The following is a 71,565-nucleotide window of genomic DNA, read 5'->3' as shown; positions in this document are numbered from 1 at the left end:
TTTTCTGTTCTTTGCGTTGTTTACAATAAATTACCTAAATAATAGACGACTGATGATTAAATGGCTGTGAGGAAACATTTAAAGAGTCTGTGGAAAGAAATCTTTTGAAACATTTGTTTTTTTAAGAAGATTAATGAGAAACTCTATTGTCTGAATTCCTTGTTGTCTGTTTACTCAGCCGTTAACTCTACATGATGAGAACTTTGAAGAAGCTCATTTTATCTGGAGCTACTGGGATTATTTTAATTACACACAATGACAGACTCAGTCCTTTTAAAGTTAAACCTCGGTTATGCCTCGGTTTAACAACAGGTATGGTTGAAAAATCACTGGAAACCCCCTGAGTAGTGTGAACATGTTCAGGATCTGCTGTTTCCCTAAGTAATGAGGAAATGCTTGATGGAACGATGAAAACTAAGTCCAACAGATGCTGTATGCTGGAAACTGATTTAAACTTTAGTTCATCCAAGATGTTTTCCATCTTGTTGGCATTTTAACATTTTTGCAGGAGTTTTCAAGCTCCTTGAAACTCTTCACAGGAAATCATGAACTCTTAAGTTTGTGAATTTAGAATGGTAAGATGTGGAAAAGTTTGTGCAAAATTGAAAGCTAAATTATTTTATATCTTGGTGAAGAGTTGAACTCACATATTGTAACTTGCTGACTTACCATTCAAGAGTTCTTCATGAAAATCTGCGCAGTGTGTGTATGAATACACCGGCTGTGAGGTCACACAGCTGCACTGACACCCGCTCCACCTGACGGAGGAGTCATCTGGCCAAAGAACGGCTCCTGGGTTGGACTTCAAAAATTTATGGCTGTCTTCTTGCTCTCATGCCTGTGTCATAAAATTTTATGATGTCTTTTCCACTGTATTTCTTAAGCACATCTTTAGCAGACAATGGAGACATAACTCAGCGGTGGTCATGATACAGTTGTAAATTATCTCAGCTTGATGGAAATCTGCTTTCAAGAGCTGATTGTCAGTGTTGTGATCTTGAGCTAATTTAAATTCCCCTGCAGGTTGGCCTGGAAGAAAACTTTAAAAGTTTGTGCAAATTTCTATATTGTGAATATTTAAGTGAGGGAGAGGTGGACTAATCTGAAAAGTTTGGCCATCCCAAAAGATTCCGGCTCTTTCATGCAGTACAAAGGTTTGAAACTTTAATGAGCCTCTCTGGGATGTGGCTGGTGGTTCACAGACATCATTAGGACAGGCCAAGTGATGTAAGGACTCTCATCCTGCATTTCACCACGTCTCAATGAAGTAACCGGCTGTAAAGTCTTGTTTTAATACTTGCAAAAGTATGAAGATAAATTGATATGAGGTAGCTGCACAATAACAAAAATCGCCATCATATAAGTGATAAAAATAGATTAAAAGTCACCAGCCTTGCAGCACTGGCAAGCAGACATAAATTTATTGTTAAAAAATGCTTAAGATTATGTTTTTATCATTGAATTTGTAGCTTATACTTAGAATTTATTGTCTTTAAATGATACAGCAAGACCACATAAAATAATTATCCAAACACATAAATGCATAAAATAGTCTGTTTGAAAATGTTTCATGGTGGATTGTTTTGGCAGCAAAGCTTCTATGAGCAAGCACAGATTTTATTTTCAGTTTTCGAGTTTAAACTCCATCATTTTCATTCAGAGAAGTCGGAAAGGTCCAAACTTGTCCTCTGAGTGAAGCTGTTGGAGGACACTAAATCCTCATTCTGTTAGTTAAAGCTCAAAGAAATTTTGTGGAAGAGAGAAAATGTCTTGGCAAAAAACAGCACCAAGATTTCCTCAGGGGAAATTATTGTTTTTAATTTAATAAATTCTTTAACTCTTAGCAGAGAAAAAAATGGGATTTTAGAGATTCAAATCAAAACAAACAGAATGTCCAAGTGAACGTAAAAGAAAGTGAATAATCTTTGAAAGAAAATCAGTTTTACACAGAATAAAACAGGATCCTGATGCAGACAGGCTAGCATTCAGCCTCAGCTGTGTTTGTACACACACACACACACACACACACACACACACGCACACACACACACACACACGCACACACACACACACACACACACACACATGCTCTATCAATGATAATGAATTTTGAAGGAGCCGACAATATCTCAATGCTAATCAAGATGAATGGCTTCAACTGTAGCAAACCAATCAGGCTCCATTTACTGCTGTTTTAATTTCTTATCTGGGTGGCAGCGAGCCATTAAAAGCATTTATGAACAGAAACATTTGGATGAAATGTAAAAGCCTGAAGGCAGTCACATGATGAATGTTGTACGGTTGGCAGACAGGAGAGAGATTAATGATGCTGAGCTCAGAGGCAGCCAGGTTTAAACACCTTGACTGCAGATGGAAACTCTGCTGCTCCTGAATTTTATTGAAATATCCAATCAGGAGCAAAACGTTTTGTTTTCCAGATTATTGTTACTTTATGTGGTGTGATGCCATACAACATTTTGCATAAATGCATTTGTTGAAATAAAGTTAAGCTATTACTATCTACTAAAAAGGTTATACATCTCTATATTTCTTTAATTAAAAATCATATCAGAGAAATCTGAATATAGATTATTTGGTATCCAATGTGAGAAAAATATTGAACAATTTAAGATCGATTTACTGCAACTAAATTATGCCAAATATTGTTCTACATTGCAGTGGCAGTTGAAACAGAAATGCAGATGTCCTTCCAGGTCATTCAGTCCGTTTCTCTCTAGGACGTCTGACCATTTGTGCAAAATTGCTCCACCTAAAGAAAGAATAGCTGTACTGCAGCTATAAGGAAAGAAAGAGATATAAAGGAGCAGGTCGAAGTTTCTCTTTCTATGTTGTTGGTTTTCAAACTCATTTTGACTCTGGAGGAGCTACAGAGATCTTCAGCTCAAATTACTGAAGCACTTTACAGATCTGGCCTTTATGGAAGTGGCAAACAGCAGACATTTCAGAAAATGGGCCAGACTATCTGCATGGTGGTGGCAGTGTCATCCTATGGAATTGCTTTTCTTCCGCATGAACAGAGAAGCTGATCAGAGCTGATGAGAAGATGGATGGATTTAAATCAGGACAATAGTGGAGGAAAACCTGCTAGAAGCTGCAGAGGTGCTGAGCCTGGGCTGAGGTTCACCTCCCAGCAGGAAACCAGCCTGAACATCCGATATAAAATGTGAAAAAGTTCAATGCAAGGTACTTTAAGGATAATTTTCTAGCCCAGACTTACTGTAGCAGGTCAATTAGTGGATAGAGTGCTGGTTCTTCACCACAAGAATTAAATGAATTTGTTTTTTAACCGAATGGTGAGGCGTGTTTGGGGGAAAAAGGGCAACACAGTTTTCAAAACCATCAGCATCATTTTCCCACAGTTATATTTGCAGTTTTCTTTAAACAGAAAGTAGTATTTTTTAGCTCAAATGTAAAAGGTGATAGTCTTTATTTCAACTTTTCCTTTCTAATCTTAAATTTTTGTCTTTATTTCTTTCTTTATAACTACTAAAACTGCTATAATCTTTTTATAACATGAAAATACTTTCCCATTTCAGATCTTTTGTAAACATTTTGACTGAGCTAAAGGCCTTACGGTTAGCATGCGGTGGTGACTGTGGGTGTTCCACCGGTCTGCAGAGTGCACCAACTTGTCAGGGCAGGACGGAGCTCTGGGGTGGGGAAATCTTCCTCCTGCACCCTGGGGACAAGGGATTACCCTGGGCAATTTAGCTGTTTCCAAACAGGTGAGAGCCAGGTTAGACAAGACCGACTTCGTTGGGGTGTCCGGAGCTTAGCGGATATTAGGCTAAAAGCGACTTGGTGGGTGTTCCCGCTGCTCCTTCCTTGTCTTCCCTTGGTTGTTTGTTTGTCAGTCATTAGAGATGAAGCATCATGTGTGGGTAGCTGCCGCTAATCCAAGTGCTAGTGATTATGTGGGCGGTCAATAGAAGCTAATTGTGTGGACTGCAAAGTTATTACCACAAACATAATTAGTCAGCTTTAAATTATGAGGCAATCTCTTGTTGTGCAGCAGTGGTTCCTTTGTTGTCTCCAAGAAAGACATTTCTGTGGGTGAAATGTAATAATCCTGTGAAATGCAAATACAGTTTAACAATCTGAGCGATCAGAGCCCATAAATGGAATCGTTACTGGACCCATTTGTCTGGCATAAACCCTCTCAAGACTGGGGACTTTGTGGGCCTTAATAAAGCCCTAATAACCGGGACGTATTGTTTATTTTCTGTTACACTGGCCCTTGGGCCACACAAATATAAACCCTCCAGCACAGTGGCTTTGCCTCAAAGCCTCGCATATCCGCTAAATACCATCAGAGATCTGAGACTTTTCCTCAACCGTTTCTCTCATTACTGCTGGTGGTGACCCAACTTAAAGTCTTCGTTTGCTAATGATGTATTATATGTGCTTTCACTATAGAACATTACCTCCTCAGGGCTTTGCTCTCCAGAGCATTTGCTGCTTTGCATTTTAAGATTTGCAGCTTGTTTTGCTGAAGGTTTAAACAGTTTACGAGCTGCGGTTTCATCTGTGAGAAACACGACAGGATTTCTAAAAATACCAAAATGGACACAGAGTTCTGCCTTAAAAAAGGAATGTTGGTGGATAGTAGATGATTATATTTACTTAGTTATAATTTCGTGAATAAGTTTAAGAAGAACATGTAATTTTTGGAGTGATTTTATGACACTGTACTTAATACTTTTAATTTCTAAGTATCACTACTTTTAATGAGTACGTTTTCCGGATACTCTACTACTTGTAGATGTGAGTAACTTCACTGAAAGAAAAACAAACTAAAAACACACAAGACACAGAAATAAGCCCACAGTTTGTGTTAAAGTGAGACCTCCTGTTTGTACACAATCTTTGCTGTTTGATGTTATTTTTCATCTGCTGACCCTGTTGTGCCTTTTGTAGATCAAAAAGATACGGAAAGTAAAATGAAAGTACTTAAATATATATATATATATATATATATATATATATATATATATATATATATATATATTTAAGTACTTTCATTTTACTGGAGGAACCATCATGGGAAGACAAGCCCCTACATGGGATGTACCACCGACAAATAACTGATGTGGCTGATATCAGGAAATCCTACCAATGGCTGGAGAAAGCTGGACTCAAGGACAGCACAGAGGCCCTCATCCTGGCCGCCCAGGAACAGGCACTAAACACCAGAGCAATAGAGGCTCAGATCTACCACACCAGACAAGACCCAAGGTGTAGGTTGTGCAAGGAGGCCTCTGAGACAGTCCAGCACATAACAGCAGGGTGCAAGATGCTGGCAGGGAAAGCGTACATGGAACGACATAACCAAGTGACGGGCATAGTGTACAGGAACATCTGTGCCGAATATGGACTGGAAGCCCCGAGGTCAAAATGGGGGACACCCCCAAAGGTGGTGGAGAATGACCGAGCTAAGATCCTGTGGGACTTCCAGATCCAGACAGACAAGATGGTAATGGCGAACCAACCGGACATTGTGGTGGTGGATAAAGAACAGAGGAAAGCCGTTGTGGTGGATGTAGCAATACCAAGTGACCACAACATCAGGAAAAAGGAGCATGAGAAACTGGAGAAATACCAGGGCCTCAGAGAGGAACTGGAGAAGGCCTGGAAGGTGAAGACCACAGTGGTGCCTGTGGTCATCGGGGCCCTCGGGGCAGTCACCCCCAAACTGGAGCAGTGGCTCAAACAGATCCCAGGAACAACATCAGACATCTCAGTCCAGAAATGTGCAGTTCTAGGCACAGCCAAGATACTGGAGGAGAACCTGAAGCTCCCAGGCCTCTGGTAGAGGACCCGAGCTCAGAGGATGAGAGAGACCACCCACGGAGGGTGAGAGGGGAATTTTTTTATATATTACCTACTGTAAGCATCAATTTTTACAAGTTTTATGTTAAAAAAAATGGGAAATTTGTTTCTTTTGTCTTATTTTGTAAATATTTTATTTATTCATATTTTTTCATTAGTGTTTAAAATACCAGATTTTGCCCATAACTTGTTTGCCTTATATTAAGTCAGATTAAGTCAATCAGTTAGTATCTGAGTCAACGTTTTCCCAAATACTTTTTTATTCTTACTTGAGTAATTTCTTGGATAGCTACATTTAGTGAAAATATATTAAAGTAGTGCTTCTCCTAGAGTACAACTTTTGGCTACTCTACCCAACTCTGAGGTTGCATAAAATACTTTATTAAATATTAAAACTTGGAAATCTGATGTCATTTGTTACATGCTTACTCTTACTCTTTATAAAGTTCTGTTTATATGCAGTGGCAAATAAACACACATATAAAAATTATTAGAGTGTGCATAATGTCTGTGGATCTTGTTCTTGTGAAAAATTACAGCTCCACCTAGTGGAGGTTGTGGTTTTAGCACCTACATGAGCTTGACTCGTACTCAAATAATAAAAACTAATATTCAGACAGCAGAAATAAAAAGGTGGAAAATGATCCAGCAAGAGTTCACCTGAAACAATGGCTTCTACATTTTTTAGCAGAAGGTGTGTGGACGTCTCAGTGAGGCTCATAACATCCCATCGCAGTCACACCTGACAGTCAGAGCTTCAAACCAAGGCCAGGTTTCGCTGTTTGCTCAGAGAACATCACATTCAACCAAATGTGTTTGCTCATACTCTCAAGACATGTGGGCTGAGGAAAGAAATATCAAACAGGACAACGGTTAATGGGATGCACAAGTGTTCACACAGCTAGGTGAGAATTCACACACACGCACACACACACACACACACACACACTCTTACACACACATAGCAGATGATTATGCATGCATTCAGATTTGCTGCATTTCTCAAACACATGACAGTGACACAGTCCCTGACACTCCACACCTCGCTGCCCTAAAACATAATTAGTCCTCTCTCCTGCTTGTTGAATAATCAGTGACTGTATTGTGGGTTTTGCATGAATAATTTCTAATGTGACAAAGACGGAGAGGAGAAGGAGAGGTGTCCTGTTGTGTTTTGGGACACGGGAAGGCTAGATTACCCGTGTGCCAGGGGAATCTAATGCAATTATGAGTGTTTGCTTACACCATGTGTCCTCTTCCGTCTGCGCAGCAGCGTCAGGACTGCGCCCGCCGCCATCCTCCCATTCAGCCCTCTTGTTTGTTTTCAGTATTTACACCACCACCACAGGCAACCCACCCACCCCCACACCCCCCTTCTCATTTACCCCTGCTTTCAATATCACTAATTAAAGTAAACCAATAAGACTGGGGGAGGGCAGAAAATAAGACGTGTTTGAAGACCAGATTGAACTCTACCGGCAGCTCAGAAGTCAAAAGAGACATTGTGAGAGGGCTGTTGTGTGTGTGTGTGTGTGTGTGGGGGTGTGTGTGTGTGTGTGTGTGTGTTTGTGTAGGGGTGTGTGTGTGTGTGTGTGTGTGTGTTTTACTGGGAAAATATACATTATTTATAATGCAAAAAAGAGGGGCCACATGGGGAGAGAGAAAGTTTATTTAAAAGACTAGGGATGGCCTGCTTATTAGCTTTAGCTCTCAGTCCCACTCATTAGAATAGTCGATAGATAGATAGATAGATAGATAGATAGATAGATAGATAGATAGATAGATAGATAGATAGATAGATAGATAGATAGATAGATAGATAGATAGATAGATAGATAGATGTTTTCCCCTGACTCTGGGAATCTGATGGCATTTATTTTTTGTGTATCTAGAACTGAGGATAATTTTAAGATAATCTGCCCATGCTCCTGTTTGCTCTATGGGATTCAGGAAATAAAGGCAAACATGAGGCGCTTAGAGGCTGCAGCTAAGTTGAGGGGCGACGGGGAGAGTTTTAGGTGAACGCAGGCTGGTGGGGGGGAATTGTTGGTTCTCTCAGCGTGATGCTGTGAGAACAAAGTCCAAGTCCAACTGTCATTGGTTAGGATTACATATTTGATGTGTAATCCGTTGCTAAAGTTTAAGTATGTGTGTTTTGCTAGCAATAAAGTTGACCTTACAATACAAACCCTCTGTAAAACTAACTTCCCAAAGGCATTCCTGACGTTCACTGTCAGTTACTGGTCTTATGGAGCAAGTATTTAGACAAAATGTGCATAAAATAATACACTTATAATGATTTATCTAAACCTAAAAAGGTAATAATTTTAAAAGTGTAAAGAAGTAACAAGTGGCAAATCTCAGTGGAATTTTAATGATAAACCTGGAATGAAGCTGGTTGATTTTTTTGCTTGTAACATTCAAAAGTAATCACTTGAAATAAAAAAGGTTTGGTTACCAAATCAAGCAAAGATGGTAGTTAATCAGAATGTAATGGTATTCATAAATAAAATATCCGGTACAGTGGCAGCAATCAGCCAATCCAGGAGCACAATTTATTTTCCTTGGTGCTGATTGGCTGTACTCCCAAGAGCATAAATAAAGAAGACAGTAGATATTAGCTTCTTGTAGTTGTGAAAACATGGTTTCTTGTTTATGCCATTAAAATTGTGTTTTCAGACGAGGTCCGAAGTATTCACAGATTTCATGTAATGGCAGCCGACTGATCCCTAACCGCTGTGGTGCTGTTCAGAACCGGTCCATCGTACGGGTCGGTTACAGTGTTGTTTCATCCCTGAACACGTAGAATATTAATGGGAGGAACTAAATGCTGTAGTGAGGGGTTCCATAAGACAACTTTAAAAGGTAACACCAAAGCAAGGTAGAGATGACTCAAAGCTTTCCCTAAGCTCAGCTTTAGGAAGCATTAAGATTTCTACAGTGGAGAAAGAAAGGTGAACTAAACCAGAACTTTAGGTAAATATCTTTCAGCAGTAATAATGCACATTGCTGCTCTGAAACAACATCAGGCTGAATGGAAAAGTAAATGGAAAAATCAGCTTCTGTCCAAATCCAGCTACCTGCAGAGTTCAACCAGTCCAAAACACCAGACCAGAGGGGGTTTCCCAGCATGGTGCATTCAAGTACATCTGGTTCACTGGGCTGTCTGACAACAACTCTGAAGTGACTTAATCACTTTTATTCCCAGATGTCTGCAGAGTCTCCAATGTCTCTCTGTCGGCTTTCTAGCTGTACAAACAGAGATTTAAAGGGGTGCAGCAAAAGCAAACCAGGTGGATTAGCAGCTTACCAACAACTAATGATGTCATCCAGAACATGGTACTGTAAAGCATCGTCCCTGCTGACCAGAAACTGAGCTGTTAGCATGTCATGACAGAGAGCGTCATACAGTCTTTGGTCAGAGGTCTTCAGACTGTCTGCAAGACTGACTGCTACTGGAGAGCCTTCCTGTTCACAGCATCCACTCTTTGAAGATGCTTGGATAATATGAGTCATGACAAACATTTAATTTTCCTCTGGGATAAATCAAGTATTTTTGATTTGAGTTGAACTGAATTGAAGAAAGCTGCGAGTTTGATTCCAGCTGCCTCTTCTGTTAGGTGTTTCATCTGTTTCATCCAAAAGGAAGAAAAACGTCTTTCTGTTAAATATCTGCTGTATTTGACCTCATGTGGAAGAATTTCAAACTTCATTGTATAAATCATTGAAAATGTTTGTTGTACAATGAATGTGTCATCAAAAACCTAAAAAGAAAATTGTGTTCATGCCCATGTATGAACCTTTCAGTGGAATTGTTATTAATCAATATCATTACTAAAAGCTGCAAGAAAAATGACAATCTGCTCAGAAATGATCTGAAGTTTGAGTGTGACGATGGCAAGCTATTCAACCTTCAAAAAGAGATTAATTTTTAGCTTTTAGTCCTGGAACTACTGCAACATCAATTCAGTTTTACAAACTTGAGTCTCTGCACATTTATTATTAAAACTGCAATGCTTTGGAATGAGTAATGGAGCGACGCACCTATAATGGATCATTTCAGGTTTTCTTTACTGTTCACCACAATTACTACCCAAAGAAAAGTGTTCAGTCAGCTGTGTTCAGTTCGGAGTGTGTTTTTTGGGATTGACCCAATCCCTTTGTGGCCAGGCAGCGAGCCAAGGAACATTGATTTGGAAGTCTCATCTTTGGAAAACAGTGAGTTATTGTGAGCAGAGGGAGAAAAACAGAATGATTTATTTTATGGTGGTTGTCTAACAAGGTAACTGCGACTCGCCACACACTCATTTTGATGTTCCTTGCCTTACCACAACCTTGAAAGCCTTTTGAAGCAACACTTAAATGATCCGGGACGCATCGGGAAGAGAGAAATGTAAGAGAAAACTAAAGAGAGATGTGCAGTAGGCCATAAAGAGCCGTTCAGCTGAAACTGATTCCAAACAATCACTTTAAGTCATGTATGCACTTCAATTATTAAAACAAGATGAAAGGAATCAGTATTATTTTCAGATAAAGATGTGAAAAGTGTCAGCTGCATTTGTATGAAAACTAAAGTCTCCATCCAATTTGACTGAATTGGAACTGTTTTTAAAAGAAATGGGTCAAAATTTCAGTGTCTATAGGAACAAAAATGGTGGAGACAAAATCACTTTATGGTCTGTAGTTTGTTAAGCTAACCTGACAAAATGCACAAAAAGTTAAAGAGGCTTTAATATTTTTGTATTTGTAAAAAAAAAAAAATCATTAAAGAAAGAAAACAGCTGTACATATTCCCAGGAATGCTCTCAGACCTTTGCGGGTAAACTGTGCAGACGTCGAGGGAAACTAAAGAATTTTCCTCACGCTTGTGCCGTTTTCAGGGATTTGGGAAAAGCCACCGAGGGTATGAGAAAAGTCTCTCCCTCTACCTCCACCACAAACCAACTGGAGATGTTTTGTTGACTCAAAGTTAACACACAACGGTTAAAAAAATGTAAAAACTTGCAAAAGGGATTTGGATGTGACATTTATATCCACGCCTGTCACTGAAAAGCCCCATGCAGGTCCCACAGGTGGTAATTATTTAAGACAAACTAGGTTCGTTTACTGCAAGTGAGTGTGGGCATAACATGATGATCTGATTGTGCATTCCTGTCGTGCAGAAACTCAGACGGGATGTTTGCTTTGAAAAGGTTTTAGTTATACTTTTCTATACAGAGAACATTTTTGTACCAAGTCATTCAAGGACGACTCAAAAGAGCTAAAATAAGTCACATGGCTTCTTCCCATGCCTGCTGCTGATGAGCTGTTTGACCAGTGTGGGAGAGACAAAACAAGGGAGTGTCATGATAGCACCTTCCAGCTAATCTCTCAATTACTACCTTACTGCTACTGTCAGACAAAAGACAACAAAAGCTTAGAGCTGTCACGCATGAATCCCTCCATGTGAGCGCGTGTTTGTCTGTCTCTGCTGTAATAGCTATGTGTGGTCTACGTAATCCTGCTCTTTGTTGTCTATTTCTGTTGCAATTCATCTAGAAAGCGCAGTCATGACTGACAGCTTGCAAAACATGAAACGTGATCTGACACGGCTCATTGAGAAAAGCATGATATAGTATTTATATGGGATGAAGGTTATGAATTAGCAAAAAAGAGGAAGACTTTGGAGGAATCTAAGGAAGAATATTCATATCCAGTTGAAGGAGAAACTGTGATGAATGTTTATCAAGTCAGTGGGCTGTTTTCTAATCTTTCCTCTTTATGAAAGCCCTGCAGTGCGCTAAAGCTTCAGCTACAACAGCTGTTCTTCCCAAACGCTGAGTTAGTTCACTGTTGTGCCATTTTCAAATCAAGTTAAGTATATTCCTCTGACAAGTAAACTAAATCTGTGTCAATGAAAGACCAGGGATGTCACAGCCATTGCCTGGCATTAGGCGTATAATGGCCTGGATTTACTGCTAAAACGGGGGCTTCACATGGGCAGCACCATGGCTGTGGAGCTACAAGCTGCATCAATGCAATGAACCTCCTCCTCAGCTTATTTCACACAAATCTAAATGTAATAATTTATTTAACAAAGTAATGATCATTGAATGTATTACTTCACAGTGTTGCCAACAGATCAATGAAGACCAAAAGATCATTTAACCCACACAAAATTATCAATTACTGTATTTACAGATATTATTGACATGAAAAGTTGCATCCACCCAGATAAATGCAGCATAAATTATTAAACTGATGATGTCAAATTATGACTTTTTACCTTACTGGTAATAACCTTGTAGATGTTCTTCTGTATGAATGCAACCAGAACATTTTTCAGTTCTTTTAAATCCTGGAAAATATTTAGAATTTAATTAATTTAATTTAATTAACATTTTTAATCTCTTTTTAATTTAACATCCAGAATCATTCAGTGCAAATTTAAATGTTAACTCTTGATCAATAGAAATCCACACTCACAGTTTTAAAATTCATATTCTGTGTGACCAGTTAAACCCTAGGCAGCTGCTTAGTTTGCTTGTGCTTTGGGCTGGCCCTAAAAAACTATTACAGACGTTTGACCTGCAGCTGAAACCTTTTGCTTTCTACTTTTGAAGAATTAATTATATTTTTTCAAGAAATTCTACCACAGTGGAAGATTATAAAACTATAGTGCAACCAAACATGACCTCTATAACATTTAACGAGGAAAAAAAAACATTTTCATTACAACTACAGCTCTGTTCAATCGGTTGTGAGTAAATCGACTCGTCATGTAAACTGATAGATAGATGATACAGTTCAGACTAATTTTCTTGTTGTAATGTTGATCTGCAGGAGAGAAGACTGAAAACATTTATGTCACATACTCATAAAAAATCTTAAAAATAGTTCTTGGTTGAAACCATTACAGAGAAAAATCCAATGTTAATATTACTCTCCAGCAAATACACCTGTCCCTCTCCATGCTTGTTTGGTGGTTGTGTTTCTGAGGAAGAGCCAGAATGTTGAAGCTGAGCTAACATCCCATAAAGCTTCTCAAATATAAATTTGTTGTTCATTTAAAACTCACGATACTTCCTTCTTGGGTTTCTGCTGCAGAGAAACCACTTTTAAATGAAATTTCATGTAGAACTAAATTGAATCAGGATGACACTAATTCCAGATTAAAAAGCAGGTTTGCAGCTACTGTACATTGAGAAAATATCCACACAGTTAAGCCCAAATGATTCACACCGCTGGGAGGTTTAAGTTTGAAGTAATCTCTTAATTTGACCTGCGTCTTTCTTCTGACTGGAAGTAGCAGCCGAATCCGAGTCCAGACTTGAATCTGATAGAGAATCTGAGCAGGGAGCTAAAGATTAGGGTGATGGAATGGAGGCCTTTCAACCCCAAGGACATAAAGCTTAAAATGCCAGTGGAAACATACAAAAAGCGGAAAAGCAAAGGGTTTGGTTACTGTAATGCCTACACAGATTTTCCATTCAATATTGAGCCAAAAATAATGTTCAAGTCAATAAAATGCAATTTCCAAATTGTTTCTCCTTTTATATAATTTTATTCCCCACTAGAAACAAACTTTTTGGTAGAATAAAAATAACTCTAAACCTCTAGGACACAGGCGTCAAACTCCAGTCCTGGAGAGCCGCTGCCCTGCAACTTTTAGATGTGCCTCTGCTGCACCACACCTGAATAGAATAATTAGGTCATTAGCAAGGCTCTGGGGAACTGATGTACACAAGAAGGAGGTAATGAAGCCATTTCATTCCAGTGTTTTGTACCTGTGGCACATATAAAAACTGCAGGACAGCGGCCCTTGAGGACTGGAGTTTGACACCCCTGCTCTAGGATGTTTTTGTTTTACAATGTGCCACGTTTCAACCGCAAATTTAATGAATTTAATTAAAATTTTATGTGATAAGTCAACACAAGGTAAGGGAGAAGAAAATGATGGATATTTATTCCTAATAAAAACCTGAAGCCTGTTGAAATAAATCAAGTTTTAAGTTTTAACCCCCACCCAACTTCACAGTGGACACTGTGTTCCCATAGCGGAACATAGTGATGGCAGCATTATGCTGTGGGGATGAATCCTGGAAGAAAACCAGTTACAGGCTTCAGAAGACCTGAGACTGAAGTGGAGATTCAGCTTCCAGTAGGACAAACACTGTGAATATATAGTGAGATATATTATGGGATGGTTTAGAGCAAAGCAAATTCCTGGGTGAAAATGGCCTAGTCAAAGTCCAGACCTAAATTTAACTGGGGAGCTGTGGCAAGACTTGTCTCAGATAATCTCCATCTGATGGAGCTTGAGCTGTTTTGGAAAGAAGAAAGTGAAATGTTTCAGTCTGTAGATGATTACAGCTGGTAGAAACAAAAACAACCAGCTGCAGCTGAATGCATGCATGAACGCATGCTGCATGCAGCTGAGCCTCAAGTGAAAGTTGATCCTAAAAAGTCTCCACTCCAGATGATGAATCCATATGTTTGCATTTTTTACTTGTAAAGATGCTTATTTTTTTTCCAATCACTTCACAATTTTGCAATACTCCATTCCACAAAATCCCAATAAAATAGTGTTGATAGATTACTTGTATAAATATCAAAGTTTGTGGTTGTAATGAGAAAAAAATATTTCAGAATGATGAGCAGTTTTGAATATTATTTCTGTGGCATTGCTCTCAATAGTAGAAAATTTCAGATAAATTAATGCTCTTTTTAAGATTTCAGATTTCACACACAGACTGATTAATAAAACAACTTTATTGAAATCTAGATGTTGTGAAATACAACGCAACACCTCTGACCTTTTTCAACCAAACACACTTTTATTTCAGTGTGTATTTACTCAATCTAACACTGTTATTGATAAATATTCTCATTTCTTAATAAAAAGAAAGTGTAGAAATATGCAAACATGAATTCTAAATGTCAAGCTTTCCCTGTTTCTGTTTCATTGGAAATATGTGGAAAAAGTTGCAGAGACGTGTCTGAGTCAGAAGAACTGTGGTGACAATTCAGATACATGGATTAATAGAAACAAACAGGACTCATGGATTTTCCTTTTAGATATTTTTTCCCATAAAAGAGTCAGTGGTTCAGTCACAGGGATGGAAAAAAGCAGCAGAAATCCGTGAGCATGTCCAACACGATGGTTCCCCGTCGCTCCGACACCTGTCTGGACTCGTCTCGCTTTTCCTTCTGCTGATTCGGTATCTCCATGCTTCTGCTCTCCAGTTCCTAAAAGTTTTCCTTAGCTTTGCATTTTAAGGTAAAACCAGGTCATCTAAACTGCAGTCTGTGATTAATGGCACCAGCAGAGAAACCAAAGATGAAGAGAAAAAATTTATTTTCCATTTTATAAAAAGAAGGTTTGGAAAATCATTTTAGCTGCCAAGTGCATTCATTTGATCCGAACAGACCTTCAATAAAACAAATTCTTTCGACAGCCATTTTGGTTCTTCCCTGTAAAGCATTCCCCAAACAACCTTTTGTCTTCTGTCCTGACAGCCCACAACTGTTTTCCTAACCGCTCAATATATATAATATTACCAAGGACGAAATCTGGTCAGCCTGACCACATGAAGCCGCCGTCCCTCACAGCTGAGGATGGATTCGGCCTTTTGGTTCCCACAGCTTTTATCCCAGCTTCCTGTCCAAGTTGGTGCAAAGCAACTTCAGAGTCACTGTCGCTGCCAACTGTTACAGATGTATAGAGAATATACCCTGACACTGCTGCAGATGCTGCAGAATTAGGAATTTGTTTCTTTAAATGAGGCATTAGAGCTTGGTGTTTGCATCAAGACTTTAATAAACTGTAGGAAAAACATAAAATAAAAGAAACTTCATAAATGGAAACGTGATAGGATGATTATAGGAACAAATGTTAAAGTTTTTTCTACGATACAACACTGCCACCTAGTGGTATTTATGGTAACTTGATGCTAAAACAAGGGCATTCTTCATGATGGACTCAGTTCTGCTGCATCCTTCTTTCAGAAGTCTTCCAGACTGATGACTGTTCGGATACTAAACAAATAAAAACAGGAAGAATGATGAGGATAACTCAAGGTTTCCTTCTATAGAAGAAAATACATGACTACAGTTATTAAAAATAAACTACATGGTGCATTAAAAGAAAAAAAAAAGACTAATGAGTTTTAAACTCATTAAACTGAGCATGTTTCAGAAAAGAACTGCACAGGAAGTAAAGATGTTGTGAGATTTGCTCAGTGATTTAAGTTTAGCTCTGCTCTGCAGCTATCTAAACAGAGGAAACAACCACAAACGGAGTGAAAACTGAACAGCTTCTCACCTTTGACCGTTTCTCAGCAGGTCGAAGGCGTCATTGATCTGAGCCAGGGGGAGATTATGGCTGATAAATTCATCCAGCTTCAGCTTCTTCTGCATGTAATACTCCACCAGCTGAGGAACGTCCCTTGCACTCTTCCAACCTTCACAACAAAACAACATCAAGTTTAATTATGTCAGGTTCCAAAAGTATTCACACCCCTAGAAGTAAAACTACAAACCTAAAATAAGGCTGGAAAGTGTTGAACTGACCTCCAAAGTAAGTCCCCTTCAGGGTGCGCCCCATCAGGATCTTTATAACCTGGACGTTCATCCACTCCGTCTCTGTCCACCCAGAAATGACGCATGTCCCGCAGCCGTCTCTTGTGGACTCCAGTGCAGCACTCTAGAAACAGCAAAACAAGACCAGTCTTTCATAAACTACATGGAAAACTTCAACCTTAAATCTTAGTTTTCTCATTTAGGAAAAGAAATGACATCCACCATGGTAACTGGACTGCCAACACACTCTAGAGCGTAGTCCACCCCCCCGTTGGTCTTCTCCACCAGAACCTCCTGGATGGGCTTGTTTCCATAATCTCTGGGGTTGATACACTCTGTCGCTCCAAACTCCATGGCTTTCTGGAACTTGTCAGGGTTGATGTCGACCGCGATGATCCTTCTGGCCTTGGCCACCTGGCAGCCCATAATGGCAGCCAGACCCACGGCTCCGAGTCCGAACACGGCACAGCAGGAACCTTCCTCAACCTGGATGGAAACGCAAAGATGGATGAAAAAGTAAATTAACTTCTTTAAAGAAACAAGATATTGGACAATAATTTGGATCAAAATACTCAACAGAAATGACCATATGTAACTTTACAGAAGCCATTAAAAATCATCTGGATCAAGGTAAAGTTATTCGGCAATCACATTTCTCAACTAGCATCAAAACGTTTCGTGTAGACAGAAATGTGTTCAAATAAACTACATTTTTGCATTGACAACATTTGGAATGTGATGTAGGTGTACCACAAGGGTCGATGCTGTGGCCTCTGCTTTTCTGCTCACTGTATGCAGATGATGCAGTCATTTATGTAACTACAGCTACTGCTTATCAGGCTGCAGAATTATTAACTCAGCAGTTGGCTGCTTAATGTCCGTTTCAATGCGTTTTTCTTCAATGTGTTTCAAAACACATTGAAGAAAGAGTTTTAAACGAAGATGAATCAAGAGGAAATTGATTCATCTAAGCTGAAATATATGGGGTTATCTGAGACTCACATCTCAAGTTTGATGTTCATGTCAAGAAAACGTCTCAGACTATCAAGACTAAAATAACACGTAGATCTACCAAAGCAGCTCAAAAACACATGTATGATATTATCACACAGGTCACATTGCTTTATTGCTTGGGGCTGGGCTTCAAAATCAGTCATGATTAATGTTATACAAGCAAATGTAACAGTGACAAACAAATCAACCAAGATGTGATTGAGTCGCAACATTGTCATTTAATAATTGTTACAAAGTAACTCAGTTAGCAGTATCACTACACAGCTGTTAGAAAAAGACACATTCATTCCACCCGTCTCCTAGCAACAGCGGAGTGATGCTGTCCCCCTCCGCAACCGCATCAAACTGCAACAGAACTAGTAAATAACACACACAAAAAAAAACAAACAGCATTAATTTACATCAACTATTTCATCAAAAAGGCCTGTGTGCAACACAAACAATACAAGTTTAGGGAGGGAGGGAGGGAGGGAAGGAAGGAAGGAAGGAAGGAAGGAAGGAAGGAAGGAAGGAAGGAAGGAAGGAAGGAAGGAAGGAAGGAAGGAAGGAAGGAAGGAAGGAAGGAAGGAAGGAAGGAAGGAAGGAAGGAAGGAAGGAAGGAAGGAAGGAAGGAAGGAAGGAAGGAAGGAAGGAAGGAAGGAAGGAAGGAAGGTAGGTAGGTAGGTTGATTTGAGTTGGTGACCAATCAGCTTTAACCTAAACCAGGTAGTTTCAGTCCTCTCACCTTCCCGGTTTTAACAGCCGCACCGTAACCAGTGGAGACGCCGCAGCCCAACAGGCAGACTTTTTCCAGTGGAGCCTTGGGGTTTATCTTTGCCAGAGACGTGTCGGGAACCACCGTGTACTGACAGAAGGAGCTGATACCCAGGAACTGGTAGACCTGCTGCCCTCTGCAAGATATTCTGCTCGTCCCGTCAGCCAAAACACCCGCTTGTGTGTTTTCCCTGTAAGTGACATGAAGATCAGAGCATAATTAAAGTCTGTGGGGGAAACACCATGCATGCGACTGTGTGTGTGACTCAGAAATCACCAGTTCTTCTTGCAGAGGTTTGTTTTCTCACATTTACACTGGTCACACTCTTCACAAAACGGAAGAAAAAGAGGAATGACTTTATCCCCTGACAACAAAATGAAAGCACAAGCATTAAAAGAGGATACAATGGGCAAAAAAGATGAAGTAAAACCAAAATCTGACTCTGATATTTGTGTGTTTTACTGTGAAAATTACCCGGTGCAAACTTGGTTACGTCTGGGCCAACACTCTCCACTACACCCGCCGCTTCATGGCCCAGAACCAGAGGGAAAGGTCGGAGGTTCATTCCTCTTCCGGCCTCATACAGGTATTCCCAGTCTGTGTGGCACACACCTGAGGCAACAACCTGCAGAAACAAAACATTGAAACAACTGATCAGTTTCAGAAAGAGGAAGCTGATGTTTTTCCCAGCAGGATTATCAAGCTGAGACAGTAACAAGTTTTATCTTTCAGATATATTTTGCATAACTTTGAGATAATATTTTAATGACATGCATCATAGTTAGCATGAAAACCTCTAAAACTGCATCAGAAACTAATTCAAATGTGTGTGTGCAGTGTGTGTACCTTGATCCGGACTTCATGAGCCTTAGGAGGGGCAACATCCACTTTTTCAATAGAAAGAGGCTTCCTGGGCTCCCAAGCAACAGCTGCCATGCATCTGATTACCTGGAAAAAATGAAACATGCCAAGTGAATTTCCTTGCCACACCCTGAAGCTATAACGATTGGATGGGGAACAACTGGCAGTTGACGAAGTTCATGTCAGACTTACACCAACCCTCAGTACAGAGATGTTTCACAGTTTTTAAACCTCTAGTTCAAAATCTGAAAAGATTAGATTACCCAGAGATTTTTAGGTCCAGCCCAACTACAAAAGAAGAAGTCAAACATAGACTGCATTATTGTTAAATGCAGCCCATCTTTTACAGTAGAAACCCTATTAATTACACGAAGCTCTTTTGGACCAACACAGAACAGGTGCAATAAAAATATATTTTTAAGAAGATCAAACATGGCCTGAAAAAGTTTAATAAGTTGAATTTTCTGTAAAAACTCAATTAACAATTAGAACACATAATACTTGATTTTTCAAAAATGGGCACAACAGCTTCACAGTAGAAACTGTTATTTAATTTAATTTAAAAATACTTTCCTAAAGGAAAATTAAATGTCGTAACTCAGATCTGAAGACTGTTGGTGTACAGAATCTCATACAGATTTGTATGACTGCTGCAGGACATCCTTCCTTCCTTTGCATCATTATAAACCATATGCCTGTTTTACATTTAGTATCCACTTTATTGAATAATTAATAGTGAATAATTAATAGTAAAGCGAATGAAGCGTCTTAAAGTTTCGCCTCATCTGGACCAATATTTTTTTTACATCATATGGGTGAAAAGCTTTAGTGTTTCATGAAGCTTCATCTCACTATCACTAATGCTAAATATGAAAGTGAAATAATCGAATATTTTCAGATTATTTTTGAAAGTTCCTAGACTCTACTTTATTTATATCGCCATGGTGGACTCGTCTATATGGACGCGTCGATCATGTGAAATAAATAGGAAGTCGCGAATCGGGTGTGAACTTCAGCATCAGTGTCGGTAATTAATCCATTTATTGCTAACTGTTGAAAGAAAAGACAGACAAAATTGTGCTTTCTTACCTGTCCTGTTGTTGCCATTATTAAGTGAAAATAAGCCTGGAAGTGAACAAATATTAGAAATGAAACTGTTAGAAAACAAGCACTTAACCAGCAGCAGCAGCTGTCACAAGAGAGAACAAAAAATGTGTTTGTTCCTTTAAAGATGACGCCCACGACGTTTACGACACTTTCCGATACACTTTATGTTTACGGCAGCCTCTGTTCACACGTGTTGTCGCATGGAGATTGGAGTCGGTAGAGCGCTCAGCTAGTAATTCAAGTATGTATTCTATTGAATATGTTTTAGATGTTTCGTTTTTATATCTTAAGTGATGCTATAACATGTTTTGTAGTTTAATAATGTTGCTTAGTGGGTGTGCTCGAGGAAGCTAACTAGTTAGCAGGAGCTAATACCGTTAGCTCATTGAGATGCATGTGTTGATGCTACTGAGTTCAACTTTCATTGCGTTTTACTTTCCTTCTCATTTCTTTCTATTTCAGACATCCGAAGGAAAATGTCGTTCAGAGGCGGAGGTGGACGTGGTGGGGGTTTTAACAGAGGAGGTGGAGGTTTTAACCGAGGTGGGGGCTTCAGAGGCGGTGGAGGATTCGGCCGAGGTGGTGGAAGAGGCGGCTTCAACAGACAGCAGGACTTCGGTCCTCCGGAGCGAGTTGTGGGTAAGATCAGTTCAACCAGCGGAGGTAGCAGAGCTCTGATGAGACGAGAGATCTTTCAGTTGATTCTAGTATCAGGAGATTAGGTGGCACATTAGGACGGTTTTAAAACCTGAAGTTATGGGCTAATTCTGGTTGGTTTTATATTGAATTCAAAAATATTTTATTTATGCCAAGGGAAATTAACTCATATCCACGTATTTCCAGTTACTTGTTGTGGACGGTGAGGTTGTGAGCAGGAAGATTTTCTGGAAGCAGTCAGACTTGCAACGAACCTCTTCTGGTTTTGCAACAACAGTCTTCACCAACTGAAGACTATTGCTGTATTAAAGTCTGATGATTGTGATGACATGCTAACAGCTGAATATTCGGCAGCAGAGCCCTTAACTCACAGTAACATGTACTGGAGGACCCATCAGTTGTTATGCGCTACTAATTCACCTCATTTGCTTTTGCTGTTCCATTCATCCATAAAGCCTCCTTTTTAACCCCACTGGGATTTGGGGTCAGAATTCAGCTATTATTTGAGGTTTTGATTGTTAATCATCTGTAGATTTGAAATTTTGAAAGGTGATGTTTTCTACGTAAACCTGAATGGCCTAAAGTGGAGCTGAAGTCAGATTTCCAGTTTTTGTGCATAAGTTGGCCAATAAAGGTAACTCTGATTCAAAATAAATTCTAATGTAGTTTATTCCAAAGCTTTTGCAAAGGAATGTTCAATAAAATATCTCTGAGATTTAATCCGTTTCATGACCATCTCCATAACTAATTTACTTTAATTATGGAGATGTTTAAGTATTCATATTTAAGTATTCATATTTTCCTCCAAGAAAATATAAAATGATTTTGAAATGGAACTAAAAAGGGATAAAATGGCAACCTGCAGGTAGAGGCTAACAAACAGGTGACTGGCCTTAAGTTGGTGCTGAAATGGAAGTGGGTGGAGGATGCAGGTGTAGGTGTTGTCATGTCAACTTGAACCTGGTGGAAACGTGTTGTACGTGTGTGCTGACTGCACTGGTGTCTCTACAGATCTTTAAATACCTGGAGTGGTCATACCAAAGTTTGTTTACTACATCACAATAGTACAATGCTGTGAAGTTTTTGTAACATACTGTCACAATAACTTCACCAGGTCTGATCTGAGCAACAAGTTCCAGAGAAGATTGAGTTGCATAAAAAATAGTTTCTCTTGCAGCATAATGGCCTCGGCTGTTTTTGACATTAGGAAACTTCTTCTGAAACGATTTAGTAAAACCTGCAGAACTCTAAACATTTCAGGAGTTGTTTTTTTTTATTTCAACTGTTGTTTTGTTCACTGTTGCATAGATTTTGTCATTAGCCTTTATTATTTACCCTAAGCTGTTGATGCACAGAAACTTTATTTCTGCAAAATAAAGTGCACACCACACTTTTCAGATTTTATTTGTTAAATATTGCAAACCATGAATTCTTCTTTTCATTCCTCAATTATCCACCATTATCTTTTGGTCTGCCATGTAAAATACATGTTGTTGCTGTAACAATAGAAAATGTGAATAATTTCCCAGAACAGAAATGCTGCTGCAAGTAGCTGAATGTGTGGTGCAGATGTCTGTAGTTTTTAGACATTAATAATTTAATGTAATAATGACTTTGTCTCTGCAGCTGTGGGGGAATTCATGCACCCCTGTGAAGATGACATTGTATGTAAGTGTACGACGGAAGAAAACAAAGTTCCCTACTTCAACGCTCCGGTCTACTTGGAAAACAAAGAGCAGATCGGGAAAGTGGACGAGATATTTGGCCAACTCCGAGACTTTGTATCCTTTCTCTTGTCCTGATTTTAGGCTCTGAAACTTCTGAGGATTTTCATGTGTTGCATCCAGGATTGGTTTCTTTCTTTAACAGATTCCTGCAGTATTTTTCAGTAAAGCTCTCTGAAAACATGAAAGCATCTTCGTTCAAGAAAATGCAGAAGGTAAAAACTCATTTTCAGACTGTGATTGATTCTTTTCCAGACTGAACTGATTCTAAATCCCTTCGGGTTTAGTTTTATATCGATCCAATGAAGCTGCTGCCGCTGCAGAGGTTCCTGCCAAGACCTCCAGGAGAAAAGGGGCCTCCGAGGGGGGGCGGAAGAGGAGGAGGCAGAGGTGGAGGAAGAGGCGGTGGGCGTGGAGGTTGGTCTAGTCTGTCACATTCAATCATCTGTAGAATGCTGGTGCTGCTACTTGGGTTTGTACATAATCAGGTCCACCATGTATGATTAGTTCCTGTTTTCGTTTCTATCAGGTGGTTTTAGAGGTGGGAGGGGAGGAGGCAGCCGAGGAGGATTTGGAGGAGGCCGAGGAGGTGGAGGAGGCTTCAGGGGGAGAGGAGGAGGAGGAGGACGGGGATTCAGAGGTCAGAACTTCTCTCTGTTCAGGATATTTGTCATCCTGCGTCAGAATGTTGCTGGGTGTCCTCATGGTTTGTTCTGATGTTCAGGTGGAAGATGAGCGCATTCTGCTGGCCTGGAGTCAACATCACATCGAACCTCCAACTAAAAGCTTTCAGTCTGCTGGATTCTGGCCTCACAGACTCATTGGGACTTTAACTGATGAGTTTTCTTCATCTTTTGTCTGGGTGACTGATGGATTTATATGTATTTTTTACCATTATTTAAAAGGTTCATGTGTTTGTGTCTGACACAGAGGGGACCGTTTACTTTTGTTCTAATATTCTGTCTTGATGGGGAAAAATATAATTCTAGGAAATGCTTCCATAAAACTTTCATGTGGTGATTTTTCTAACGTAGAGAAATCTAAGTTTATTCAGCATTGGCTGGAAACATTTTAATAGAAATATTTCATAAACTGAATTTTTGTTAAAGGCCTTGATTAAAAGGTTTTCTGTCTGTGGGTGTGCAGCTGTTTTTTATTTACATACACTGCTCAAAAAAATAAAGGGAACACTCAAATAACACATCCTAGATCTGAATGAATGAAATATTCTCATTGAATACTTTGTTCTGTACAAAGTTGAATGTGCTGACAACAAAATCACACAAAAATCATCAATGGAAATCAAATTTATTAACCAATGGAGGCCTGGATTTGGAGCCACACACAAAATTAAAGTGAAATGTTCCCTTTATTTTTTTGAGCGGTATACATATATATATATTTATATAGAAGGATTTAAACCATAAGTGCAGGAATTTTTCCTTACCGGTAATATTCAGTAATAAGATATAAATAAAAGAGAGTGCAAAACAGTTCACAGATAATATACAATTTAGGTGCATGATTTGAATATTAGAATAATTATCTGCATAATGTGTGACAATTGATTATGCACATGAATTTGTAATTAAAACACCTGCCATGGACAGAATGATTTGGGAGGAAATGGTTTGTTTAAAGGTCCTGCTGGAAGTAGAAAGGGTGAGATGACAAGTAGATAGAAAATGAGAATATAAAGAGGTGAACAGACTTGGAGCATAACATGTATTTTAAAACAGTTTTATGTAACAGGATATTCACTTCCTGGAACCTCTTCAGTGAGCATCAAGTACAGTTGGATTATTTTTAATGGGAAATGTTGAAACTAACAGGCAACAGAAGTAAATTCAAAACGAACAATATAAAGCAAAAAGGAGCTATATATATATATATATATATATATATATATAGAGAGAGAGAGAGAGAGAGAGAGAAAGGAAGTAAAGCAAAAGTTATATTTTATTTCCATCCATTTGTTTTCTATTGTAAATCCCAGATATTTTTTTTTAGTACAATGTCAGGTGGTTTTCAATTTAAATTGTCATAAAACATATTCTGGCTACCTTTTGGCTCAGGTCCAAATTTATGTAGATTTGTTGCGTAAAATACAAATTATTAACAGGCTGAGATGATTTATAACTTCTTGTTCGACCCAATTTTCGCTCCTTTACCCAAGCTGACGTCATACGCACGCTGAGCGTTGTCGCTTCTGATAGGCTTAGAGGTTGAGTCCTTTACGGCTGCTCGGCATCCTCCGCCTCCTCGCTGCAGAAGGAACGAACATGGAGACAGCTGGGAAAGTAAGTTTCCACAAACTAAACCAGAAATATTTCGTGTGCATTTTTACTCCGCGTGAAGAAAACGCTTTAAAAGTGTTCATGTTTAGTTAGAGCTTGAAGTTCTGAGAGCCAAGATGGAGGTTTTTACAGAAGCGTGTTGAATGAATCGCAACAAAGAATTTGGGTCTGCAGACTGAACAGCAGGGACCTTTAGCAGGTCGGTTCCAGCTGGTACTTTCAGGATTCCCCCGCTTCTGCCACTTAAGCGTGGTCTCCGTCTTTCCTCTGATTTAAGCAAAAGTAATGCAATGAAAACAAAATTTAAAGCATTTCTCTGTTGGCGGTAAAATGAGCGTCACGCAGCTCTGTTAACGGCAGAGATTAAACTGAACTAAGCAGCGAGAGGCTTCAGCAGGAAAATAGAGGAACTGACTGCACTGTGGGACCTTTGGCATGCACAGCATAACAGGAGGTACTTGTTCTTGTTGCAACACATAGTTGATGTTTAATTCTCCATTTCTTTTCCTGCAGGTGATCAAATGCAAGGCAGCTGTTGCCTGGGAAGCAGGGAAGCCTCTCTCCATTGAGGAGGTGGAGGTTGCTCCACCCAAGGCTCATGAAGTTCGCATTAAGGTGAATTTTAATCTGATTTTAGCCCAGTTTTCTAAAGTGGTGAATATTAAAGTAATCCCTCTTGAATGAGCATTCTGATGTCATTTTTAGGCCCTTTGCTTTCCATTCAAACCTGTTCAGTTTGTGGATTCTGATGTGAGGATAAATGTGGAAAATGTTGTTCATGAGGAGAAAATTACTGCCAAAACACTCAGAAATTGATTAGCTAATTTTAAATGTTTACAAGAAAAGAAGTCCTAAAATAAGATTTTTTTTCTATGTTTCAAGGCATACATTCGTAATATTAAAACGATCATACATAAAATTATTGACAAAAATGCCAGAAGTTCTCTAAGAACAAAGTGTTAAATTTCTAAGTTGGGCTTCTGGATATTTTCCAAGGTGTAAGTGGAAGATCCGGCCTCTTCCTCTATCAGAACCACATCTTCCAGATCCAGACTCACTGTGAACGCCTCAAACAGGATCCTGAATGTCACCTGCTTTTTCCTCATTATAAGCTCATAACCCAGCAGGGAAACCCTTTTAAAATACGCTGATACTTCAGGCTGCATCAAATTCTAACATGTATCAAGTATTCTTATACTAAAAACCACAGTTTGCATTTTAAGACTTTTTACTCTTTAAGCAGAATATTTCTTATTCCAGTTTTTGTTGCTCTTTGAATTATTAAAGTACAGTATTATTTTTTATGGTCTTAACATATTGGTTGCTACTCTACGACACACACTGAAGCTGTAAGAGTCATAAAGTTCTCCTCAATAATTTATCTTTCCTACTGTAATAATTTGTTCTGTCCTGTAAGTTGGTTAATATCTGAAATATAAAAGGCTCATAATGTGCTGCTAAACCTCCTAGATTCTTGCTACTGGGGTTTGTCACACCGATGCTTACACCCTGAGTGGCAGTGACCCAGAGGGACTTTTCCCTGTCATCCTCGGACATGAAGGTGCTGGAACTGTGGAGAGCGTTGGTGAGGGCGTCACTAAGTTCAAACCAGGTAAGGAGCGGTGCATAAATATACAGGTGGGCTGTGTTATTTGTGTTTTTAATTCAGAGTTATTCTCTCCCAGGTGATACTGTCATCCCTTTATATGTGCCTCAGTGTGGTGAATGCAAATTCTGCAAAAACCCAAAGACCAACCTGTGCCAGAAAATTAGGTGACATTTAAAAACACAAACCGAATGGAAACTCAGACATTAGTAAGAATGTGTCCTCATGGATCCACCATGCTTCTTCACCCTGCAGAGTCACCCAGGGTCAGGGCCTGCTCCCCGACAAGACGTCACGCTTCACCTGCAAAGGGAAGCAGGTGTTCCACTTCATGGGGACCAGCACCTTCTCTGAGTACACGGTGGTGGCCGACATCTCGCTGGCTAAGGTTAATGAGAAAGCTCCGCTGGATAAAGTCTGCCTTCTGGGATGTGGGATTTCCACGGGTTATGGAGCTGCTCTGAACACTGCCAAGGTGAGTCTCGGAGGCGGTTCATCAGGAAATAAAACTATTATTAATCTTGCTACTACTAGGGTGCTCAAGGATGTTTTGCATCTAAACAATATAAACACAGAAAAGAATAAAAAAAAACTTAATTTCAAAGAAAAATAAACAAATTATGAAATGCCCTGATACTTTGTTGCAGAATTATTCATAAAACAAATGCATTATGCATATTTGATTCCCAGTTTTCATGCTGGCCTGATGTTGCCAAAAGGTTCCAAATAACCAAGAAATATTAAGATCTTTATCTGTGGTGTTGTGTAAGATTTCACCAACCGAAACAAGTGAATTTTCTGTCTACAAATCGACTAGTCAGACCATTATCCTATAATTTCAGCCATTAATTCTCAGAAATGTTGGCCCCTTCTCACAGGTCGAACCCGGTTCCACGTGCGCTGTGTTCGGACTCGGCGCCGTCGGTTTGGCTGCCATCATGGGCTGCAAGGTTGCTGGAGCAACCAGAATCATTGGTGTTGACATCAACCCCGACAAGTTTGAGAAGGCCAAAGAGTTTGGAGCCACAGAGTTTGTGAACCCGAAGGATCACAGCAGGCCCATCCAGGAGGTTCTGGTGGAGATGACTGACGGCGGCGTGGATTACTCATTCGAATGCATCGGAAATGTGCAAATCATGGTGAGACGTTGTTACTGGTTGAGATGAGATGATAAATGGATTGCAGCAACATGACCGTCTCTCCTCAGAGAGCTGCTCTGGAGGCGTGTCACAAAGGCTGGGGGGAGAGCGTCATCATCGGCGTGGCAGGAGCGGGACAGGAGATCTCCACCAGGCCGTTCCAGCTGGTGACGGGCAGAGTGTGGAGGGGCACGGCGTTCGGAGGTGGGGAACACTTCTGAACCTTTCTGATGAGACTTCAGTCTGTAACTCTGTCCCTCAATGAAGCTGTTGTTCCTCCAGGCTGGAAGAGTGTGGAGAGCGTTCCTAAACTGGTGGAAGAATACATGAATAAAAAGTTGAAGGTGGACGAGTTTGTTACTCACACTCTGCCGTTTGAGAAGATCAATGAAGCATTTGACCTGATGCACGCCGGAAAGAGGTAGAAAACTGATAATCATGCAAATCAGTCAGACCATTATGCTGTGGTTTTAGTTTTAATAGCGTTAGTTTTATTGCATTAGGCTTTGTCTACATCCTGATGCCTTTTCTGCCTTTTGTTTGTTTGCAGCATCCGGAGCGTGCTGACTTTGTGATCTGCCTAAAACATTTGTCACATCCAGCCTTAAAGAAGCTCCATCCCAGTACCAGTTCCAGCACTTGCCTCTCCACACTTAGTTGGATATAAATTCCAGTGTTTCGAAGAAGCTCTTTAACAGCAGAACCGTTAAATCATGAACTCTGTTTAGAAAATCTTATTAAAACATTTAACTTGCTACTTTTGACTATTTGTCTTTTAATGATGTATGGTCATTTTCTGACTTGACAAAAACAAGTTCGGTGCTTATTCTTGAAATGAAATGTATTTAGTACTGAAAGATGAAGCTCACACACCATGCATTAGGAGCTCCTACACGTAGAAACTGAAAACTCCTACATTATTAAATGTAGAAAGTGTGCCTTATCGTTGCACATCAATAATGTGGGAGGAACTGAAGCAGCAGCTTTCAGGTTTATCTTATTGATCTCATTTCATTGTTAAAGTGAAACAGGAAATTGAAAGTTGAGAGTGACTGAAGATCTTCACGTCTTCCTCTTAAAAACTAAACTCATTTGGACTTTGTTCTGATGCCAGAAAACTCCATGTGTCACTGAACAGACAGAAAAGTGCAGAGCGTTCAGTCTGGAGGCAGGTGACTTTCTCTAGAGCAGCTTTTGCTCCTGGTTCTGCCAGCTGTGGGCCCTCTCTCTCTGGCAGCTTTTGATTCAACAGATATTCTTCTGGAGTAGACGGGTTCTGGGCTTTCCTATGGGTTCATGAAGGCATCACAACTATAGTGTGCTGAAAGGTTAAACTGAAAAACTCCAGAAGGTTATGGAGAAATAAAAGCATTAATTATTGATCAAGTGTGTCAGTCTTGTCAGCCCATCTTTATCACCTGTTCTGTTAATTTAATCCCTGCAGGTGTGATTTGAACTACATTTTCTGGTTCCCTAAAATTAACAAATGAGGTTAGGAATTAATTCAATTATAATTCTTTGAAAGGAAACAACCCCTTCTGCTAATTAGCACAGCACCAGAGTGTCTTCAGTCAGAGGTTTCTTCAGAACCGTCGTGCTACTGACTACTACAGGAGCATCTACAACTCTGAAGATTGAGTTACAACATTTAATTTACCTCAAAATATTTTTTTGACTGAAGTGAATAAGTATGTACATATATTTGCAAAATTCTACAATTTACAGTATTTTTTCTTGTTATTTAAGTTATTTCATATTCTTCAAATAAATCATGAAGAATAATTTCTCAATGCATAACTTTTTTTAATTATTGATTTTTTTTAAATATGTTTGGGGTGAACATGTTCTTTTTCTGTAAATCCGAGTGCGCATGCGCAACCTGAAACTATTTTAACACGCCAAAAAGCAGAAAATTGACTCCAGAAGATGGCGACCGCTGTAATGGTGAGTCCCATACATCCCTGTTGTTAGCCGAATCGGTCCAGGTGGGCTGTGACGGGCCTGAAAACAGAATTTATCCACCACTCAACACACATACAGTGAAGGGAAAGTTAGTGGCGGTTCGAAGCGGGAACCAGAAAAGCGGATGAAGGTCCAAACTCTGCCAGCTAGCCCGTTAGCTTCACATGAAGTTACCGTCACGGATCCAACAAGATGATTTCAATGGAGTTGTTCGGTTCAATCACTGCTTGCTGAACTTGCTTTTACCAGAACTTACACCGGAGTTACGTTTGATTCGGAACCACACATCATAGATTTATTCGGACCGTTTAGAACAGTTGAGTCGGTGAATCAAACTGTTGCTGTTGGAATGAATGAGAACCCGGACTGGAGTAGGACGTTAACGTTTACGTCAGCTGGTTCTGCTCCTGGTGATGTGGGGTTAAAGCTCGGTTCCCGTCACTTCTGGCAAGCAAAAGTTTTTGGCAACCAGAAATCTGTGGGTCTATTTAATATTGAATTTATTATTATTTGAAACGGAGGCTGACATGAGATGAACCCAGTCTGGAAGCTATTTTCCAGATCCAAATTGAGGTAGTTTCCTGTCCTGGTATCTATCCATTTTCCATCAGTTTAGTCAACCCTTTTTTCTGTTTCTTCAAAAGTGTTTATCTTCCTCCAAACAGACGAGTTCAGTTCCTGTTAATTCGGAAAAGGAGAACTGTGAGAAAACTCTGCAGAAGGTTGTGAGTCCTGAAGGTTACATCAAACATCCTTTACAAAACAGGCAAGTTCTTCTTTCATGCTACAAAATAAGTTTCAAAAACATTTTTATTAAATTGTTGTTCATTTTAAGGTCAAATTTGTGAGGTTTATGACTGGGGCATAAAGGTCTGTTTGCCTATTGTTGTGATTTATGACAGATCGTTTGAACATGACGTGTTTGAGCCCAGCATGAAAGCTGCACAGATAAAGATTTATGCAGTTTCCAAATATTGCACGCAGCCGTGCTTCTCTGAGGGTCTTCTCGTTTTTCCAGGTGGGCTCTGTGGTTCTTCAAAAATGACAAAAGCAAAACGTGGCAGGCCAACCTCCGGCTCATCTCCAAGTTCGACACCGTTGAAGACTTCTGGGCGTGAGTAGATTTACCGCTTCATAGAAGACCAGACTCATTCTCATATCAATTCAAAACTTTGAAGATGAATATTAAGAAGGTTCTGCATCAGATGTACATTCTCTATGTCAGAGGTTCCCAAACTGTGGGGCGCGCCCCCTAGTTTGGAAACTAGGGGGCGCCTAGTTCCCCTAGCGCCGTGTCCCCCTAGTGGAGGGGGTGCGTGTCATTGCAGGGGGGGCGCAGGAAGCCGTCTGGATGACAAAAAATACAAAACATGAACACTGTATACGCTGGGTTTCCACCTGTGAAGGAGACCTGCTGCTGCTGTGCGGAGCTACGTAGGTTTGTGTTAGAATCACGGCAGCAAACCAGCAAAACGCAAAGAACTTTTCACAGTTTCTCCCTCCAAACTAACCGACTGAGTTGAGTAAAGCTGTTGGATGCAGGTAATGTTAGCTAAAAGATGACTGGCTAATATCAATACAGAACCTTAAGCTTAACAAGTACCTTGTAGGCTACCGATGTTGGTGTCTATTTTCAGCTATGTACATTCATCTTGCCCCCAAAAAAGTCGATGCGCCCCCCCCCCCCCCCGTCACACGCGTCGTTTCAACCAGACAGCCATTTGTAATCCATGGGGGGGCCATCTATGTAATCTGGTTATCTGCTGGTGTGTCTTTAGAAATTGAACTAGATTGAACTTGAGATTGTAATCACAAGAACAGTATGTCAAGAGGTCACTGCTAAAGAAACTGGCTGTGCAGTGTTCTTTATCTAAGGCATATTAATGGATAGTTGAGTGGAAGGAAAAAGTCTACATGCAGCAAGGTTCTGAAGGAAAACCCAATATTTCATGTTTCTTTTTGAGCAGCTTTATGGAAATGCTGACTCAATTGTATAGTAGCACCTTGAACTGGTCCACACTGCTAATAATACCAATACCTGCTTCAGTCACCATGGCATCACTCAGTGCAGTTCATCTCATGTCAACAGGGACGTTACCACATTCATGAAATAAAATCCTTTATTTGCCAGAGGTTCAGAAAGTATTCATATTTTCTAAGCTTTAAGCCAGAGTGATCAAAATAAACCGGTTTAGAGTTCACCACTCTGTAATGATCCAGAATGTTTGTTTCAATTAAGTTGAACTAAGTACAAATTTTTATGCGCCTTTAGTTTAGGTGTCTATTTGATGAGAATATCGCCTCCTGTTGGCAGGTTGTATAATCACATCCAGTTGTCCAGTAACCTGATGTCTGGCTGTGACTACTCTCTGTTTAAAGTAAGGCTCACCTCTTACACGTCAACAAACATCTGATTCTCTGCACTGTGATTTGTTTTTGACTGTGGATTAAATTAAAGTATGAAGAATAATAAATGACCTTAAAGTATTTTGCAGAGCTAGTTCCCTGTCTGATCTGTTCTGTATTTGACCACAGGACGGGATTGAACCCATGTGGGAGGACGAGCGGAACCGACGAGGTGGCCGCTGGCTGATAACTTTGTCCAAACAGCAACGGAAAAGCGATCTGGACCGGTTCTGGTTAGAGACGGTATGCTGAGCTCCACTAAAACCATATTTAGTTTTCTTTTAAGTTGGATTTGAGTCGTGTTGAATATGAATAAATATAATCTGGAACATCACATCACTAATGTTTGAAGACAAAATTTTAATGATTTAACTTGACGAAACCCTTGTTTTATGCCTCGCACTGTGAAAACGTCAGATATTGGAGACGGTCTCCGGTAGAAACAGTTTAAATCTGTTTTGTCCTCCTGCAGCTCTTGTGTCTGGTGGGTGAAGCGTTTGACGACCATAGCGATGATGTTTGTGGCGCCGTCATTAATGTAAGAGCCAAAGGGGATAAAATCGCAATCTGGACGACAGACTTTGAAAACAAAGACGCCATCACCCACATAGGGTGAGCTGCACAAACCACCATCTTGTTTCACTTGGCCTTCAGGTTTTCAATATTTCCAGTGGTAGGAAAATTTCTGCTATGTTATAATACTGCAACTCATTTTTTGTTTAGCATTTTTGCTAAGTTCTAAAATGTTGCCCTTTAATAAATTTGTTCAGAAAAAGCGTTAATTGTAAACTTTCGGTTGAATAAAGTTTGACATTTGTGAAGATTTTATTCTCCAAGAATCTTTGAACTAGATGTTTATATTTATGCTCTTATTTTGAAATGAGAAGAATTACAGAGCAGTTTCCTTTATACATGTTTGTTTTTTTTCTGTCAAGAAACTTTGAGCAGGTTGTGAGTATGCAACAAAAAATGAATACAGAATATTGCAATACTTGAGTGAAGAAACAAGCAGGGTGTTAAACAAATGCAAAAATTCACAGAAATTGTTGAGCCTCATGTTCTCCACAGTGATGCCATGCAGGAAATGACATGTATCCTGTACCCAGAATGCATTGCTGTAGAGTACATCCTGTAGTTGTGCAGTTAACAGTTTAAATTTTGTTCAGTTTTTTTTTCATGCTTCAATTCATTTCCTGATGCTTTTTGTTGCACTGCAGCAGTACAGACATTTTAGAGTAATATCCAGAGATTTTCAGCACCAGCTCATATTTGGCTACTTGTTTGTGCTTCTAGGCGAGTTTATAAGGAGAGGCTAGGCGTCCCACCAAAAGTGATCATTGGCTACCAGTCGCATGCCGATACAGCCACCAAGAGCGGTTCCACCACCAAGAACAAGTTTGTTGCCTGAGGACTCTGGATTTATTTACCACATGTTGTTTTCTGTTGTTTTTTTTCCATGAATGTAACTGAGAAATTAATCCACAGGGTGAATGTTTTGCTTTTGACACCTGACCAAAGCTTTAGTTTGTGGAGAGAGTGCAATTCAAAAAGTACCACTTCTATGGACACTTTATTTTGTAGCAGTTTCTGTTGTATTTGAATTAAATGTTAAAGGGGAATGTAAAAAATACTTTGGTTATGAATTACAACTTTCTAACGATTGGAAACTTTGCTAAATTTGAGTTTAAGTTTGGCTCGGGTCCAATAAAAATCATTTATTTTACAATAGGAAAATGTTCAGTTTTGTAAAATTAAAGTGATAAAATGTGACTTTGTCATCTCTGGTGCATGTTGGGTAACTGATCTCTTTTTATTAGAACTCATCTATGTTGCACAAGTGTTCATTTTAAGCTCCTCCTTCAGAAGCAAAATGCAGTTCAAATGAAGCTTGACGTCGACTGCAGAAAATAGGATTTCTAACCAGAACCACAAAAGGAAACCAGAAGAGGAGTTTTCTTTTCTCTTCAGCTTCAAGTCACTCACAGTTAAGTTTTTATAATATTCTTCAGTTGTAGAGCACAGAGCTGCGGTTCCTTTGTCTTGAAGCCTCACTGTTTGTGTAGATGGGAAAGGAGATGCTTTCAATGATTCTCAGATTTAATCTGCAGTGAAAAATAAAAGGTTTGAGGTAAAATACATTTTTTGAAGCTAAAAGGTGCCTTTAGTGTTTAAACCCTGTTTGCATATTTTTATTTTACAACATATGTAAAAAGGACCAATGTAAATAAATTGTACAGTGATGTGTTCTCTCATAAACAATGGAAATAAATATATTAAGTGGTGTAAAATGTTTCTGGGAAGTCTTTAAAAGTCTGTGGAATTGACCATATTTTTATTTGTTACTCATTGTGGACAGAGTCCATCCAGCAATTTTAACCAGATTTAAATCCAGTTTCTCCTGGACTTTCAGGCTACCTTGATATCTTGATGCAGTCGTCCTGCTTTTCGGTTTCTGCTTAAACCCACCAGAATCGGATCATTAGATGGTTGGACTGCAGGACATTTAGCCATTTGATGTCTGTGGGACCCCAACCCTCAGGGATTTGACTTTGTCTCTCTGTGGACCAGTCATTCAGTTTCTGCTACAGAAAAACATCCCCACAGCATAATTCTCACATCACTGTGCTTTATTATACAGATATCATCTCAGGTTCAGGTTTTTTCTCAGGTTCAGGCCAGAAAGTTTTTTTTGTTTGTTTATTCAGGTCATAAAATGTTTTTCCTCCTGTAAGCAGGTCGCCATGTTGTGCTGCTACTTCACCATGAAGGGCTGACTGATGTGGGGTTAGCCTGGGTAGTTCTGTCTGAACTTCACTTTTTATTTTAAGTTTATGATGGATTAAAAAAAGACTAAAATGTTTTAGAATAAGTGTGCAACGCAACCGGTTTGAAGGAAATCTACTGCAAGACTTCCTGAGAATTTAATAGAGGATAAAACAAGTCATCAGAGATGAACGCTTTCTTGTTGTAGTTGCATGTTTAGGCCACTATGTGTCGCTGTTGAACTGCTTGAGGGAAGACCAAGACAGGACTGCAGGCTGTCATGTAAGGTTGCCCAAGGTGTGGTCTGAGGGCCATTTGTGACCCTCTAGATTTTGTTTTGCAGGTTCAGACCACATTTCTAGAATGGAGCAAATCTGGCCTGCAATTAGGAAATTTTTGATGCATTTCTTATGTTTCAAGGTGTTTTAGAAAGTTTTCAAAAATAAAAAGTTCTGAAAATTAAAAGGCGTCTTCTACTCCACAGAGGTTTCCTCATCTGTTTACCAGGATTCAGGTTTAAGTTCATTTTTAAAAATGGGACAAGATGAAATGAACATTTACATGAGATTATAGCCACATGGCTAATTTCTGTTTCTATTCTCACTGGCAGGTTGCTAAAGCAATAAAAAGAAAGGCCAAAAAAATAAATAAAAATACTACTAAAAAGATTCTGCATTTATTCTAATTTTATAGTAATAAGAAGCTCAAAAATCAGCATTTATTCAAAATCAGACCTCATTACCCTTCCCATTTTAAATATAGTGACCCAGGTTTTTCCTAAACAAAAGCATCATAGCCCCAAAAAGAACAATGACTGTTCAATGGCTCTGGAAAAGATAAGTGTTTTGTTGTTGACTTACTAATCACAATCGACTTCCTGTATTCTTGTTAGTTGTGCAGGAGACTCCATTTATGCTTTTCAAAGATGTAGAGTTGCATAATTGCACATCTGTTTGCAGCCATTTTCACAGGCAAGTGTAAAGTTGAGTTAGAGGGATGAGTGGGCGTGGCCAACAGCAGCTCATATGGATTTAAAGAAACAGAGCCCTAAAACAGCTCATCCTGAAAGGAGCTGAACATGTGCAGAACGGAGCAAACTGAAATCTCTAATAAACGTGTTTCTAAAGACCTATAGCCTGTTCAATGAAGTATAATAAGCCATCTTTAAATGACACATAGTGGGGCTGTGACTACCAATCAGGTGACCTCTGAAGGCAAGGTCAGGGTTGGATTTTATTTATGGCGAAACAAAATACAGAAATCCATAATTAAACATCTGCAACCTATTTGGCTGAACTGTAACTCTTGTTTAAAGCTTTTTCTTAAATGATACTTGTGACGATGCTGTGATCACACCAGCGGTGAGATTTAGAATGAGATTTTGCAACTCCTTGATTTCCCCCTAGGAGCTGATTAGCACATCTCGTGCTCCTGCAGTGCTAACAGCTGACACATCTGAGGTGTCTGGATTTGAAGCTCCTGATGTTCTGATTGATGGGATTGATGATCCGAGCCGACACCTGTAATTGACAGAGGCATGTGCTCCATCTAAAAGATAATCAGCAACAAGAATGACAATTCTCTTTGAGGGTTTTCCTTTAGTCGTTCTGAACTCACTTCAAGCTCATGATATTAATCCAATCAGTGACTGATTCACACAAACAGCTTGCCGTAATTACAAGTTCTTGTGTGAAAGTTTTTTTGGGATGACGCATTGATAAAATGTCCTTAAAAATGACAGCCACTCTGACATACCTTAGTATTAGGCTTCGGTTGATTTTCATGATTTGATCTTGTTCTGTTGAGAGGTGCTTCAGTGAGCAGGTCTGGTTCACTGCTCCTCCGATCTCAGCACACTTTGATAACATGTCTGCTCATTGTTCTCTTTAAGCTTCTATGGCTGCTGAACGTATAGAGACCAACCGGCTCACACCTCCAGACTCTGCATGCTAAACCACTGATAGTATTTAAATGTGAAAACAGACCCTATATGAAACCAAACCACCATGCTGCATGCTTTCTGATGTGCAGGATATTTATATCGTCTGATTGGTTGCAGGGATTTGCTTCTATTCAGTCTTTCCGATTTCCAAAATAAAGAACTAACAGGAAGGATTGAGAGAAGAATGAGCTGGCTTATTGTCTGCATTCTGGATTCAGGACAGAGATCTGTACAAGCCAATTACAGCCGCAGTCAAAATATAACACTCTGCCTCACCTTTGTTGCTATGGGAAATGTTTAATGATGAAACAGAGTACACTCTTGAGTCAGACTGGCTGATGTATTTCAGTTCTCACCCATTCCCAACCCGTCCACCAGGAGGCAATGTGGCCACACGTGTGACTTCTACATCAAACATTTGACTCCTTCATAATTGTTTTTTTTGTTTTAGAGAAAGGTGGTTTCCTGTGAGTGTGTGTCTGTTGCACAGAGTTGGGGAAGACAATGACTGTAAATAGCAACTGAGCATCATTTTTCCCCTCTTTAAACTCCAACCCCATCCTGAAAAAAAAATGGAAACATTTGCATTGCATAACCCCCACACATCATTGCCCCAGGCAACTGACAACCTCCTGCTCTCCAGCCCACCTCTTATGCACAAGTGCCAGGTGCTGGAGGTCTAGACTCAGTGACATGACACCACTCCGGATGAGGCTGCAGCATGAAAGGTTTTCCAAAGTCCCTCGCATCTGCAGGAGGTGTTGATACCCTGCGTGTTTTTTATGGCAGACATGTCACTGAACGCTTAGCTCACTGTAACTCTGCAGCAGCTGCTGCTTAGGATTCTAAGCTAAGCTCAACAGGGACGTTATTATCTATGGAGCTGCTAACAGAGTCCTACATTCAACATTCACAATATTCATGCTGCCATGTTATTCTGAGTATAAATAAATATTTGTCAGAATATGGTTGGTTTCATGAGCATCCACCTCCTTGTTCTCGTCTTGCTATGGAAAAATGAGTAAACAGAAAAAAAGTTTTATTGCTACTCAGTGGCTCTACTTTGTTGTTCAGGAAATACCTGCACATATCTTTGGCCATTCATCTTTACAAAACGTCTGTTTCTATTTAGATTTAGGTCTGGACTTTGACTGGGCCATTCTCAGGCCTGTCACAATAAGCATTTCATCAGTTGCTTATCAGAACTTAAGTTTTGATCACTTTGAATCGAATGAAAAGATGTTCAATAATTAAAGAATTAAAGTAATTTAACTGGATGGGTAATTTTCTACCACTTTGGTCTATCAGAGTAAAACAATCTGAAATTCTGGAAGGCAACAAGATGTTCCAGCTTAAATCATTTTCTCATTTGAGTTTAATCACCTGGTAATAAGGGTCGAAGCATTTACACCAATGAAAAGCAATTTACAGTGTATGTTGTGTTTCTAGGTCTTCTTTCTCTTTAGGCTCCACCAAGATAATGTTACAGCAACCCAGAAAGGACAAAATAGTGGATATTATAACTTAGCATGCATCACTGGATTCCGCATATTCGTTTGAAAACTGTCTAGTCATACTTTGAAAATGTATCATTATAAATAGCTTTGAACCATCCTGAGTCCAGAAAAACCAGATGTCACTTTGTTTTTTATCGGCTGTGATAAACCTGGTCGACTCCAAACAAAATGTAGATTTATTTCATTTCTTTGTGTTGTGAGTCTAAATCAAGGGTGTCAGAGTACTTGATGGCCAGTGTTTAGAAGTTTCTTTGCTCCAACACATCTGAATATTTGATCATCAGAAAAACATCAGAAAAAATGCAATTCAGCCATTGGATCCAGGTGTGTCGGAAAAAACACACCTCTAGAAGTTTCAGGCACTCAGTGAGTTTAACACTGTTGTTTTGAATAAATTCATACAGCGGTACATATTTTAATGGAAAGCATAACTGGTTCTTGAACATATGGTCCAAAGAAAGCAGCATACTCAGTGGCATAGTCCAAACAACAATAATTCCAGGTAACATTAAATTATTCAAGACAAAATTTGATTTAAAGAATTGTATTTCAGAGAAAAACATGTTTTGAACAAAAACAAAACTCCCAGATATTTCAGCCTTTTCTATGAATAGCAGACTGTCCTTCCACAGAAAAATGGACTCTGTGGGTCTGAACTTCCACAATGACGTTGCTCAATAAAGTGAAAACACAGGAAGAAGGTTTATTTAGCAGTTCACTGAATTGAAGTGAGAGTTTCTCCTTAATGGTTGCCCTTGAATAAAGAGATGGAATCTGCATGCTGATATTAATGTCTGCTCACTGTAAGGTTTCATTTTATTTTATCTTTTTAATGTCAAGGAAATAATTATGCAATGTTTTTAACTTATTTATTTTTTGTTCTGGTTTCTGAACGGCAGTAAAACTTACAAGGTCACAGCAGATCACCACTCGATCACAGGACCAAGACAGAGACACACAACCTCTCTCATGTACATCCTCTCAATACAAGGGTCAAAGGTCACAGTATCCTGTTAACTTAAGAAAAGTCATGGTGTGATTTGACTGAGATTTGCCGTTAATGCAACAAAAGAAGAAAACCAACCATGGTGATGCTGTGGGCAAAAAGGGCATCATTTCAGACATCACATTGTTTTAAATTATAATTAAAGTCTCAAATATTCAATGTTTCATTTCAACTGCTTGCGCATTCCCACATTCCTATATATTCAAATATTATATATATAAAAAAAAAAAAATAAAAAAAAAAAAATATATATATATATATATATATATATATATATATATATATATATATATATATATATATATATATATATATGTAATACAATTTTACTGTTTTTTTTTCAAACTTTATGGAAAAGCTTCAGTTTAGTGATGCTTAATGTAGACTGAGAATACACTGTAATGTTGCAGCCACATATTACTCATTTTAATTTGCAAAAGAATGTAGGAAATTACACTTCATAGACAAAAATAAATATTAATGATGAAAATGAGCCCTTTGATGTCAAAATGCAAGACTCACAGATACAGTTAAATATAGAAATAACTGTGAAATAAAATAGTATATGGCCAAGGACAAAACCTTGTGGTACGCCATTATTTACGACAGAAACTTCATGTTGAAGTTTTCAAAAGTAACAGCTAAATTTGATTCAAAACAGTTTCTGAGATTGTATTTATACACAGAGGTCAGACAAAGTTTATACCTGAAACTGTACATAATCAGCATGAAAAACATGTTTTTACAACTTGACCAAGCAGCTGTTAGGTTATTTTTTAAGAATGCATTCGTGACCTGGCTGAGAAGCCACCAACACAATCTGGAGAAAGCTGCCAAACATCCTGGTACGTCCTCCACATCAAAACGAATAAAAATCACTTCGTAGGAAAGTGCTCTGAGAAAACGCTCTGAGTCAGCCATTGAAATGTCAACTGTCCAAAAACAGCACCGTCCTGAGCCATAATGGATCCTGGCTGCACAAGAACCAGGCCAATTCTTCATTATGTCTGCGTCCAAAAACTTCCACATCTTTTTTTAAAATAAAAACATACTATAAATTATTAATGCATTAGAAATCATTTTCTCTTCCAGACAGTTTGGGCCAAAACACGTTGCTTCTTCTCTTGCAGTTCATGACATTATATAATCAATAAACTGAACATTTGATATCTAATAATAATAATAATAATAATAATAATAATAATAATAATAATAATAATAATAATAATAATAATAATAATAATAGCAAAGAAAAAAAGTGTAAATCTTGCCTGTATATTTGACTCCTCCTCTTTTCATTTCTGGACAGGACGGGGAATTTTAAGTATTTTAAAATATTTTAAAACATTTTGAGGTTAGGTTAGCACCGTTCCTGAAGCTTCATGTTAGCCTGAGTTTTTCCATTTGGATGAGTGACTGTGACACAGACCAAGCCTGTAAGAACATCCAGTTGTTTTTCAGTGTCCACAATGTACCTGACTATTTGAGATGAATTTGAACAAAATGCTTATCTTCATCATTTTTCTTCCACTCTTAAAGACATGTCAGTGGCAGGAAACCGATCAAGTTATATGAACTCTACTGGTTTTGGTTTTGATAAATATCTCACCAGAATCATCACCTGTTAATGCTTTCTTCTTGGTAAGGGGCATTTAAAAGTGAATGTGTATATTTGTATATATCTGAGCCTGAATGTGTGACTATGAACCAGTCGATTAGAGAAACTCTACATTCAACTGAAAATGAAGAACTGATTCTTGTTTTTTAAATTTACTGCTGTTTTATTCTGTACAACCATTCCAAACCGTAAATAAAACATTTCAAATTTGAAATTAAAAGACTAAACTTAATGTATTATTTATGTTGATGATCAGAGGAGCACTGTACATAACAATCAGCTGACTGCAGGTAAAAGCACTCGTTCTGAATGTGGGCAGGAAACAAGGATCCTGCAGCAGCTTCTTATAGTGAAATGAGCTTTCGCTCCTGTCTGATCAGCAGTTATCTCTGGTTTCACAGCTCCAGAATCCAACCTATGTTAAATTTATTCCCCAAAGCTTTGGCTATCATCCATCTCCAATGGCTGCCTCTCTGGACAAGTTAGGATTTCTGCCCCACTTTTTTTGGAAGCACATTTACATCAGTTTAACACAGTGGTGAGATGAGCTGCTGCTGCTTCTTATGCAGGGTTTGATCTCGACTCTGAGGTCAGCTCATCATGCGTAAATGGTGTTTCCCTGGCAACATATTCTGTATAAGAAATGCTGATGAAGGCAGTGAAGTGAGGGGAGATCTCTATCTGGGAAATCATTCAGTGGTTGCAGCACATGATGATCACACAGAACCAATATTTCAGACTTGAACACACAATTGCAATATCATCAAGAATCTAAAACAGACAGTAAGTGTGGGTTCCTGTCTCACTGTTTTATTTTTATCTTGCCACATATGTTGGTGAAACATCCATCCATCCATCCATCCATCCATCCATCCATCCATCCATCCATCCATCCATCCATCCATCCATCCATCCATCCATCCATCCATCCATCCATCCATCCATCCATCCATCCATGCGGGGTCACCCTGGACAGGTCGCCAGTCTGTTTCAGGTTGGTGAAACATCAATGTACATTTTGTAGAACGTAAAGTTCATTTTCAATGTTTACGTTTTGTACCATGAAGGGTATTCTACATTTGCTATGACATCATGGTTTTATTTCATTTGGTTATTTTTCCAAAATGAATGGTATGAAAATGAATGTTTAATGCATCTTTAATAAGGAGAGGTCATTTTCATTAGGGCAGACTGAGTGTGTGCATGACTTAATAGGAGAATAAGTAACTGTGTGTCATTGCGAAAACATTTGATGGTTTCTTGTTACCGTACCAGATGCGTAGGAAGTTAATGGTGGAACGTTATTTGCAGAAGGCCTGTTTTCCTTGATGTTGATGTTTCTGTTTCTTTGCCCATTTTAATCACTCGACATGTTTCCTGTATCAGCTTTAATGTAACTTAATATCACTACACTATCTTTCTACGCAGTTAAAACACAAAGCAGGTACAGGCAGTATTGTAAAGTTTAAATCATCAACCAATCATTTTAATATGGATCATAACTGCAGCCAGTGTCACAGAGGTTTGAATTCACCTTCTGATAAAACCTTCACCTGATTTCTCTGGAAAACTGATCAGAGCCGTTCTGGTTGCTACAGCAACATACTAACATACTAATTATTGTGAACTTGCTCTAAATAATTGATCCCCTTCAGGTTTTCCATGTGAGCAGGTATGGAGCAGATATATCTGTGAAACAGTGAGCTACTTCCTGAGCTGTTCTGAAATGCGGAGTAAAGGTTAATGCCACAAAATCCTTTAAGTTTGATGATTTTTGACTGATCAAAACTGCCTTTAATCCAAGTCTCCAGTGTTTAGGGGAGCATGTGTATTTTCCTCTGTCTTCTTGTGTACATCGATTTGTTGGCTGTTTAATCTTCGATTGCGACAATGGTCATTGAGATTAGGGACTGGAGCTGCAGCGTTGGGTCTTTTAGTCACGTAACGGGCAAAAACGTGTGTTAATTGCCCTTGACTGTTGAAAGTAAATTAATTATTGATCCCTTCTCGACTCCTCTTCTGTACTTACGTACCCTTACAAATCCTTTTATCTCCGCCTTGAAGTAAGAACATTTCCTCTCTTTTCTATCATTATGCAGGCTGGGAAAAAGCACCAACCATTTCAGCCAAACTCGTTTTTATTTTGTTTCTGCTTGTAGTTGTGTGGTGTACTGAACAGAACTGTCAGAAATTATCACAGCCCTTTTCTGTAATCTACTGCGACTACCTGTCTGTTACATCACCCCTCCTCAACTTTAAATTTCCAAATAGCTTTTCGTTTATGTTTTTCTCTCTTCCTGCCTTCTCGTTTTCTTTCACACACACACGCGCCTGGAGCCCCTGGCACACACACATGTTCTCTCGCCTCCACACCAGAGCTTGTAACAAATGAATAAGAGGAGAAGATGAATAAAAACTGGTGCTGGGGTATAACGGCTGTGTTGTAAATTGATGACAGTGAATGTAAAGGTGTAGTAGCAGTTCAGACAACATCATCATTATTCTGCGTATTGATTTTTCCCTCTGCAGCTGAAAGGAAAAATGTTGCTTTATGTTAGAAATGAGACATAAACAAAAGCCAACATGATATAAGCTGCAGATGTCAAACAGTTTGGATTAAAACTTTACTGCAAAACCAGAAAAACACCAAGACTTTTGACGTTTTAGTGGCACAAATGTTGAAGGATGACAGCTGCTATTGTAGATATTTGCTCTTTTTGAACAGTTTGCTCAGTTGGCAGGTGCTTTGATCTGTAGACATTAGGTTAAACATGGTCCTATTTAAAATATTGAATTTTCTGCCAGTAAAAACAGTAAATAATTTTTTTAGAAACTACTTATTATTTTTGCATAGTTCTGTGAAAACCTTGACATGAAAATGATGTTTGGCTCTTCTATTTGATGTTGAGGTTAATTAGGAGTACAAATAAGAGCGGTTGTAAAATAATTAGTTTTCACTTGCAGCTTCTTTTAGTGTGAAAAGTAGCAACTAAATGTGAAGTTAGATTTCCTATCTAAAAGAGGCATTCTATCAATGTTAATTAGGACCAGATTAATATTTCACAACAAAAAAGAATTGATGGTAAAGAATGACTAAAGTCATTCTTTACCATCAATGTAGGAGTTTCTCCCTAGAATACATCCTGCTAATGATCTCACATCCCAGCAAAGCACTAATGAAACACAAATAGAGTTATTCTTGATAATAAAGAAGAGGTTATACCATTCAGACTTCACAGTTTCTGGGAAATGACAGCCAAATTCAAGGTGATTAGGAGTGTGATGAAACAAAGGACTGGGAAACCACATTAACTTCTTACATGCACATGTTGCAGCTTACATAACCATGCTTATGTATGACTGCTGGCAGTCATACATTTTCTCTACCCTATAGAGAGGTTACAGATTGCAGGGCAGAATTAAAAGCTAAACTCTACAGGCTTTGCCTCACTTGGTTCCACCCATAAGTTGAGCTCAGTGGCCCAGCGCTGGACGGTGAATGTAACTCTGTATCTGATCCATTTGGATGACATGTATGGCTTGTAACATCTGATCATTTTTCGGCAGTAAAGCCTGTTTTATAACCAAATCTCATTATTTCTCAAGGTATTTTACACTCAGGGGTTCTGGTCGGGTCCTGAGGCTGGTTAACGGACCTGGTGGAGCACAGAGACTAAATGAATGAACTCCAACAACAGGAATCAATTTTTTTCACAGCCTTATACTGTCAAGACATAATAATAAGTAATAAGTTAATAATAAGTTGATTGAATAAGTAAAAAAACATAATAGCTAATATCATAAAATGCACTTGAATTCACTTGTAATTACTCACTATTATAATAAGTCACCACCAGCAGACTAATATTTCCCCTGAGCTTAATTCTCCCCATCCCAGCTCCTCCCACTAATTAAAGCATGTAACCTAAAACATTGAAGTTGCTCTAAGAGAATCGCTGCAGAGAACATTTCTGACTCGGTTAATCGCAGTTTTCTCAAAGCAGAACGTCCCAGAAGTTGGCATCAGCATTAGTTAATGAGTCCTCTGGTCACTTATATTAGTTTTTTTCAAGAATTATGTGATGTCAGCAAATGTCACAAAGAATGAAGGTTGGCCTTTGCTAACGGGAGAATTGAGCAGGCGACAGATAGACACAGCCGTCTTCATGGCCACGCAGTAAGAGGTCTAATCAAGCACAAGAAGTGTGAACACTTGTGTGGGATGTGCAGCGTCTTTAAAATGCCAAGCATAATGACCAAATAGAGCATGCTTCTTTACAGCTTTTCAGTGCAATTATGAGCCCTTTATGCTAGCATTGTAGAATGCTAATGACATGCTAATACTCAGTAACTGGATATTAATATTCTGGTGTTTGATATTATTTGGAAGCATGTTAGATGATTTTTGGTTGACTCGATCTGCTGCTTGTTCTTTTTTTTGATGAATTTATGCTTCATTCTTATTTACATAATAACCCTCCATGTTTGAGCAGCATTTTCTATTAGCTGCTTTATTAAACTCACTAAAAGCTCATTTGAATGAGCTTTTCTTTGAAACCACCTTGTGGAAAATCATGTAAAAAATCAGATCTTGGAAATCTTGCAGTTGCTACAAAAAAATTAATAACTTGCCCCAATGAAAGATGACGTATCCGTTACTGCAGACTGTTGTTGCACAACACCCCCCCCCCCCCTTCTCTTTCTCTACTTCCTCTTCTGAGAGGAGGGAGATGTTGCTACCAGCTCTCCGTCTAACGGGTGAATTGAGTTTCCTAAATCTGCCGAGATTTACCCTACCCAGAACTGAAGTAAACTCTGTTTAAGCTGGGTGCGAGAAAGACTAGCCTGGTTTCTAACGACCTCCATCCAGATGTCCCACCCTTTTTCACCCTGTGAATTAGCCAGATAGAGTAGCCCAGAATCAGCTAGTTTCACAGAGCACACCTGTTAACGGTCGCTCTTTCTCTTATTACAACTTGCACTTGTTATTGAACCAGGTTGGTTTTAGTGACTCGGGCGAGTCCCAAGGGTGTTGTTTTAGTTTTGGCTAAAAGCAACCTATAAAACATTTTCCACCTTCTCCTCCCAGAATCAAACTTCATAGCTATTTTACAACCATCAAAGAACTTTAAGGTGACTCATTAACTGAATGTCCACAACATCTTTTAGATTTTCTTAATGCTAATTATTTTATTAGTAAGGCAATTTTGCAAGGGTCAGTACATCTTAAATCAGTAGCAGAAATAATCAAATAAGTAAAATCAATAATCTAGCCTATCTTTCCCTAATGCTGACACTGTGAACTAAAAAAGAAAAACTTTGAGAGAGACGGACGGAGTTTGGCATTTTGAACCCCAGAACTGGCCTGATGATGAAAAAGGTGTTGCAGCAGCAGGAGGCTCCCAGTACAGGAAGAGTACTGAGTCAGAGCGGCAGGTCTCGGGCCTCAGGGTGACTTCCTCATGCTCGTAGCGGCCCTCTCCTTCTTGTCTTGCAGCTCTGTAGCTCCTTTCTCCTCGTCTCACGATCTTTCTGGTCTCTCGAGATGTAGAAGGGCTGATCTCATGGAAGGAACACACCAGTTCTTCCTCTTTGCCTTTGTTCTTTGCCTTTGTCTTTATCTTCATCTTTGCCTTGGTATTTGTCTTTGGCTTTGTCTTTGGGGTCTCGAACCCAGCTGAGAAAAGTGCAATTTGAAGCCACATGTTGCGGGGCTAACGGGTTGGTCCCCATGTGCAGAACAGTCTTCGGTTCTGTGGCCCCGGCTCTTCTTCAGCTGCAGAGTTCTTTGTCCATCTCGATCTTGGCTCGAAGCTGCCTGAAGGATCCAACCAAAGACTCCTCTTTGCACTCACCTTATATAGGATATACCCACCCTTTTGGTGCATTTGCATTGGCTAGCTTTGTCTCATTGGCTGACTGCTTGGACCGATAATCTCATATTCATCACCATCTTTGGACATGACCTGATGTCTGTTCTAATGTCCCCGAGTTGCTCAACAGTCCTCTTGTGTCTAACCTTCTCTTAGGTAAGTTGAAGTTTAGCAATAAGGCGTTGGACACCTCCGCTCTCCCATCAGTTCCTCTTTCCACCTGACCCTTCACCTACCATCTACCTCCAACACAACATCAGTGACCTTTAGTTACAGTTACACATTTTACACCGTTTCCAGTTCAATGTCAAAATCACATTCATAACCTTTTAGTTTCTCTGATTTAGCATTCACTTATAATATTATAATAACCATTACTTATTAGTTACTCTTATAATCATAATGTGAGTTCTTACAGACATTTCTGAAAAGAAACCAATAATAATTCATTATTCTAATCATTTGACACCATGTTACAGTTACTTGTTTCACCTTTAAGTACTTCCATAAGTGTAAGAGTAAGTGTTAAATATTCTTATAATCAAACCAACATCAACCAATATTAATTATTAGCTTAATTATAAGTTATCATTATTAATTCAAGTATTTTACTCTGGGTTTTATCCAATTACTCAAAATGTTTAGATTTTATTCTTTAAACCTTTAATGCCCAAAATGAGCAGTCTGAACTATTTTAATCACTGCAGGCTGGAAACTTCCTCTTTTTCCAGGAAACCTGCTTTTCCTGTTTCATAACTCTCCTTCTGTCAGACTATGATTTTTTTATGATTAAATAGAAAAAAGTAGAATTAAAGCAGGACACAATAACAACACACACAACCAGATTAATTTTATTACCGTCTGACTCTACTGTTGGGTCTTGATGTCACCTGTGTAATCAGTTTTAAAGATAACTTTATTTATTGTTATTATTAAACTAAAATCTCCAGCATGGGGAAGTGGGATGAGCTCGACTTTTCTCGACACCCCCTCCTCGAGGTCGGACCTTTCACATGCTGGGAACCCAACACCCTCCTTCAGGTCTGCGTCGTCATCCCCTGGAAAGAGAAGATGGTCCTCTGGGATGTGAAGATGCAGATCCTCAGTCGTCACAAAGGACTCAGCAGCTTGTGATGTGAAGATGCAGATCCTCAAAACTCCACTGCTCTTTGACACCCCCTCCCTGGAGTTTTGATGCCTCCCAGGAAGTGATGAATGTCGAAGAGAACCCAGGTCGCTCTGATCCTCAGCTGGATGAACTGTCGATTCTTCAGGATGTGGCAATTCCTTATGGACAGGTTGATGAGTTGACGGACTGAGGCAGAAACTTCACAAAAAAAAAAAAATCTGGAAGTTCAGCAGAACAACACAAAAAGCATAAGCAGCAGGATGCTTTATCCACAATCGTAATCCTTTTCCGTCGCTGGAGGTCATCAAGGGGTACTGGAGTTGTCGGAGCATCAGAAGTTGTTCAGGTCCTGGGAGGAAACTGTTGACCCTTCCCCTTCCAGGTGTTCAATGCTTTGTTGCAGGATTGATCTTGGTGGTTGTCTACGATGCCACTCCTTCCTCACGACTTCAGTCCCTTTTCCAGTTTAATCCATCCGTTTGTGACAGGAGTTCTGCTTTAGCATAATCCAATTTCTTCAGGGCCCTCCCAGTCAAAGCCTTGAAGTTGTTCTTTGAATGGCAATCATCCTGTAATAGTGGAAAATCTAACACGTGATGGCATGTTGCTTGATTCTTGCAATGTTCTGGTTCGCTTTAGCTAAGAACTGGCTTGAGCACTGACCTTGTGGACCCCTTTCCTCATTAATAGTACTGTTTTGCAGTGCAGTACTTGCTTCACACAATCCTTTCCGTTGAATTTCAGCTTGATCACCGTTGTTGCAGGCTGATCTTGAGCTTTAATCCAAACTTTCTGCCCTGTTTTCAATGACACTGCAAACCGCAACTTCCCCTTTCCCTCTCTGGGCCAAAAGGAGAAGCGCCTCCGCCTCCTGCTTTCCGTGACGTGAACGGAGTTTCTCTGCAGGGGAAGACCTACTCTTCTACAGCTGTCACTGTTACATCATGTCCATCAGCACCAAGAGGTACTCCTGACCTCTCTTTTCTGTTATCCATGGGGTCTGCTACATCCATGCAGACTAAAGCCCTGGGTAATGTGCTCTTTGATGAACAACCCTTCCATCCGCTGCCCTGAGAGCCCTGCGTATGGACCACATACTCACAGTCTCACAGCTGCATCGGACGGTCTGAAGGGACGTCCAAAGGTCTTGTTCCACCAGCTCCTTACGGGTGGATCGCACGCCTGCATGTCCTAGGGCCCCATGCACGCTCCGCACGACCTCGTCCCCGTACTCTTCTGGGACCTCCCTTCCTCTGGGAGAACTGTCCCACTTCTCGATTCCAGCAAAGACAACCTTCCTTTGATTCACTCGAGTCCATGTCTCAAATCCCTCTCCACACAGAATCACTCTCACTGGGGCTGACTGGAACAGGGATCTAGACAGGGATCGATCTTCATCTTCTCTCCTGCTCTGCTTTTGACGTTTGCTGGAGTTTTGATCCTTCTTCTTCTTCTTCTTTTCCTTTATCCATGATTGTCTTTGTCTTCGAGTCGCCTTTCCCCCAAAGCCTCTCTTTAGCCTTCGAGCAGGGATGGGTCCAGGCTATGGCTACTAGCTTCTCGTCTGGACACTCGCGTCTATCCTCAGCAGAAGCTCTCCCTCACCTGCATGCCATACAGTTACTGCGAGGGTTGTGACTGACAGCCGGATCAGTCACCACTAACTCTATTCCTTAAGAGCTAGACTCCAAGTGAGCTATTCAGATACTCGCCTCTCTGTTTTTACTGACTTGGTTAACGTAGGTCCTTCCTACTCATTTGAAATGGGCCCACCTCTTCTCAAGGGGCGGTGCCCCACGTTGGGCGCCACCTTGTTGTTGCACAACACCCCCCCCCCCCTTCTCTCTCTCTACTTCCTCTTCTGAGAGGAGGGAGATGTTGCTCCCAGCTCTCCGTCTAACGGGTGAATTGAGTTTCCTAAATCTGCCGAGATTTACCCTACCCAGAACTGAAGTAAACTCTGTTTAAGCTGGGTGCGAGAAAGACTAGCCTGGTTTCTAACGACCTCCATCCAGATGTCCCACCCTTTTTCACTCTGTGAACTAGCCAGATAGAGCAGCCCGGAATCAGCTAGTTTCACAGAGCACACCTGTTAACGGTCGCTCTTTCTCTTATTACAACTTGCACTTGTTATTGAACCAGGTTGGTTTTAGTGACTCGGGCGAGTCCCAAGGGTGTTGTTTTAGTTTTGGCTAAAAGCAACCTATAAAACATTTTCCACCTTCTCCTCCCAGAATCAAACTTCATAGCTATTTTACAACCATCAAAGAACTTTAAGGTGACTCATTAACTGAATGTCCACAACATCTTTTAGATTTTCTTAATGCTAATTATTTTATTAGTAAGGCAATTTTGCAAGGGTCAGTACAACTTAAATCAGTAGCAGAAATAATCAAATAAGTAAAATCAATAATCTAGCCTATCTTTCCCTAATGCTGACACTGTGAACTAAAAAAGAAAAACTTTGAGAGAGACGGACGGAGTTTGGCATTTTGAACCCCAGAACTGGCCTGATGATGAAAAAGGTGTTGCAGCAGCAGGAGGCTCCCAGTACAGGAAGAGTACTGAGTCAGAGCGGCAGGTCTCGGGCCTCAGGGTGACTTCCTCATGCTCGTAGCGGCCCTCTCCTTCTTGTCTTGCAGCTCTGTAGCTCCTTTCTCCTCGTCTCACGATCTTTCTGGTCTCTCGAGATGTAGAAGGGCTGATCTCATGGAAGGAACACACCAGTTCTTCCTCTTTGCCTTTGTTCTTTGCCTTTGTCTTTATCTTCATCTTTGCCTTGGTATTTGTCTTTGGCTTTGTCTTTGGGGTCTCAAACCCAGCTGAGAAAAGTGCAATTTGAAGCCACATGTTGCGGGGCTAACGGGTTGGTCCCCATGTGCAGAACAGTCTTCGGTTCTGTGGCCCCGGCTCTTCTTCAGCTGCAGAGTTCTTTGTCCATCTCGATCTTGGCTCGAAGCTGCCTGAAGGATCCAACCAAAGACTCCTCTTTGCACTCACCTTATATAGGATATACCCACCCTTTTGGTGCATTTGCATTGGCTAGCTTTGTCTCATTGGCTGACTGCTTGGACCGATAATCTCATATTCATCACCATCTTTGGACATGACCTGATGTCTGTTCTAATGTCCCCGAGTTGCTCAACAGTCCTCTTGTGTCTAACCTTCTCTTAGGTAAGTTGAAGTTTAGCAATAAGGCGTTGGACACCTCCGCTCTCCCATCAGTTCCTCTTTCCACCTGACCCTTCACCTACCATCTACCTCCAACACAACATCAGTGACCTTTAGTTACAGTTACACATTTTACACCATTTCCAGTTCAATGTCAAAATCACATTCATAACCTTTTAGTTTCTCTGATTTAGCATTCACTTATAATATTATAATAACCATTACTTATTAGTTACTCTTATAATCATAATGTGAGTTCTTACAGACATTTCTGAAAAGAAACCAATAATAATTCATTATTCTAATCATTTGACACCATGTTACAGTTACTTGTTTCACCTTTAAGTACTTCCATAAGTGTAAGAGTAAGTGTTAAATATTCTTATAATCAAACCAACATCAACCAATATTAATTATTAGCTTAATTATAAGTTATCATTATTAATTCAAGTATTTTACTCTGGGTTTTATCCAATTACTCAAAATGTTTAGATTTTATTCTTTAAACCTTTAATGCCCAAAATGAGCAGTCTGAACTATTTTAATCACTGCAGGCTGGAAACTTCCTCTTTTTCCAGGAAACCTGCTTTTCCTGTTTCATAACTCTCCTTCTGTCAGACTATGATTTTTTTATGATTAAATAGAAAAAAGTAGAATTAAAGCAGGACACAATAACAACACACACAACCAGATTAATTTTATTACCGTCTGACTCTACTGTTGGGTCTTGATGTCACCTGTGTAATCAGTTTTAAAGATAACTTTATTTATTGTTATTGTTAAACTAAAATCTCCAGCATGGGGAAGTGGGATGAGCTCGACTTTTCTCGACAAGACAGAAAAAAGAAACAAAATGAAAGAAAAATCCAGAAATGGATCATCATCAGTGTTAGTCATGTTGGATATGGAGTCATGTTTAAAACTGTCTGCTTGGCAGCTGTTTGGTGGAGCAAAGCCAGCAGAGACCTCAGCTTGCACTCATTGCTCCCGGTGACTTGAGCTGTTCTTATTCTGCCATCTTTGTCATTGAAGGACCTTGAATCTCCCTGTAGCTTTTCTTCTATGATAATTGCAGCAGAGATTTAGAGAGATTTCAGGCTTTACTGTGGCCTCTGTGTTGGGAGGGAGCTGGTCATCTCTGTCAGGCTGGGATCTTTATAGCAATCTAATCTATCGCATTTAGAGACAGGTGAATTATAAAGACTCTAACGGGGGTTTATGCACTGAGGCATTTCAATAATGTGACATTAAATAAAACGAGAGGTTCAGAGTTATTCCATAGAATGACCTGTCTTCTCTCGCTGTGTCTGTGTTTAGCAGATCTTAGCAGAAGTTTAGAAGATTTTCTAAAGGTCACTTCAGAAACTCTTTAGTAAAGCTTCTTCTATATGTCAAACAACGCAGATAAAAATCCAAGGCTACGTTCACAGAGCAGGTCTTGATGCTCTATTGCAATTTGTTTTCTCAGCATCGTCATTCATGCTGCTAGTTAAATGTGACTGCAATACCAGTGGTGGAGAAAGTACTCAAAAAATGTACTTAAGTACAGTAACACCACTGCTGCAATCAGACTTCAGTTTATGACTGCAAAATGAAGAACGTCGCTGTCACACAGCAACGCTCTGTTTACAGAAGTAGTCATGGACGCCGTCGTTTATTTTAAAGATGCTGAGCAACAGGAGCCGACATATTGGCACAAGATCGTTACAGATCGAAGGAAGCTGATAGAAAGCACGAACAATTAATACCAACATCCTTTAGTGGATCATTGGTCACAGCTTCTGTAGAGAAGTCTGTTTGGCTGTGCAGTCGGACCTGGAGGGATTTTAATGTGATGCGTTTCTCTGGCAGTCTGTTTTCATAATTTCATCAGTATAATTGTGAGCCGTTGTTTACGTCCAGATACGGGTCGCATTCGCCTGCTGCGTGAACGTAGCACAAATTACACGTGAGTTCAGTGACAGCATAAAGCTACAGGTAATTATGCATTTATAGTTTGTTACAAGGCACAAGACAAACAGCATCAAAAACACTGAAAATAAGGAGCTTCCATTTCAAAACTTTTCTTCTTGCTGACGAGTCACAGCAGCATATGTCTATGTCCTGGGATTTTTCTGTGATAGTCTGAAATATTCAGTATTTCATCTGGGACTTAATGATGACCTTTGTCAATAGTTAAAGGCATGTGCTACATCATATCTGGAACAGGATTTTTTTATTTATGCATTTTGTAGTTGGTATTGCTAGCAGCATCTCACTCTGTGTCAACCAGAAGACCAGAACTCATCTATCCAGCTTCCCAGCAAGTGCATTTGAACTTGGAATCCAAATGCATGCAGATTGCTAATTGACTCTGTGTATATGTTCTTTGGTGTCTGTTGAGTCAGCCTCATTTGGAGCCACTTCCTGTATAGCTGCCCAGGATAAGTAGCTATTTACTGAATGACTAAAACATGAAACGATAGAAATGACTTATATAAGAAGTACTCTGTTGAAGAGACAAAACACCATCCAAGTTCATTTTTTTAGACCTCCAGCTATTAATGATATGATTCTGCAACGACACCAGAACATATTTTGTAAATATTTACATAAAAAACAGAGTCGTTCTCATGGCAGCTTATTTGAATTTCGCCGAAAGGTGAAAATGGATGAATTAGGTGTAAAAATGCAAAAATAAAAAGCCAGGCATGTCAGTCTGGTGTGTGTGTGTGTGTGTGTGTGTGTGTGTTTAACTGTATTTATGTGTGTGTTCCTTACTGCAATGATTTCCTGCCAGTCTTGAGGGGACTGTTATCTCCTTGACTTGTCTTTACCTCGAGCGAGTGGCGCTCTCTCCACCGACCTAATTCTGCAGCTGTGCCAGGTGAGAGCAGCAACCTCATTTAGCTAAATGTTTTTTTTTTCATTTTTACCTCCAGAATTTGAGCTTTAAAATGAATTCAGTGGGAACTTATCTGGCCCTCTCCCACACTGCACACCTTTCTCTATATTCAATTGGCGCTAGCACTTCCTTTCTTGCTTTGTTTCCTGTCACATCTCAAGATTAATAATGTATAACAGATACCCACCTCCTTATTTTATCTGCGGCAGATAATGCTCAGACAGCACAAGCTAATTTTGGAGGATGACACTGCTGAGTGCCCGCGATAAGCAGCTCACAATGAGCGGGGCATTATTTCCTCTCACTCAGGTTCCAGTCTTCCTCAGGTGGAAATCACTGTAAACATCCTGTCCCAGATCTCGGAGATTGCTGAAAATGCTGAACATATTTTGCATCATTACTCGGTACTCTGGGCCGTGCATGCCTATTTGCACAGCACAACGTCTTACAAAATTAGAACCTGACTGTTATTTCTGCATTTAGGAAATATTGCTATGTCAACAGATGCAACTATTTGTTTGTGAGAGAACAAACTGCACCAGAGTGATGGGTTTGAAAGTGTTTGCTACAAACAGAGATGAAATAGGCGACAGAGTCTCAGAGGAAATTATCGATATTGTATCCAAACACTGTTGAGCAGCTTCCTCCACAGATAACAAGTGCCTTAAGAGACATCTTTTCATAATTAACAAAGAAGTTGGGAAACAGCAGGGGGCTCCAGTTCATTGGTTGGCACAGAAACCTGTTTAGCATTCCACACTCGGAGCCCACGGCGCAACTGTTTATCACATGAAATGTATTATTAATTTCCAAGCCTTCAGAAAAATCGACCTCAGTATTTGTCTGACCTAATCATGTTTATTTTATCTTGCCCGTAGCATGTAAATCATTCTAAATCAGCTTTAATTACACTGGAGTGGAGTTTGTCTGCGGCGGAGGCTCAGATTAGATTCAAGGACAGGATTATTTTACTGGTATCAGACTTTTTGTTGCCTCTTGTTCTGGATGTGTGTTGCTACGGTGACATGTGGGCTCCCTCTGTGTGTGATCTTATCTGACGAGAGAGATAATTGGAATTTATAGGAGGTAATAGATAACATGGTAGTACGTACAGCCGAGCTGACAACAGCGGCAGAGTAATATATATCATATCATGGCTCTTCAATTTCTCAGAGTGGTTTAAAATGGAAGCATCTGACACAGATTGAAGCTGCTGCCTCTGGGATTTACACTTCTGACTCTAAATGTGAAACCAGATGCAGGTGTGGTCTTAACCTGGGGATTTTAGAGCAGCAGCCCATCATCTTTTAAAAAGTCTTTTGGTCCCAAAGGAAGTGTTAGCTGCTTTTATCTGTTTTTACATCTCTAGTTTTCACTTCTCTAACTTCTTTCTGCACTCTGAGCCACTTCTGAGCACGGAGACGAAAACATCCCATTACGCAGTTCCAGGAAAACATGAATGCTAGAAACTGTTAAGTGTTTGAAAACTGTTAAAGCTTGGGGATAAAATCAATTTGCGTTAGTAAGTTGGTTACAAAGCTTTCCAAATGTTCATAAACTTGAACTTTTTCATACTCTCTCAAGTACTCGACTCAAATTGTATGTATTAGACCAACAAATGGTTTCATACATTTTTATAAATGACATTAATGTTTGGTAATTCATGGAAACATGCTTCTCTGTTGAAATTATTAAAGGGAACAAAAAAAGCATAAAATGCAGGTTTTAGTTTCAGGGGAACATAGAGCCTCAAGCTAAAAATGCAAAAACTGTTCTACATTCAAATCTCAACACTTGATCGCTGAAGGCAACAGAAACTCCTCTCAGTGTGGGAGCGCCATCTGGAGGAAGGACGTTGAGGTCAGGGGTCATGTGATCTGGCCTGCAGGTGAGGGTGGAGTCCTGGATCTCATCATAACTCAGCTCAGTTCAAAGTCAACTGAGGATAAATTAAAGTGATTGAAGTCCAATGTAAATCCAGTTATATGTAATCCATTTCAATGCCATTTATTTTTGTATTGCTAATTCAATCCAATTATGGTTCAATCCAACACAGGATATCAGAGATTTCTCTTTTATTGCTCTGGAAAAAGATCCTTCTCCCATTTTTCCTTTTTGTCTTCTTTCTCCTTTATGAATGTGCTGAAAACATCGTTTCACATTTCCTTTAGGAAGCCTTGGGTCGACTGTCCCTTCAGATATGGTCTGAAATGATTCTCTATTCTTTACTCTGTAAGATGTATTATAACCACATTGTTGGATGTAATATTCTTTGTCAGAGCCGCATTTTAGGAGGATGGATGCAGAGATTCTTGTCTTATTCAAATGAATATGTGACAAATGAGTTTCTCTCAAAGCCATATGATACATTATTAGCATTTTATTATAACTAATGATGTGGGTGATCGGGATTATGTAGAGAAGATAAATCATTTCTCTTGGCTTCATTTAGGGAGTGACAGTGCTTTATGGCCTTTAGCTAGACATAAAACCCGGGTCAATGATTTCTTCAGTCGATTTTAAAATGATATTTTCTACTCGGTTCTTCTTATTGTAGTTTTTGCAATCATGACAATCACTTTCTTCTGAGTGGAGCTAAAGTGAAACCATTACACAGAGAACCAGTGCCATTCCCAGTAGCTGCGCTCCAAGGGGAGATTAAAGCACACCGCCAGCATAAGAGCTTAATTACTTCTGCAGATGCAAGCCATCATGATAAAAGTCCGCTCTATAGCAGCTTTATGTTATTAATATTAAGGCCCCACCACTCTGAAGTCACACATATGTCAGGTATATTCCATTATGACCGGCTTCTCCTGCAACTCCACACTACATTAGGAATGTAATCATAGCAGAGGTCTTTGTCTTTAACAATGCATCTGTCTTACAGTGGTGTTGCAGGTAACCTGTTCCATTAAAAAGATTGTACAGTAAGAGTTGCGTTATGTTGCAACACCGACCTCCTCTCTCACAAAGTGAGCGCTCTGTCATTTCAATGTGTTGCCTGACAACAAGGAAGAACTTTCTGATTGTTCTGTCTTTGTCTGAGGAGGAGACGGAGCTTTGGAGTTAATCCTGGGAGTTTTCTTTTCAGAACTGATGTCTTCCAAACTACACTGAGAGACAATGGTGGTGTAAAGTGTTGGCTGCAGAGCAACAGGGAGGCCAGTGTTTGGTGATTTATGTTTGCATTTAAGCTCTGCTTCCCTTCCTCTGCTTGCTGCTGTCCAGCGGCTCCCAGAGAGAAAACAAGCCAAAGGAGGAAAGAAAAATATCACTTTGGAAGAAACATCTTTGTGCCTTGCAAAAGCACTCACAACTCTTGAAATACGTCCTCAAAACTCTGCCAGTAGGCAGTTTTTCTACTAATAATTTGGAATCAAGTTCCACAGAAAAATCCCAGAATACTGACTCAGAGAGTCCACCAGAAAGTTTTAAAAATGTATCTTCTAAGAATGTGTGAAATGTGTCGGTCAAGTCAAAATTAATTTGTGCAGCAACAGCAAAGTGAGGAAAATCACCTCCACAGCATGATGGGTTGGTTTAACCCTGAAGAGGCTAACTGTGATGTAACATTTGGTCTGAGCGGAACAGAAAACCTTTTTCCAGGTTCGTTTTGTAGACTTCTGATCAGATTCACCTCTTCTAATACATAAACCTCCTCAGATTCATTACAAGTCTGAAGGCTACATGGGATCCTCGTTCACAGCATTACGATCTACAGCGAGTCTTTAAAGACCCTAGAATGACTTGAGTTCAGTTAATTTCACGTTGAATTGAACTGAATGTTTGATGCGTTTTCCACGTGTCTCATGGAATACTGCAAGTTTAATACAGTTATATTCATAAAAACTGTGTATCATTTTCTTTCCACTTTGCAGTTACTTCGATTATGTTGGTTCATCAAATAAAACCACATTAACATGCATGAAAGTTGTAATGTGGCAAAATGTGTAAGCCAGTATGAATACTTTTAAAAGGCAGTGTAGGTATTGTAATATTTGAAAAAGTTTGTTGTATTTAGCATCTAATGAGCAGTGAAGCTCTGAGATGTTCATGTTAATATTACAAAGAACTAGTTAAGTGCATAAAGGGAATGGATTCATTCCAGGTGCTTTTATTGGGAAATTGCTAACTTGTTGGAGAATAAATATTTAGTGCAGTTTAGTAAATTTGCTGCTAAAATTCCAAGTAAAATTGTGAGCAGGCTGACTTTTACTCAGAAACACACAAGGCCAACAGAAGCAAACGTATTTTTTGTGTTTTGTTCATTCTCTTATGTCAAGGCCTAATCTATGAATCTGTTCAGTGAATTCTGTTCAGCTCTCTAAGTTCACTTCACAGTGCATCAGTTACCCCTGATGCCCTTGTACTGGTGCTGCGTCTGCAGCTGCAGCCTTATTTATCCGCTGTGCTGCTTTAATGCATGTCTAAAAGCTGAGGGTGTCTTTCAGGTCTTCTGTGCACATCTTACAAGTTTAATGTTGAAGATGTTCGGAAGAAGCAGTTTTTGTTGAACAACGTGTATTATTTAACAACGATATGGTGGGTTAACTTGGTTGTGTAATGGATAATATAACTCATGAATTTTTTTCACGTGCCTTTCTTCTCTGGACTTTCTTTGACCCTTTCAGTAAGTTTATAAGATTTTCTCTCTGCATTTCCACTAGAGAAGGTTTGTGCATTAGTTGAAGAAAGATAATATATTTACAAATTATTTTAGTTTGGATTTGAATCAGAATATAACAGCAAAACTTTAAATATAGAAGCTAACAAAAGAGATAATTCAAACAGTTTTTGGCTGTTTTTCCAGCATGGTACTTCCAACCAGTTAAATATTTAGCATGGTGTGATACTTCATCATATGCACTTTAATGTATTTCTTTATAACTTTGTAGAACCAATATTTACATTCATTTGGAGCAAATTATTCAGTTTCTAAACTAAATATTTAAGTTATAATTAATATTATAACTTTATAATATTAAAGTTATATAATATTAACATATATAATATTATTTTATAATATTATTATAATATTAAGTTAATTTAACATTAAGTTTGAAACTGTGACATTTATAAATTAATGAATAACAATGTGAAAATATGGCTGAAAAATTAACCCCCATTTTTTGTACTGCATTAAACTTGTGAACAGGAGAGTAAATAATCATGAAGGATTTGTTTCAGTGGTCACTTTAACTTTTTAAACAAGCAAATCTCTTTTCCCTCAGAAATATAAACAGAGGCTGGAAGTAACAATAAAAAAGAAAAGAAGAAGGTTTTAACAACAGGGAGATGAAGTAGAAGCTGCACATTTTGCCTTCTAAGCTTCCATGCAGGCAGAGGACAGAATGCTGCTGTGTGGAAAAAATAAAGTTTTTATTGAGAAAAACCTTAAAAAGACAGAGGCTCAGATTATCTGTTTCAGCCTGTTTTTATTTGGTGTCAGTGTGATTTCTTGGGCTATGTCTCAGCACAGAAAGGATAGAATGATGAAGCAGTGATAAAAGGTCATGCTCTCTTCCAGCACTGACAGACAGCCTGCTGTCCAGCCTTTTGGATTGAGCTGAATGGGGCTAAGCCACGGAGAGCGGATCATTCTGTCTTCTGAGCATAAATCTGATCAAATGCAGTTCCAAAGCAGTCAAAACAAACATGCCCTGCACCTGAACTCAAATGGGTTTTTACTTATTTATATCCCCACAATACAACTTCAGAACACAGAGAGACAGACAATCATATTACCTGTGGAACTGGTGAACAAAAAACCTGAAATAAGCAAATCTTTTATTGCACCAGCCTGATTTACCACAGAAAAGTTTAGAAAAAAAAATCAAATTTTAATTAATTAAAAGCTCAAAACATTTAATTGTTCTCTATCTTTGTTATTTATCTGGGATTAAACTCAAACTGTGAGACTAAGATTGATTTGGAGGAAATAAGGAAGGGAAATGATGTTGCTTGTTAGGCAAAGTGGAGGATCTGTGATGCTGTGGGATGCTTCTGTAAGCTTTTTGAAGAAATACCAGGAAATTTTACAGACAAATCTAGCAGACGGCTTGGAAACTGAGTCATCTGGTCTTTAAACAGATCCCAAACATTCAGCTAATGAACACAGAAATGGTTCAACAAAAACTAAACCAGCCTTCAAAATGTTTGGATTCAGACCTGGTACATAAATACAATCATAAAGCCGTGAGGAGAACCTCAGAGAACAACTGGAGAGATTGCACAAGAAGCTCAAAGATCTCTCTCTTGATGCTCAACCTTTAGGAACAGAGAGAAGTTCTGTGCTGTGGGACAATGGGGGTTGTACAAAGCATGAAGAGCAAAGGGACCAATAATTGTGCCTCTGGTTTACAAGTCCCCTGTGAGATTAGGCTGCCGCAGCAAAAGATGAATATATTTTGTAGTTTTTGCACTCAACAAATTTGTTCATGTCTGGATGTTCTTTGATTTTATAACGACTGAAGGAAAATCAAGAGTTCTGCGTAATGACAGTCATCTAACTCAATAAGATGAGTTATTTCTGTTTGCAGCTCGGTCCACTTCTGGTTTCACCTCCATAGAATCCGTTTAAAGATAACATTCACTTTTCCTCTGAGTGAGGGTGTGAATGCATCAGGGATCCCAGGAGTTTCCCAGATCTGAAGTCTACAACTAAAGCTCTGGGGGTATAAGAATATTCCGGCTCCATCACTGTGACATGGAGGAACATAATCCTCATAATGGAGATTTTAATTGAGTGCTGTCACTTTAAAATCCATTAAATGATCAGGTCTCTGCAGTGCTGAGGTTTCTTTTGTCTAATTTCTATCTGTCAGAATCTAACATAACTTTTATTAAAGTGTGCAGTGAAGTGATTTACTGTGTTTGGGCTTATCGTCATCAAAGTTTTCATTAAAAAGCTAACTACTGAAATGCTGTACTGTACTGAGGCTGAAGGGTATCAACTCTCTTGTTGGGTTTTGTGCAGTGGATGAATCTGTTTCCCCGCCTGTCTTCAGGTTGGGATTTGTCTTCTCTGCTCTTGTGGTTGCTTGTATTTTGATCCATTTGAAAAAGCGTTTTTTCCCTCCCCTTGTGGAATCTGTTTTCCTCCCAGCCGTCAATCAGAGGCTTTGATGTGCTGCTTCTCAAACTCCCACCATTCAACTACTGGTTGTATTTGGTGGAAGGTTTTCAAAATACTTTTATCTTTTCAGCAATAGCCTTCTCTCCGCTCCAGCAAAAATGTAGAAAATCCACATTTAGAGCATAATAGGATGCTAGCTGAGCGTGTTCTTCTGTACTGTACAATAAAGTGAGTCCAAAGCTTCAGAGAGAGAATGAAATAAAGGTCACACATACATTTATCTGAGCTGTGTTTTTATACTGGCTGGCTGTTTTCCTGTTTCCTGGTCATTCAGCACCTTTTGAACAAATTCTTCCTCCTTTAGCTTAGTCAGATAAACATCAACACAAAGTATTCACGCTGCTTGTCCTCTTTTGTCACGTTTCAAACAGACCTTAACGCATTTCATTTAGATTTTATGGCAGAGCCAGAGACGGCTGCACAAAAGTGTAAGGAAAGGACAGCTGGTTTTGGATTTTCCAAACTCTGAAAAGTGTGACGTGCATGAAAATCTTTCCAACAAGTGCAACCAAGTGATTTTAAGTGTAGCTTCACTGCTAAACTGAGTGCAGCTGTGTGTGAATGCAGCTGCTCTGCTCTTTAGAGAACGTCAGAGAAGAACCCAGCTGACGGTCAGAGGAAGGTTCTGGAGGATGAGACTTAAAAACATTAAGTTCAGGTTCACTGAATGCTCTCTGTGAAACAGAAAGATGACATCATCACACGGGGAAACTTTGTTTTTCTGCGTGGGTGGAATTAAATCAGGACAATCCTGGAAGAAAAACCTCTTAGAGCTTCACCTTCCAGCAGGACAACCAGCCTGAACATCCAGTAGGATATTATGGGATGGTTAGCATCAAAACAGATTCATGTGTTCAAATGGCCTAGTCAAAGTCAAGAACTTAAAGACCATGTCCTTCAAATCTGACAGAGCTTTTAATTAGTTAAAAACTGATTTTTTCCCTGTTATTCAGTTATGTTGGCCTCTTGTCTCATTGAAGTTTGTTGTTGCAAAGAGAGAAGATGAATAAACAAACAAGTTCAAAATACATGTTTCAAATATTCTGTAGGATTACAGTTTTCCTATGAAGCCAGTAACATCAGGACAAAATCTTATTGGCACAAAGCAACCTGACACAAAAATAAGGCCCTGCTCATCAGCGTTAGAGTCAGTCTGCCCTATATAACATTTGTTAGTGATCTAACTCAGCTGTAAGTAGAAAAGTAGGTCAGATTGGTCTCAAATGTGCCTGCTGGCTTTCAAAACATGTATTTTCTGATTTCTAACTTAATGCAGATTGCAAACATATTCCAAATCTGACATACATAGCTTCTAAAGTCAGATTTGTCAGCACAGCTGACACATTTGGAACTGCACTCTGCACATGTGCTCCGTCAAATCAGCAGTAAAGTGTTTTGTCTTGTCTTCCTGTCTGAAGTAAGTTTCTCTGAGTCTCTTCTTCAGTTTCCGTAGATTTTAGTTTCAGTAAAGCTCTCGCCTACGTTCAGCACCCCACTGCCTCGCTCTGCGTCTCGTCTACCAACCACAACAGAAAAAGGGTGAAATGGTTTTACATCCTGAAAGACGTTGAGGGAAAGCATAATTTTCTGCACAAGTGACATGAATTAACGGTTTTCTTCCTTAAGGAAGACATAAATAAATGCATAGGAAACAGTCTAGTTTCTGCCCCTCAGCATCAGATTGAATGAAGAAGAGGTTTGACTCAGTCTTGAATATTTACCATCGCTGCAGAATTTCAGTGAAGCTTCATTTGCATAAACCGTAACACAAAGCAGCACAGTGAATAAAACGCTTGGTCAGATGTGAGCTACGTTTTCTGTGGCAAAACCTGCCACGTTTTTTCACTTTAATACCCAAAATTAGGAAGGGATTTAACGACAGGTTATTGAGTTTCATTTCCTTTAGCTTACCTCACCAAAAATTACCTAAAAATACTTTATTTACCCCAAAGGGAAATACATATTGTAACTCATCCAAATGCCTTCAAGAGTCATTGTGGTTTGTGGATTTTCCAACTTTATTTTGAAAGCATTGAATTGGGATGATTGTATTATAATGTTTTTATCTTTTCTTTGCTCTAACTTTAACTCTGTGGGTTATTTGGCAACAACTTTTTTCATCCTGCTGGCAAAGACCTTTGTAGCAGCGACTTATCTATAATATAAAAAGAAGCAATGCAGACATATGAAAAGGTAAATGTTGCAGTAGCTTTTGGTAAAACAGTGCGGCTCCTCTGCTCTCAGCATGGATGCAGGATGTGGATGAGCAAACTAAAGAAAAAAGGCAAAGCTGGGGCTTTGATGTTTGAAGTTTTTCATAGGAGCAGGAATGGGTCAGCGCTGTGGAGTCGTCACTGTACCTCAAGCTTGAAGCTGACCGAGTAAATATCACACACTATGCTTGATGTGATGAGGCAAAAGTAGAAGAATTTATACAGAAACAGGACTTCTGATATACTGTTTCATGTAATATTGATCTTGATTGGTAATAGGTACAATGAGTACTGTGAAAACCAAACCAAAGTTTAACTTCAGAGATGTAACATCGTAGCAGATGAGCAGAATCAATTCTGTCCTTAAAATCCTGTCTGAGTCTTTCAGCAAAATCTCAGGAAGTCAGAAGCTGAACTGGTTCCTTCTATAAACCCTCAAATGTGTTAAAGTGGGTGTTTTATTGAATGCTCACTGGCCAGTGTGGAATATCATTTTATGATTCTATTTGCCTTCTTCTTGCAACAATGTGTGCAGTGTTTAGATCCCAATCAGGCTGAATCAAGACTTTTCAGTATCTTTGAGTTTGGCTTTATTACATCTTCCAGTTTCACAAGCTTCTCACATAACTGTTACAGTTTCTAAATTGTTTCAAGGAAAACTTCATTTTTAAGGCCCATTAGAGACTGAAATGACTTGTTGAGATGGATATGGTTTCATTGCGGTGTTGCCAGGGCCACCAGATGCACCATAATAGGGAAAAGTGTTGTGATGGACTGCAGCAGCAGCAGCTACTGATGTTCACCTTGAGATGAGGGTCACAGTCCTGCCTCATAATCCATAAAGGAGCCATAATAGCCTCTCCTCCAGACAGACACAACCCCTTTTACACCAAAGTAGAACAACGCTGTCAGACAGATGCTTTTCTACTTTAACAACATAAATGAACATGTGATGGCATGCGGAACAACAAAAACAAGAAGAAACATTTCTGTTTATTGGGTTAAAAAACATATAGTTGGAGCAATTTATGCATCTGAATAAAACAATAAAAAAACTGTTATGTGCACAAGTTATTTTCATCAACAGATGAACTCAGCCAAAAGCAATTAAGAAATCCAAATATAATCTGATCAATAAAAAGCAGAAACAGTCGGAGTTGAAACCAGAAATTTACGTATTCCAAGTAAAAACACATTTTTATCTCACTGAACTTAAATCAGATCAAACTTTTAGGTTAGTTAGAATAACAGAACTTTATTTGACTTTATTTGAATTCAGAAATGTACATACATTTGTCTGATCCATTTGGTCCTTATCATATAATTATCTTTTAAACTGTATGACTTGGGTCAAACATTTCAGTGATTCATGTTTGAATTTATAAAAGTATTTTTGTTTTTGGTTCTTCCAGTTTTCCTTCTAAGAGCTGTTATGATGTGGACAAGAGAGTTTGGAGCCACAAAAGAAATAAAGAAACAAATGAAAGAAATGGAAGAAATGATTTAACTAACAAAGAGAGCTTTCATTTGTTTTGTTTCAGAATGTTTTGAACTCTGTGTGTTGCAAAATTTTAAATTCAAATTGAACATTTGAATAAGCACAGAGAACAGAGGAAGTCTTATGGCCCTTGGCCTCTGTCGTTTTCCACCCTCACAACATTCAAAGCAAAAAATGTTATTGTGAATTTTGAACTTTTCAGGATATTGTTTGATGGATGCATCATATCAGATCATCATGATGATGTAAATGTTTGCTTCCCTGTCAGGACATTAAGATGACGTACGCATCGTTGATATTCTTCTGGATGAAGGTGAAGCTTTAGGGCTGCATGAAAATAATCCAGCTTTAATGTCTGCTTATTTCCACAGCATCTCAGTCAAACTTCCTGAGGAATAAACCGACTGAAATGGACTTGGTGACACATCAGAGTTACTTTAGTGCATCTGAAGTTTCTTTTGCTGAGTCATCGAACTTTTTCCCCCTTAATTTAGACCAAAAGCATGAAATACATGTTTTTAGTGTCATGACAGTGGTTGAGTTGTTTTCAGGAACAGGAATAGATGCTGATTTCTCGTCTTCTTCAGATCCAGGCTGTGCTGAAAATGTTCTCCAGGTTCTGCTGCCTGCCGGCTGGCTCTCCTGCTGAGCTCCTGGTTTTGGCAGCGCAGCCATTGTTGTTTGACCTGAAGTGCTATCAGCTTCATGTGGAAGCATTAATAAATTGTTTTTATTCAAACTTAGATTATTACAAGTGTTACAGCAAAGAGACTGAAGCTGCTTGTAGACGGTGAACTTTGACCTTGCTCATTCAGCAGCTCTTCACCTTGGTTTCCAGAGTCATCACTTTTATTCCTTCTGCATGTTGAGTTCACTGCACTCTGATGCAGAGCCCCTCATTTTTTTCCATTAAAAACATTGATTGCTTACAGGTTAAAGACACATCCGATGCCAGATGAGGACAAGCGTTTTGTTACATCTACAAATGGCAAAATCAATAAACCGGACCTGGTTTCCAGCTTCACTGCGAGATTTGCTCCATTTTAATGATTTCTAAGCAGAGGAGAGCAAGAGGTTTTTTTTAGTTCATTCAGTGAACAGAAATAGATATAGAAGTTTGTTAAAGATGGAAAGAATTTGGAGATCTTGTTAAATATTTAGTTCTTACATAAGATTATACATAAGTTTGTATGTATAATCTTTATATTTGTAGATAAGAAAGATTTGATGTCACACAAACACCATAAATTAAAATTGTTTTACTCATTAAAGAAAACATGATTTACATTTGAGCTGAATAACTTCAGAGAGAAGTTTCTTATTTTCTGCCATCAGTCTGAAGGAGGTTTGTGTCATTTCTACCAGAGACACGACATCTCAATGAGATCAAGATCGAGCCTTTGACTAGGACCTGAACTCGCAGTTTGTTTCTGAGCCAGAGCTTGGTGGATTTACTGGTAGCTTTGGGAACCAGTTCTGCTTCAGCCTAAATTTCTTTAAGATTATTTCATATTTCTTCAGATGCTCTCTGATGAATGGCAGAGCTGAGGTGGACTGGTCAGGTACTGCTGGAGCAAAACATCGTTCTTTTAAAAAAACATTATTCCAAAACTCCAGTTTTATCTTTCTGTCAGGCTTCAGTCTAACCTTCATGTTTCTCTTGCAGGGTAAAGATTTCCTCCCTGCACAGCTTCCATTAAAGTTAAACTTGTCTCTTGCTTCTTCTTCAGGCAAGTGCTTTCATGTCAGCTGCAGCAAAAGCCTGAAGTAGATTCTAAAATCTGGGGGCTTTTAAAGACTTTTTAAAATCGAACTGCCTTGATTGGTCAGCCAGCCTGGACATGCTGGCTGTAACTTTGAATCTCCTCCACTTGGAGGCCAATCACAAACTATTTCTCATACTGATAGTGCATGTAGTGACAGTGGGAAGGAAGAACTCACCTTTAGCTCACACTGAACCAGAACCTGGCTCAGTGTGAGCGGCCATCTGGAACGACTGAAACGGCTTCAAAACATAATTATGACGTATCCAAATTTATGCCTCAGCAGAAATTATATGTTTTAAAATATTTTACAGAAAATCTGAAAGTTTTTTTCTTCTGTTTTGGCGTCCTAATCTTCTCACATGACTGTAAATAATTTCGGTGTTTTTGGGGTGAAGTGCAGAAAAATCAACCATTCAGAAACATTTGTTATGACAGCAAAGGCCACGGCAGCCCTGGATGAAAACGCGCTGCTGTCACACTGGCTGTGCTGTTTTATGTGTTTCAATCAAGAACCGGCTGCTTCATGACATGATAACAGGTCAGTCAATTTACTGGAGAGGACGAAATCAAAGGAAATGCGCCTCTGGAGAGGCGTTAGCCGGACCTGGGAGAATACAGAGTGTATGAGGAGTGTATGCCGTCTGTTGTGTATTTAGGTTGGGTGAGTGGGTGTGAATGGGAGCCTGTGATTTTGACTGTGTTTGCCTGTTTATTTGTCAGGTTGGGTTTTGGGCCACCCCCTCTCTGGATCATCATGTGCCCCCCACCACATGTGGGGTCTACTCCCTCCGCCCTGCCTGCTGTCGCTGCCTCTTCTTTCACTTTCAGCCTTTTCTCCATGTTATTTGCACATATATATCAAGTGGAGCATCATGGTGAAAGCTGTAATGCTCCACTTGTGAAAGTAAATTTGTTGAGCGTCACCAACATGAAACAGGACATGCCAAAAAATAAAAATCTAAAGAAAGATGAACGGATCAGCGGTTTAGAGGCGAGTTGGTAATCTAACTCTTTGGCCAAGATGGGATGATTTTTTAAATATGTGTGTGATTAATGTGTTTTAAAATGACTTTCTTTACATTGTTTCTGAATGTATGTAGAGTCATTTCTCAGTCATCATTTTAGTTTTTAACTTAAAAAGTACTTTGGGCTTTACTTGAAGTAACACTACGATTATTTGAGAGTGTTTAGAAGGAGATCAGGATCCGGGTCATTTCTCAGAGATCAGACATTATTATTTCTCCTTCTGATGTGCCGGTAAAAACTGCTGCATGTTTCAGACTGAAAATAAAGCTTTACTTTAGATATTTGTTATATTTGATCATACTCTGTAAACGACACAAGAAAATTAGTGTTGTTTGCACATTGAACTGAAGATTTGCTTTAACAATAAAATAATTAGGTGTTGTCTGCATTAAGACATTAAAGTCTTCTGACTCTGTCCCCTCCTTGTCCTTGCAAGTCTTTCCCATTTTCACTTAGCAGGCTTCCAGATCTCAGATTGGTGGATGGGTGACAATTTGATCTAAATTTGTACTTTTTTGCCAATTATTTCTTGACAGACGGTGCCGTGTTCCAGAAATGACGAATGTCGTAATGAAATGACAAATATTTCACTCTGCTGGAAAACTTTTTGAGCTACATGCGTATAAACTTTGTTCAGCAGCACTGAAAATGGTCACTGGCTGAAAGAGTTACATTAATAAACTTTCTATTTTATGAATGTTGAAGCAGTTAAAAACTGGTTCATTGATAGACTCTGCTCATAGAAACGTACAGAAGCATAAAAAGAGCAAAGTTAGAGTGAAGTGAGAAACCTGGTGCCTCCACCAGCAGCTGTCGAGCCACGAGTCTTGGTGCTAAATGAACTCCATGGCCCTAATGTTCACACTACACCCACTTCCTCCACCTACTTCTCTCTACTTCTCCCGCCCTCCTCTGTTCCCCCTCTCCTCTCAGAAAATGGGCACTGAGAATCCATTCTGGTCCACAAATCAAATCTTATTATATTGTCATTTTCCATCTCCACTCTGTCTCTTCCTTCATATCCGTCGCTCCTGCTCTTTCACTCTCCCCTCCTCCTCCCTCTGTTCAGAGCTTCTTCCATTTCTCTGCTTGCTTTAAGAAAAACGTATCTGATGTGCTGAAAGATATATAAGGCAGTGGTGGGGAATTTTCTCCATTGATAATAGGTAATCCTATCAGGTGAGCTGGAGCCGTTAGAGGCAGAAGTCGTGTGTCAGGGTAGCTTCTGGTTCGATTTGAACGTTTCTCCTCTCTAAGGCGTTTTTGTAGCTGCAGTCATTCACATGAGGCAAGCCAATTTCATAATAGCGTCATATTCATGAACAGTCCTTCCCTCTTCGGTAGAAAGACATTTCAATGTCATCAAAGGGAAGTTTCACTCGTCTCTTTGGCTCTCATTGTCGTCCTTCTCTTTGTAATGTGTGTTCCCCACCAAACATAATGGCTTCCATTTTTAAGAGAGCTCACAGGAAAGTAAAGAGGAGTACAAACACACAGACTCAAGCCCGAGTGCAGACACGAGCGCACACACACACACACACACACACACGCACACACACCCCCACACACACACGCACGCACACACACACACACACACATTGCACTATGTCTCTGTTCTTCTGTGAGTGATTATCCTCCATGGTACTCGGAGAGGTCACTCCAGATGCCTCGGGCTGCATGCTGTGGTCTGTCGTTTAATAGAGGAGCTCCAATGAAAATATGGTTTTTAACAGAGGAATCGGCCTCCACATCAAGATTACCTGCCGTTGACCTTGAGGACATTGGGGTTTTAACATCCTTGACCAATCCAATGAAATAACTGTTCGTCTCAACAGTCCACTGTCTCACCACAGGTCTCTTTACGAGTGGAATATCAAAAAAGTCTGTGAACAATTCCCCCAGGCCAGAGATGTGCACGTATATATAAGGGAGTCCTAACAGATGAAAACAAGTGAGTAAAGCAGGTCCCAAAGGGAGCCGTGAACTCAGTCGATTCTATTAGATCCAACCCCATCAGCAGCTGGTGTCCTCAGTTAATGGCACAAAACCTGTGAAGTGCCACAATATAAACGTTATGAAGTGAGCATCAAACTGGATCCTTCACGGACCGGATGGATGTTGGACATGAGAAACTGACTGGGTAACAGCACCACACTAAGAATCATGTTTACTTAGCTGTTTTAAAAAACAGACATGGCCTGTTCTTGGTCACTGTTTGGCATTAAATCAGACTAAACATTTTGTGTTTTAGGTCAGTTAGGTTACAAAAACTATTTCTAATTATTAAATACCAGAATAATGAGAGAGATACACTTAGAGCTCCCACATGCTCGGGCGTATTGTGCTTACTCCGTGTACTCTGCCCACAAGTTTACACGGATAGTTGATGATTCATTTTGGTAAAACATTGAGCCTTTCCAAGAGATCGGCCAATAAAAAACCTTCACTGCTTGCTCCTTTTCCACACTTTGTCATGTTTGTTGTCACACTAATATGAGGCAACATCATGTGTTTGGGTTTAACCATACCACTCAGTGGAAATGAGAAGATCAGTTTTTCAGGCTGTAGTTATAACAGGCTAAAGGAGTTTGATTGCCTCCATGATGAATAAAGTTTTAACCACCTCCAGCTGATAACTGGTTGGTTATTCTCTCCTCAAATATGATGAAGCACTTCATGGAAGTATTTTTACATTTCATGTCTCCTGACCTCAAGCTGCTCACCATCTGCATTGCTTTGAACGGCCCTTACATCAGCATGTTTTTCTGGAATGATGTCCACCCGTCTGGTGAGGCTGGTAACAGAGTCAAAATACTCCAAAAGCTTCACCGGATGAAGGAAGGTCCAATGTTTTGTCTGATGATGTGGTTGTAACTTTAATTCCAGCTTCTCTTACCAAATCACAATGTACCCTTGGGTAAGATGTTGAACGTTAAGTTAGGCGAATGAAACTGGGGTAGAATTGTGTTGTGGAGTCTGAACAGTTTGACCAAAAGTGTTGCTCATTTTCAGGAGTTCCCCCAGGCTGTGTCCTCAGCCCAGTCTTCTCTGCACACTCAGATCTCCCAGTTCTCATAACTTGTTACACTCACTTCAGATGTGCAGCCAACACCCTGAATGTAAAAGAAAAAAACACAATGATGAAGCTGCTTACAGAAAGAAGTTAAGCTTCTTTTTCAAAGGACAGTTCTTAAACCGTGTTGAATAAAACCTGAAGATAGGTAAGTTATTGTTAGTTTCTGAATTCTTTTAATTTAACAGACACAAAGCATACTGATTTAAGTTGTCTAAGCCTTTGTGACCTTCAGTCTAAACTTTAATTGCCGGTTAGTACAGTTTCTTTTTACATTTTCTTATCTTTCATAATAAAAGTGAGTCACTCACATACCCTCTCCATAATAAGGTCACATCCCAGTCAGCAGCAAACCCTCTGCCTGCTGGAGTGAATTAAAATCTTTACTCACTGTGATGCTTACCACAACATCAAACCAAAGCTATATATTATGAAGTTTTCTTTTTCCCTTATTGTTTATTGATGTTCTAATCACTGCAGTAGCATTAAACCATAAAATCCTCGGCTTTGAAGGCAGGTAAACATATTAAAGGACGAGCTGTTGTTACACGGTTTTCTGTGATTTTTTTATGTTCTGCAGCTGGCAGTCAGATCTGACTGTAGTTTTGGAGATGCTTCTGATTTCAGGTTCACAATAAATATTTTATTCAGTTTTGTATCAAGAACATTTTGCTATTAAGAGGAGAAGGGAAATTAATCTAACAAAAACCAAAACACTTTAAAAATTAGATAAATTAAATGTTGCAAACAGTTGCACAATAAAACATGTTTTGCAGTTGTTTTGTATTTGATGTGATAAAAAATAGACAAAAACAGAAAAAAAGTAGAACACAACAAATAATATGAAAAGATATAGAGCTGAGTAAAACTATTAATGAAGTTTAGTGTGGAAACACGAGATAAAGACTTCATATGTAAACTTAAATTATAAAAATCTAAATACTAAACAAGCAGAAATACAAGTAAGTATGTTCTGATTTTTTTAAGCTGCAATGAATAGATTATATGATG

At 39.3% G+C, this 71,565-nt stretch overlaps 4 protein-coding genes across 4 annotated transcripts; 3 read left to right on the top strand and 1 right to left on the bottom strand.

Annotated features, from left to right (window-relative positions):
• Positions 1-15,625: 15,625 nt before the first annotated feature.
• Positions 15,626-20,273, bottom strand: LOC106924986 (alcohol dehydrogenase class-3-like). The gene is made up of 9 exons (XM_014998986.2): positions 20,129-20,273; positions 19,025-19,126; positions 18,653-18,803; positions 18,455-18,542; positions 18,149-18,368; positions 16,633-16,896; positions 16,402-16,534; positions 16,154-16,292; positions 15,626-15,867 (listed from the first exon to the last, which is right to left on the bottom strand). The coding sequence occupies exons 1-9, from the start codon at positions 20,144-20,146 to the stop codon at positions 15,834-15,836; spliced, it is 1,149 nt and encodes a 382-aa protein (XP_014854472.2). The 5' UTR covers positions 20,147-20,273; the 3' UTR covers positions 15,626-15,833.
• Positions 20,274-20,279: 6 nt separating this feature from the next.
• Positions 20,280-23,660, top strand: gar1 (GAR1 homolog, ribonucleoprotein). Its single transcript, XM_014998989.2, has 7 exons — positions 20,280-20,387; positions 20,609-20,785; positions 22,430-22,584; positions 22,683-22,742; positions 22,815-22,944; positions 23,057-23,167; positions 23,252-23,660. Exons 2-7 carry the CDS (start codon positions 20,623-20,625, stop codon positions 23,260-23,262), a joined length of 630 nt encoding a protein of 209 aa, XP_014854475.2. The 5' UTR covers positions 20,280-20,387; positions 20,609-20,622; the 3' UTR covers positions 23,263-23,660.
• Positions 23,661-24,721: 1,061 nt separating this feature from the next.
• On the top strand, positions 24,722-28,326 carry adh5 (alcohol dehydrogenase 5). The gene is made up of 9 exons (XM_014998988.2): positions 24,722-24,827; positions 25,338-25,439; positions 26,295-26,436; positions 26,510-26,597; positions 26,686-26,905; positions 27,309-27,569; positions 27,638-27,773; positions 27,852-27,990; positions 28,120-28,326. The coding sequence occupies exons 1-9, from the start codon at positions 24,810-24,812 to the stop codon at positions 28,142-28,144; spliced, it is 1,131 nt and encodes a 376-aa protein (XP_014854474.1). The 5' UTR covers positions 24,722-24,809; the 3' UTR covers positions 28,145-28,326.
• A 1,117-nt stretch (positions 28,327-29,443) lies between these two features.
• eif4ea (eukaryotic translation initiation factor 4ea) lies at positions 29,444-34,225 on the top strand. The gene is made up of 7 exons (XM_014998991.2): positions 29,444-29,513; positions 30,197-30,297; positions 30,550-30,645; positions 31,846-31,909; positions 32,067-32,180; positions 32,410-32,549; positions 33,231-34,225. Exons 1-7 carry the CDS (start codon positions 29,496-29,498, stop codon positions 33,343-33,345), a joined length of 648 nt encoding a protein of 215 aa, XP_014854477.1. The 5' UTR covers positions 29,444-29,495; the 3' UTR covers positions 33,346-34,225.
• The last annotated feature ends 37,340 nt before the right edge of the window (positions 34,226-71,565 follow it).

The sequence above is a fragment of the Poecilia mexicana genome, unplaced genomic scaffold (genome assembly GCF_051168715.1).
Source record: "Poecilia mexicana isolate PSO_F unplaced genomic scaffold, ASM5116871v1 scaffold_10, whole genome shotgun sequence".
NCBI lineage: Eukaryota > Metazoa > Chordata > Actinopteri > Cyprinodontiformes > Poeciliidae > Poecilia > Poecilia mexicana.
This window is presented reverse-complemented; position numbering and strand designations above follow the sequence as displayed.

Excerpts from the sequence above, each read along its gene's own strand:
- LOC106924986 (XM_014998986.2), bottom strand. Across the intron at positions 18,369-18,454 it reads AACCTCTGCAAGAAGAACTG|GGAAAACACACAAGCGGGTG; the intron begins GTGATTTCTGAG and ends TGTCACTTACAG. Across the intron at positions 16,897-18,148 it reads CGGCTGTTAAAACCGGGAAG|GTTGAGGAAGGTTCCTGCTG; the intron begins GTGAGAGGACTG and ends GTTTCCATCCAG.
- eif4ea (XM_014998991.2), top strand. Across the intron at positions 30,298-30,549 it reads AAACATCCTTTACAAAACAG|GTGGGCTCTGTGGTTCTTCA; the intron begins GCAAGTTCTTCT and ends TCGTTTTTCCAG. Across the intron at positions 30,646-31,845 it reads ACCGTTGAAGACTTCTGGGC|GTTGTATAATCACATCCAGT; the intron begins GTGAGTAGATTT and ends TCCTGTTGGCAG.
- gar1 (XM_014998989.2), top strand. The coding sequence starts at position 20,623 with ATGTCGTTCAGAGGCGGAGGTGGACGTGGTGGGGGTTTTAACAGAGGA. Across the intron at positions 22,585-22,682 it reads TTGGCCAACTCCGAGACTTT|TATTTTTCAGTAAAGCTCTC; the intron begins GTATCCTTTCTC and ends AGATTCCTGCAG. Across the intron at positions 22,743-22,814 it reads CGTTCAAGAAAATGCAGAAG|TTTTATATCGATCCAATGAA; the intron begins GTAAAAACTCAT and ends CTTCGGGTTTAG.
- adh5 (XM_014998988.2), top strand. Across the intron at positions 26,906-27,308 it reads CTGCTCTGAACACTGCCAAG|GTCGAACCCGGTTCCACGTG; the intron begins GTGAGTCTCGGA and ends CCCTTCTCACAG. Across the intron at positions 27,570-27,637 it reads TCGGAAATGTGCAAATCATG|AGAGCTGCTCTGGAGGCGTG; the intron begins GTGAGACGTTGT and ends GTCTCTCCTCAG.